This window comes from Blennius ocellaris (genome assembly GCF_963422515.1).
Source record: "Blennius ocellaris genome assembly, chromosome: 12".
In the NCBI taxonomy this organism is placed as follows: Eukaryota; Metazoa; Chordata; class Actinopteri; order Blenniiformes; family Blenniidae; genus Blennius; species Blennius ocellaris.
The window spans coordinates 8212021-8284109 of record NC_137661.1 but is presented as its reverse complement, the minus strand read 5'-3'; the positions used below and the strand labels follow the sequence as shown (position 1 = coordinate 8284109).

The 72089-nt window shown below is 40.7% G+C and overlaps 3 protein-coding genes across 3 annotated transcripts in view; all 3 read right to left on the bottom strand.

The window, feature by feature from the left end:
* Positions 1 to 5951, bottom strand: part of LOC308137832 (uncharacterized protein) — a 9909-nt gene extending 3958 nt beyond the window's left edge. Inside the window, exons 1-3 of the mRNA XM_080506694.1 lie at positions 5850 to 5951; positions 2525 to 2809; positions 1 to 160 (exon numbers count right to left, since the gene is read on the bottom strand). The exon at positions 1 to 160 is cut by the window's left edge and continues 407 nt beyond it. Coding sequence (XP_080362820.1) covers positions 1 to 160; positions 2525 to 2798 — 434 coding nt within the window. The 5' untranslated portion in view covers positions 2799 to 2809; positions 5850 to 5951. The remainder of the gene's footprint in view (positions 161 to 2524; positions 2810 to 5849) is intronic.
* A 9863-nt stretch (positions 5952 to 15814) lies between these two features.
* arid3a (AT-rich interactive domain 3A) lies at positions 15815 to 53082 on the bottom strand. The gene is made up of 9 exons (XM_080506090.1): positions 52871 to 53082; positions 38390 to 39135; positions 38010 to 38292; positions 21241 to 21313; positions 19370 to 19553; positions 18836 to 19083; positions 18058 to 18345; positions 16943 to 17032; positions 15815 to 16503 (listed from the first exon to the last, which is right to left on the bottom strand). Exons 2-9 carry the CDS (start codon positions 38725 to 38727, stop codon positions 16343 to 16345), a joined length of 1665 nt encoding a protein of 554 aa, XP_080362216.1. The 5' UTR covers positions 38728 to 39135; positions 52871 to 53082; the 3' UTR covers positions 15815 to 16342.
* A 6185-nt stretch (positions 53083 to 59267) lies between these two features.
* On the bottom strand, positions 59268 to 68363 carry r3hdm4 (R3H domain containing 4). The gene is made up of 8 exons (XM_080506664.1): positions 68204 to 68363; positions 66165 to 66322; positions 65887 to 66008; positions 65344 to 65461; positions 65163 to 65248; positions 64022 to 64107; positions 61970 to 62025; positions 59268 to 61800 (listed from the first exon to the last, which is right to left on the bottom strand). The coding sequence occupies exons 1-8, from the start codon at positions 68242 to 68244 to the stop codon at positions 61697 to 61699; spliced, it is 771 nt and encodes a 256-aa protein (XP_080362790.1). The 5' UTR covers positions 68245 to 68363; the 3' UTR covers positions 59268 to 61696.
* Positions 68364 to 72089: the final 3726 nt, after the last annotated feature.

Here is a 72089-nt window from a genome sequence, read left to right as displayed (position 1 = left end):
GGGGTTGGAGAGCCGATGCAGTTTTCCGTGGCGGCGTCCAAATTATGTGCTGTGATGATCGGACTGGAAAGGGTTTGATCCAGCTCCCCCTCCTCCGCCTGATCCGCTCGAGGCTCCTCGGCCAGGGTGACGTTGAGCTGCTGGTGGCCGGGAGCAGAGCCTGTCCAAACCAGAGCACACTTTCAATACGCCATCCACAGCCAATGGTTATAAAAATGATCCAGATCAACAGTTAGAAGAATTTCTAGTGAGGAGGGTTTTTATGTCGCGTTTGTGACAAGAGAAGAACGTAAACAACATTAATGAGGTTGTTTTTTTTTAGCCCAAAGAAATTGTGAATGTTGAACAGGAGAACGAAGCGAGGTGAAACGTCTCTGAAGACCTGTTGTGTGTTTGCCAATGCGGGACCTGCTCTCTGAAGCGTGACACTCTAAAAATGGGAGGCAATAGACATGCCTCCGTTTATTGGTGTTGGATTAAGACGGCGGCTCCTCAATCAAGCAGTCAGCTGCTATAAATGCCAGAGTGGTTGCCACAGTGATCATAGCCAGTCGATGGGGGGGGGGGGCTATATTCACCCCCAGGCTCCACGAGAGAGATCGGGACTAAATTTAAAGTCTCAGTCACTATTATTACCGTGGGGAAATTTTTTTTTTTCCGCCCCGAGAAGCAGAAGTGTGTCTGAGAAAAACATATAAATTCTCATGTTGTGAGGCTGCATGTTCTCACTCTGCACGGCCAAAATGTGATTCCCAGCGACTGATCAAGACACTTTGATGTGTGTTTTTTTCAACGTGGAAGAAATGAGTCCAAATTTAGTGGATTAACATCATTCCACTTTGGGTCGATACGATACGACACACCATCGCATGAACTAAACACTTACATCACATGAAGACTCACATTTTGACTCTAACATGTTTAAACTTTTAAAGGCATTTCAACTTAATTTCATGGATGCTGTTAAAAAAAGAATTGGCAATGTTTGCGAAAAAAAAAGTCATCGCACATTTTTCTGACAAAGACGTATATTTGGGATAACTTGCTATGGTTGTCTCAACACTGAAAAATGTATAAAAACTCTACAATTAGAAGATTAAAATTTCTTTTTTTTTCATCTTATTGGTGCATTCAACTAGTTGGAGAAAGAAGTTTACTCAGGGCACCATAACATTTTCACTGAATTAATTTAAAGTACTGTACTGATTGAATAATGCGAACATGGTATTATTCTTATTCTTTTTTACAGATTTACATTAAGTTATTCTACCCAAACGTCCATTCATCCATCTTTCATATCACTTTATCCAACTTGAGGTTGCTGGAGGCCGGAGCCGACCCAAGCATCACTTTTAAAAGTTGAAATAACCTTTTGAAAGTGAAGCTATCTTTATGCTTTAATAGCACCAATATTCCCATTTCACACTCAAAACAAAGTAAATAAGGGAAATACATAAAATGACAGCTCCTGAAATCAAAAGTCAACTGAAAAAAAGCAACGTTTTGGGAAAGGTCCTTTCCAGTTCCTGTATAAAAGAACAGTTTGAAGAGTCGGTCTGAAACACATTCCTCAAATGACAGTGTTTTCCTTTTATACTTTCAGAATATTTCAGGACTCATACAGTTTTCCAGTGAGTACAGGCAAGAGATCATTGGCTCCACATTTATCCGATTTTTGTTCCGGTGCCTGAGCTTTGGCCTGAGTTAAGAGTGTACCGGCACTTCTGCTCATTGCTGAAACTTATTCAGCCAACAACAAATACAGTTCCTGCCTCGTCGGTTAGTTTTGCCTTCATTAAAACAAACAAGGAAACTGTAGTCCATCTTCGTATGTTTAATAATAAGGTATGGCCTGTTCATTTCTGACTGATTAAACTGAAATCTACAGATCACAGCCCCAAAAACACCATCAAGTCAAAGAGATGTGACCAACTCTCCTGTCTTGTAGGTTTTATGCTGGATTTGTTCATAATAATCAAATTAAACAACTTGATAAATAACGTTTTGCATTTATTTGTGCAGAAATTGTCTAAACAAGTAAAATTGAGCAAACCAAAGAATTTGGTCCAGTATGTGAAAATATCCAGACCCCCTTTAGCTGCAGGCCGTTGTAACAACATCCATTAAACACCAGGAGTCACCGGGAATATTTGTGCCGGTGTTTCATTCCCGCCGAAACAATGTTTTTTTCCAGCCCCATACTGCTTTTATATGTCTTCCCCCTGCACCACAAGCCACTTCTAAAAGCCGTATAAAGTATTTAAAGGGTCCTACAACATGTACACACTAATGGCCATGATGTTGAGTTCATCCACAGCTGCTGCAGGTTAAAGAAAATCTCCTCAAAATCCTGTTTTGAAAAGCTGCGTCGATTGATTATGATCTGTTGATCTGTCATGACTCTCTCTGAACTCCCTATGGATCCAGCACTAAACTCCAGTTCCGCGTCAGTCCTCTGCTAATTTGCTCTGGCCGGCCCTCAACTCCAACGGCCACATGGTAAAAAGCGGCAGTAATAACTCACTCCTCTGCTGATCAGTGGTTGGTGGCGGTTCCAGGGAGCGCTGGGAGCCGGAGACAGAGTGGGAGGACGAGTGCAGCTCCTCCACCGAGGATTCGGGACTGTCTGATACCGGCGCCAAGGAGATCTGAGTGTCCAGGTCCAGGAAAGGGGAGAAGGAGAGCCGGGCCGGGTCGATGTCCTGCAGCTGGTTGATGATGTCGCTGATGGACTCCTTCATGCTGTCGAGCTCCTTCACATTCTGCCGGTTCGTGGCCTGAAGCCCCGAGGTGCTCATAGTCACACAACCTGAGAGGAAGCAGGCAGAGTTTCAGATGAACGCCAGACCTCAGTCCCTTCAAATCACCAAACAAGGAACACGCACAGCGACAGTCGCCTCGTCCAGCATCTCACTGTGCTTCATGTTCAATTTCTGTAAAAGGGCTCGGCCATTCACCAACCTCTGAGATTGTTGCACTGAGCAGTAAACAATTATCTAGATTTCTCATCAATGAAATCCAATAGGATTGACATTAAATTGTGAACATGACCAAATTATTTGGTATTTTCCTTCATTTTAGTGCACTCTTATCTTTTTTTAAAGGGCCTCATTTGCTTCTTTTAACCTTAAACATTCTATAAGTCCACATTATCCTTTTTGTAAATCTGTTTGCAATGACAAGGACGACAGATTACTGGGGTGGAAATGCTTACAAAGCAAAACCTTATCATCATTTTACCTAGACCGATGTTGAGCATACAACATTTTGAGAGGAAATGAGCTTTTCACGAGAGAAAAGGAAATTAATATTATTATTCTATGGACATAGTCGCCACTGACAGGAAGTCAGAGTTTATCTTCCACTCAGAGGTAATGTTTTCTCAGCAGGTTCGCGCTGTTTGTCTAAAGTTTAAAACATTGTTTTCTCACAGAGTCAACAGACATCATAAGTATGCACGTGGTGATGATGATGATGATGATGATGATGATGATCATCTGTTTGGCTGCTCCCATTCACAAGAGTCACAAAATGCTGCAAGTACAAAACTTGTGCTGGAAACATTTATATTCTAGTAATGTATGGAGGGTATAGTATACTAATATTCACTACTTAATGACATTACTTTATGAGACATTTTAATTTATGGCATTGAAATGTTGTATTTAACTTCCTATTGGTAATCAAATTGATATAATGTGGTGTTAAAATATTTTTGGTCCTTAAAATAATCAGACAACGATTTGGTAGTGATATTTTGTAGTTTCCAACTGGGAATTAAATCTGTATTACTCATATTCACAAACCTGTGAAGTGTGACATGTTTTGGTCATTATAATGTAAGGGCCAGCAGGTTTCCAGCAAAAAATACAACTTTGTCAAGCATGTAAGATAGTTTAGCTTCACATAAACACTACAAAGAATAAGACGCACACAGTCAACATTTGTTTTGGAGAGTTTATTAAATGATTGCACGTGTTGGAATGTGTCAATTTAGGAATTGAAAAGCAGTGGCCAATATAACTGAATGTAATATAAGTCTTAATGTTAACTATGGTAGTACTTTTGAAACTAAGCTTTGGTTCAACATAAAAAAAAAAAAATTAGGGACTCCCCGCCTCAGCATTTATAGACTATTTGGTTTTCGCCAGTTTCGACTAATGCAGTCGTTCTGATTCACCAAACCAGACAAGTTATTTCAGACTCCATGGTCACCAGTGGAGAGTTTTCTGTTAAGGATGTTCAGCAGTCCTCTGGAGGTCACAACATTCATTATTGTAGTTCAGACGGCAGAACTTGAGAAAATGAATTAATCTAGTATTTAACAAGAAAACAGTAGAAAAGCATTTAACTGGGGGGGGAAAAAGCTAATAAACATTGATCACACTAGAACACATTTAAGACAAACTTTGCTCTTTGCAAGTGAATGACTCATGACAGTTCAGAGGTATTTTACTCACATGCCAAATGTATATATTTCATACCGTTACTGTAATATAAAAGACGCATGAAAATGATATGATATGATATGATATGATATGATATGATATGATATGATGAATATGAATGCAAGACCAATAGCACACTAAGGGTGGGGGGTGGGGGTGTGGGGGGGTGAACCCTGCCACATGAGAGTTCAACTCCAAACACACGTGTTTTATTCTATATTCCTAGAATGTGACAGATGTGTTTGACTTTGATTTCTTGATGCGTGTATTTAAAAGGCTTTGCTCTGGTCAGCTGGTTGATTAAGAAGCGCTTATTATTAAAAGGATGAGGATCCACTCGATCCCTCCACTGGGCAAAAGGGAGGGAAAGGGATCCACATTGAGCTCAGATAATAGTAATAATGACTGGAGTCCTTTTTCCTGAAGGGGCCCGAAGGGGCCCGTTATAAATCATTCACGTATATGCGCTCTGTTTAGGAACCAATCAATTAAAAAGTAACGCACGCGTTACGGTTGGGGGTTCGTCCAGCAGAACACATTCTCTTACTATTACGTGTTTAAATATCCGACAAGTTTCTCGATTTCATTCAGATGTTGATTGATGGTTGGAATAAAAGCAACCTTTCCAAAGTCGCATGCGTCCTGTGACGCATCGCGCGCTTAAAAAGTGCAAAAGAAAAAACCCGCAGTATTTCAGAAGAAAGCGTGTTCTTTCTGGAGATCAAGTAAAATGACACCAGCAGCGCTTCTTCGTCGTGCTGTCTGTCTGCGAACTGTTTTCTGACACAACTTAAACATCTGCAGAGTGAATTTGGAGCGTTTTCTCGTCAGGATGTATTTGGCGCACATCCAGCGGCTACAATACCAAACTCCGCGGCGACGATCTTCCCCCAAACAAATGAGGACTTTACCATGTATAGAGCGCAATTATGAGCCGCTGGACTTTTCGGTCGGAGGGCAGTAAATCTCAGTGGTTATCGGAGCTGGCATGGATGAGGAAAGGCGCGCGTCGGGGGGGTCAGTGTGCTTTTACTCCCCGCTGAAAAATAACCCCCCCCCCCCCCCCCCCCCCCCCCCCCCCGCTGCTGAGCAACTCTCTCAAACACAAACCTTTACGCAATTCCTCCTCCATGGATCAAGTAAAGTATTTTCCTGTCTGGTTCAGTGCTTTACCGGCAGGAAATGCCTCATTCATTGATAAATAAATCAAGCGAAACGCGCCCGCGTCCGCACAAAGCTGTGCGTAAAAGACACACAAGTCATTCAGAAATCTCCATTAAGCGGCAATTCGAGCAGGCCACTTTTAAATCACAACTGGAGCGTAGCTTTATTTCTCTCCATGCAATTGGTTAGTCGTGCGTGTTTAATGGATTCCAAAGATTTCCATACAAATGAACTTACTTTGGTCAAAGTTGGCAGAGTCCGTTGGTGCGTTCTCTCCTTCTCGCAGTTAGAAAATAAAAACCCTCCGTTCCTTCTCTGCTTTTTCTTCCCTCCCCCTCCGTTCGCTTTTTGTCTTCCAGGATCCTGGACTTCTGAATCAAATTTCAGGACGGACAAAATACTAGGCTTTTCCTCCGCCCACACCAGGTTTTTTTTTTTTTTCGTTCGTCTTCTTGGGTACCATGTCAAACACCATATGGAGCAAATAAAGCCGGAGCAGCAGGAGGAGGAGGAGGAGGAGGAGGAAGAGGAGGAGGAAGAGGCAGTTGCTTTCAGTTTACCCCCAAATTCAACATTACCAATCACATTCATTATAAACACAAGTTCATCCAAACAGGACAGTAAACATTTACACTCAAACTAAACTGTTCACAGAATGTCCACGTGGTGCCGGATAAGTGTGTGTACAGCTGCTGAGAAGCTTCTCATTGTACGTTTATATGTGTTTACCTCCTGAGTGCTCCATATGACTTATACTTCAAATTAACTATCTATATAATTATCATCCGTGGTGTTATGGTTTGTACTGCGCTTCAAGTTATCAGTGAGGAACAGTCGACTTTTGTTTTTCCATTTTGTAAATACTACTAACATTTCTAAGCTTCTTTGTGCTTTTCCACAATTCATGTTAAATGTAAAACTATATCCATTGGTCAGATGATCTTAATCTGGGAAGTGCGCATGTTGAAATGAAGTTACAGTTTTCACTTAACTTGGTTAACAGCCTTGCCAGATGTTAATTCTTAAATCCTATTAAATAATCGGACATTATAGCTTGTTGGGCAAAAATATAAGATATTTTCAAAAGATGTTCTAATTGAGACTGCCAACATTTTGGCATCTGACCCTTTAGTTTTAGACAGAGAGCAGAAATGTGTCTGCATCAGAGCATCAGAGCTCCTTTAATACATTTCTCACCTACTAACATCTGAGAATTTATTTACTGTCCTCATGAATTAAGTTGTGGATGAAGATTGTAGGATTATAGGATTGGAGTGTGGTAATGTTCATGGTCCAATCATTAAAGTCCAACTGCTCAATGGAAAATGTCAGTTTTTTCTTTAAAACCCAACTGAAGGAAGTCAAAGTGGCAAAAAGTTAGATTATTATTACAGTTTGTTTGTTTCTTGTTTGCAAAAATACATTTTTAAAAAAGAGAGAGAAAATTCAGGTAGGGCACCAATACCTAGAAGCTTGGGTCGTCCATTTTGTCAGAATATTTACCACAACAAAGAAGCTGAAAGATCAAGTGACTGCTGAAGTTAAGGAATTAACTAAACTAAGTGACTCTCCCTTTCGAAACACTGAAACATACATACATCCTGGATAAGGTTATATCCTGTCCAGAGAGGACAGAGTTCACCCTGGACGTCAGTCCATCACAGGGCAAACAGACACTCACAGCCACGTTCACACCCGGGGGACAAATCAGGGCCGTCAATTAACCTCACATGCAAGTTTTGTGCAGAAAAACAAACAAAAAAAGCACTTTAGTTAATCAAAGTAAAACTGAAGGTTGAAGAACAAATACACTTTATGTTAACTCAAACTTATAATACTGACCATTTATAAATCTGCAGGTTGTGGATTTTTGTTTCTGAGAAGCTTTTCAACCGATTTAAAACTATTCTGGTAACTTCATCAAACCAAACACTGAGTGCATCTTGCCTCTCTGATCAGATTTTACATATGGAAATAGGGAAATGTGAAGATGCTTAATAGAAAAGAAAGATAATGTGGTGGTCCAGTTAGTCAATTCAATTAATATTCGTTCTGTTAAACCAAAAAAAAAAATTTACAAAGAAAATCCAACCTGACATGGGATCAACTCAGAAGCAACACCTTTTGGAAGAAGGAAGCAGCCCATGCAGCAGTTATAAACAAAGTTACTTCATGGCCTCCCCAACACAGTTTAGTGCTTCTCCCTCTCCTTGGCTCTTTGCTTATCTTTGTAATTCAATAGTTAATAATATACATTACTTCCAATCAAATTGCATTGGCAAACAGTTTTACCCTTCACTGTCTGCGTTAAGAGACAAATTAAATTAAAAATCCCTGAGCATTCATTAGTTTTAGCAATAATCTTAACACTACATGAATATTCTATTTAATATATTATTTACATTTTAATTTAATTGGGGTAGTCTTAGAGCTCATTTCTGCCCGACACTGTAAAAACGTGAGCAGTCGTAGGGCAGCAGAGATCATCCTGCAGTTCTGTCCTGTGGCTCACTGTTTCATAGGACAGATGTTGCAGCTGCAAAAAGACAAAAACAGGAATAAAATGCAGGTTTTTTTCTTTATTCATGATATCTACATTTGCTTCACATTCAGAATAATCACGTGTTATCATCACAAGGAAAGTCAGCTCGCGCGCGCGCGTGTGTGAGTGTGCGTGTGTGTGTGTGTGTGTGTGTGTGTGTGTGTGTGTGTGTGTGTGTGTGTGTGGGTGTGTGTGAGTGTGTGTGTGTGTGTGTGTGTGTGTGCGTGCGTGTAGTAGTAGTAGTAGTAGTAGTCTCCACTGGGGGGCGCCAGAGAGCTTATAGGTATCAACATGTAGAGATGACGTTTTCAAGGATGCTTTTCCTTTTACCTCATCGGTACTTAATCATTAAACAAAGATCAACACGTGAAGAGGTTTGAATAATTAATATTCAAGAATTTATCTTAGTTGTTTAATAAAAGGGATTGAATCATCTGCTCACAATATTGGTTTTGCAAACACAAGTTAGCGGAGCAACGTCAGAGTTTTGATTAGAAGAAACGGACAGTATCTCTGTGGAACTATATTGTGTTGATTTTAATAAAGCGAGATTAAAATCCGAAAATGTGGTCGCAAAACCATATATTTTGTCAGATTTTATTATTGTTATTTAAAAGTGCTATATATCTTAGATTATCTCATATTTTAGGATCATTTCCAGGTATAAGCAATAAGACATTACCAGAATCTGCTTAAAGTGAATAATGAGATTATATCACTGAGACAAGAAACACATCTGGAAAGTTTTCTCTCTTCAATGTCATCGCAGAGAAAAGTGTGCACTGAATAATAAAACATAGTATTGTAATACTTTGAGTGACTACAGGACATGTTATAGTATAATAATAATAATAATAATGATGATGATGATGATGATGATGATGATGATGATGATGATGATGATGATGATGATTAAGAAGAAAATATGTAAACATTGTACAGATAAAACAGCGTAAGTGAGATTGACAAGAGAATCATAACCTCGCTGATGTGTCGCGGGAGCCCAGTTGTTATTTCCTATGTTGCACACTAGAGGTCGATCTTTAACAAACAGTAAAACAAAGCGTTCGTCACACTTGGAGGTGAGAAAACAAGCTCAACGTCTTTCAGCACCAAGCTCAGTTTCTGCAGTGTGTATTGTGAGGGTGGCTGCTTTGTCTGAACATCTATGTATGTATGAAAATGCATTTAATTATTCTGAAGCCAAGCACTGTATTTGAACATGCACAATTTTGACGTGTTATTGTTTTTCTCTCATTTTGAAATGATCCTGACTGTTATTTAATAAATGAGAGAACATTACATCAGCAGTCATACATATATTTTCAGTTCCATGTTACATGAAAATAAATATAAAAAGACAAAAACATGATTAAAATTGCATTAAGTTCATTTGATCTGAGAGTCAGGAGTTGATTACCCACCAAACTGTCAGACATTACGATCCCCAAGACCTTCGCTTCAAGAAATCTTGTCAATCTGGACCTTTTAGTTGAAGATCCCTGTTCTTTAGACTTATCAAGCCATGTTCTCTACTGGTTTTTCCAGTTAAGAATCATGGGATGCTGGAGGGTATCACAGCTGACAAAGGTCAAAGGTCAAAGGTCAGTCCATCGTAGGGCAAACACTCATCTCACATGCAAGTTCCTGGATTGTAGGAGGAAACCAGAGGAGCCAGATGGAAAACATGGCCCACACGTACCGGGGAAAGTTCTAATCTCTGATGGAAAACAAACGCTTTGCAGCACTTTTCCAGACTCTCAGTGATGAAATATGACAAATATCGATGGGGGTCTGAGCAGTTATTTGGTTTTCAGCGACTCTTCATGCTGATTTAAAATGTTTGTAGTTTTTAGAAGAGAATATGCGAGACATTGCTCAGGAAGCATGGAGCTCAGTTTGGACGGGATCCTCCTCTCAGAGACCGCCTGGACAGAGTCTGTCTCCAGATGTTGAAGGACCTCAGCTGCCCAAACAATAGTTTGGTCCTTGTTGCTTCAGCGTTCCTCCTCCAGTCCAGTTTGTCAACATGTTTCCCCTCCAGGTTCCTTAAACTCCACCACCATGTCTCACACTGGTCCCCCGGGTGGAGACGAGGGACACGGACAGCCTGTACTTCAACTTTTTTGGGTAAAAGTATTTTCCTTTGGTGTGAAAACCCTCCTCCCATATTACTTTTCAAACTTACGATGACAGCCATAATGAATAGTTCTTTGTTGTTGACGGTTATGATTGAAACTGGGTTTTCACACGTGACTGAGCAGCCAAGGATTGTGTTCGTAAACGTACCTAACAGCAGCAGCATGGCGGTACAATGGCTGCCGCTATCAACTGACAGAAGGTTGCCCCTTCTAGAATGGGTGGGTCCCGTCCTGTGTGGAGCTTCAATGTTCTGCGTAGATTATCTTCAGATACTCCGGTTTCCTCCCACAGTTCAAAAACAAACGTTTGAGGCTAATTAGTGACGGTAAATCGCCCGTACGCGTGATCGTGAGGGTGAACGCTGCCGTCACTGCTGGGATTGACCTCAGCTCTCCATGATAGCAGTTTAAGGTAAAGTGGTAGATGTGGAAGATGGACGGATGGTGAATATGAGACGGACTGAAACTGTGATCTGTGGACACAGGGCATGGAAGGACACTCAAAACTCCATTGACATTTGAGAAAGTTGGTATTTTATTAATTTCAGCTTCAAAATGAAAGTATTCACACAAACACATAGTGAGTAAATATGCAAGAACAGCTCTTCACCCTTCAAATAGAACAAACAAAAGAAAAAAAGAAACAGTTGTATAGCCCATTGCCACTTCACTGTTGCTGTGGTTACAGGGAAACGTCCCATTCATTACAAAAAAAACAAATAATCATCCATAGAAAAAGAAAAGGAGGATTGAGCAAAAAACCAACTTGAGAACAGACTTGTTATAGTGACAGTGGTATAAGAAGCAGTACTTGTTGCAGTACTGGTAGTATTTAGCTGTTGAGCCGGAGGTTCCCTGTTGTTGGTGTTTGAATTGACGAAACAGCAGAAGTTTTTTCCCCGGCAATAAGAGAGGAACAGAAACACAGCGAGACTCTCCGGAGAGTTCAAAGTAAACCCATGAGACAAAAAAAAATAAATCATCTGTACACATTATGAGCACGCGTACAAACATAAAAGAAAACCTGTATTAAAGTGTACTCTTGGATGCAGAAGTTTATTTTGAATCTTTGTGACCTTTTCCTGCTAAACCTGAACGGCAGCGCGAGCCCTGTGGGGTAAATGCATAAAACTGGAGGTAGAGGTAGATTTTCCTGAGAACTTGAAAGCAACGAGAGCTTTGTTTCGGTTCTGAAGAGACAAGAGAAGCTCGCACTCACACACACTTATCATCATCATCATCATTCATAAACCTGCTGTGGAAGTAATCTCTGTGATGGAGTCGCCACAGCATGTCGGAAGAGAAAGAGAGACAGAACAATATGAACACGATATAATACATAACCCTAAAAAGCTGTATTTCATTTATTTAATGGATCTTAGTAATACATAAGAAATCATACAATTGTCACAGCAGAAGGCATCTTGTTTTTCCTCACCATCATTTTCACCTGATGGAGGCAAAGTTTTATTTGGGGACCTGAGCCTGTGAAACGTTCCAGCGAAATGTCCACCAACGGGATCATTTCTAATGCAAGACGATCTGGGCTGAGTGTGACTGCAGCAAGTTATGTTATCTACAGCTCTGGTAGGAGTAAAAGCAGCAATAATTATCAAAAACAAAGAATGAGACATTTAAAAGTTATGATGGTTTGAGAAGGCTAATGAACAAGAGACCCAGGATTTGATCTGATATGTAATTATAATAATTATTATTATTATTCTAAACTCAAGAGGCAAATACAAAGCATTCCATCTGCCTTGAGTCGTCATTCTGAACTGTACAACAACTCCAAAGGAGCTAGCTGAAGATATTATTTTGACTGCATTATGACACAGAAGTGATGCAACTATAAGCAAGCGTTGCATAAATGAACATAAGCTGGACTTCTGAAGTCAAGTCTGTCGTGGCCTGAGCAGGTTTCATCCTCTGAAGATGAATACACTGGTCACAGCCACACTGTGTGACAATCTATCAGAAGTCAGCTGATGGACAAGATCCCAACCATCCATCCATCCATCTTCTCGACCACTTCATCCACTTTAGGATTGTAGGTCACTGCAGCCGATCCCAGCTGACTATGCGTGAGGACAGGGTTCAAAGTGGACAGGTCACCATCACAGGACAGAGACAGATCACACACACACACACACACACACACACCCACAAACGCGCACACACACACAACCTATGACTTTTCCCACCATGGGGTCAGAGCCATGCCACCACGTCACCCAGATCCTATTCAACTCCAACTAAAAGAGATGCAGGCAAAGCACAGGCTAAATATTGCATTGTTTTTTTTGTTTTTTTGTTGTTTTGTTATTTTTTAATTCACTGTAATTTGCTTCCTCAAACAAAACTCAAAAACTGTTAGATTTTGGAACAGTTAGTATTCAGTGATTCGATAGAGATTATTTGGCATCTACAACCAAGAACAATGATATTGTGGAAACACAGGAAGAAATAAAAATGCTTCTAATATATTATTTTCACATAAGTAAATAGATTTAATAATCGCGTGTCACTAGTAAGAAACACTCGGCTGATTGTGCGTTATAACCAAACCTTCCAGTGGGTCGCGCTCTTACCACAAAGGCCAAGGAATTCTCTGACTGGCTAAAATAGTCACCGACAACAGATAAAGGCCAGGTTTTTCACTGATTGTCTGTGGTCATTACATTCTCTTCCATTCTACTCCTGAACCAGCGTCAACATTTTTTTAAATTGTGATTTTCCTGCATGAACGCAGCCTTTGACAGGATTTTCTTTCGCGGCTGATGAGAAGAAATCTGCCAAAGCTTCAGTTGTTGAGGTAGAAACGGGGCTCGATTGTGAGTGACGGGATGTTCGAGTGTGTGGAGGTATACTGTGTTGTCTCCTGATTGTCGCGAGCGCTCAGTGATGAAGCCTGTTCACTGGATATGCTGCCGTGCAAAGAGAGAGAAAGAGCTGCAGTACCTCCGTTGTTCAAATGCAAATATCTCACAGGAGCTGTCAATAGATATGAGATAAACATGGATCTGCTGGAGGCAGGTGCTTGAATAGTACCTTTGGGGGTGGAAGGTCACAGGGTCAGATCTTAAAAAGCAATGTTGATCCATTTGACCAGGATCGATGCAATTTCGCTTCCTTCAGCAGCCCTTCCCCCCTCAAACCTCCGCTGTGAGCCACCGTGTCTCTTTTCCAAGGCCAGCCTATGACATTTGCTACTTATTGGGAGGCACGAAGAGAAAAAACTAGATCGTCTCTCAACCATGACTGGTAAATATAAGCACAAACCTCCATTGCTACCATAATAAACATGACCTACTTATGAGGTTGCAACACTTGGACAGGCGGTCCTGAAGCATCAGAGACTCTGAAGAGGATCTTCTGTTCTTTGGGCTTAAGTTATTGCTGCTGCATGATGTTCTGGTGAAAAGCTCACAAAAGTCATGACTTCCATCGAGACGATAGAAACACAAGAGATCTTGGTTTAGTCCTTTGAACAAAAACGGTGAGGAGCAAAATATAACCCCAGTTAAAATCAACAAAAAATTAGCAGACATTCATTTGCAGATTTTGTATTTCTGCATCAGGTTAGCTATATATTTTTTATTATTCATTTATTTATTTTGGGGGGAGGGGGGGGTTATACTACCATAAGATGATCCTTTTTAATGAATGAAAAGCAGCACATGTTTGACGACTCATTTTCCCTTTTGATTGTCCATGCGGAGCGTCATACAGCATGTCACGGCTTTTCCAAATGGTTTTTCTGTTCATGCCAGCAATGCAGCGGAGGATTCAGGTTCATCCTTCCTTCCAAAATCGCAGACATCGCCCAGGTACACGTCAACCAGTAACATCCTTTTCTTGATCATCTGACCACAACAGCCATTCAAGAAGTTCCCTCGGGGATTAATGAAGTATTTCTATTCTACTCTAACATCAAGTGATTGAGTGGAGGTACTGCTCACGCTCTGGTCAGCTCACTTTGTGCTAAGGCCTCAGAACAGGACCCACAAACAAAGCCTGATTTATTTCCAAACGTCAGTAGGAATTAGGCTGCTTTGCTTGGCGGTAGGGTCTGTGGGGGTGATTAACCATCTTTAACCGTCCAGACAAAAACAAAGAAAAACCTAAATTGTCAAAAAAAGCTGAATGATTGATTCAAAATGCAGAGATATAGATACTCATGAAGTGACGCGGCGATTCTTCTGTGGCAGATTTAAGTTCATAGAAACATGAAAACATAAGCAAAAGCACAATCACCACTACGATTCGCTCTCAGCTCTTTCCATCAATAACTCCATTTCAGCAGCAGCAGTTGGAGAATCACAAGACATTCTCTGTTATATCCTTGATATGTGGCAAAACATCCTCTCAAGGAGACCACATCACAACACAGGATAAGAAGCACTTAGATCAGAAGAAGCACTACGTCATGCAAAAAACACAAAGCCGACACAATAATTAAAAGCATTACTAATCTATATTACAAAAAAACAACAACAGTCAGACATGAGCTGAAGCACCTGTCTGGCTTCTCCTGAAGTCAAGGATTTCCTGGCAACTGATTGTCACAATCGTAGAGATTTAGTGGACGCTGAATGAAATTAAGACAGGGAATCACTTCATTTCTAACTGAAGGATTTTCATCTACAAATACATGCATGCGTCTGACTTTAAGACAATCGCTCTACAAGAAGGCCCGAGATTACAAAAAGATGATCTCAGAGATCTTTCTACAGAGAAAGACCGAGACGTGTTGCCCTCTCAAGTGTGACAGAAGACTGGGATACTGTATAAAACAACAAGACACTTTGGAACAGTCGTGAACGTTTGTGTTACTCCAACAAAGTCTGAACCCTGAACGGGGATGGAATCAGGTTCCGGGGGTTGCCGAGACTCGTTTGCCGAGGTGCAGACAAAGGAACATTTCAGTTCATGTTCCCACCTCCGCAACTGGCCTTACACCTACTAACAAACATTTAAACACCAAGACTGACCAACGCCCTGCAGCACTCAAACAGATACGTGTTGAACTGGCCATGTGTCGACAAACAGGAGTGGATTGTAGCATGAAATTGAGCCAGCTGTCCCAGGAAGAACAACTGCTAAAGCTGCATGACGCGGTGATTAGCCACCACCAAGAGCCTGGTCTCGATCAATAATGGACCAAATGTATTGAGAAGTGATAAAAGGGATCCTGGCGGATTGCTCCGATGTGCACATCACAAAAGAGTCTGCGCTTTCAATATGACGTCTGTCTCAATATACAACCAGAGCACCGACCTGCCCTGGATTTGTTCTTACATATCCAGAAGGTCATAAGGTTTTACACAAAATGAGGTCACAGCGGTACATTATTATATGCCCTGAAGAAATAACAAATACCTTTTAAAGCTTTTCTGATTAAAAATAGAGGATATTCATATTTATTTATTTTTTTTTTATAGAATTCTAAATATATATATTTTTTCTGCAGCGAGAGGATTGTTAAAGATTTAAATGATAAAACACAATAAAGAGAATAACAATAATGATAATGACAATTATCATTATTATAAAAGCTAAAATAACAAAAAAATAAAATCAAAACCCTCTCCCTCAGAGGATAACAAAACATCGTTGTCAGTCAGTAGCTGTGTTTGAGTGTGTAAACAATGCATTACCCTTCCTAGTTATCAGCATCTCTTTTGTTCTTTGATAATCTGTACATTTATGTAGAAATAAATAATTCACAGGTTGTGCATATGTATTTGTTTAGCATATACTGGCTCTCAGTTTGGATCTTTTTTTTTTTTTTCTTCCTTTCAAAATTGTTTTGGCGCTGAAGAACAAAAGAAGTGAGTTTGTGAGCGATAACCTGAGATAGTGTACTTCAAGTGAACCGAGTTACAGTTTGTGTCTTTGCGTATTGTTTGGTGGGGTTGGTTTTTTTTTTTCCTTCTCTTTTTGGCATAGGTGAAGTAGAAAATGAGGTTGCTTTTTGGCTTTACTTAGCGTGGTATTAAAAAAAAAAAAAAAAAAAGAAGCAAAGTGGAAAGGCTGGGGGTTTGTTAAGACAACGGGTTGCTGGAGGTTGAGGTAGGTGTGTTTTGTTGCTGCGGCTGGAGCTGCGGCGGTGGAGCAACGCGACTGCCGACGACCTTGTTGGAGATGGACGACGCAGACGTGCCAGATGACGCCGTCCCTGCAGCTGCCTGAGCGAAAAGAACGCCTGAACAGGAAGTCATATTAAGAGAGAAAAAAAAAAAGAGTGAGTGTGAGAATGCAAATGACATCTGCTCAATTCCCTGCCCGTGACCAGTCATATTTGCTTTTGCCACAAGTGCTCAACAACTACTGCAAACTCACATGTGCTTATATGATTTTTTTTCCTGTTCATTTTCTATGAAGATCTTCATTTATCCATTTCACAATTTTTAGTGAGTAAAACTACAGGACCTCTCGACTGTAATGAATGAATCAGGTAGATTTGTGTTTCGAGGTCGTCACTATTGCCTTTTAACTGTATGAACAAGAGGAAATCTCCAGTTTGTAGGTATCTAGAACATCAACAAGAAGTGAACCCAATGGTATCAAAAAAGCTAAAGTTTCTGATTTATGAACTGGTTAAGAGAGCACACAATGGTGGTCTGCCCTACAGTCACACTCACCAGTGTAAAGCACTCCATTGAGCTCCACCGACATGCTAATGCTGCTTGTGCCATTGGTGGTAAGGTTCAGAGCCGAGTCTTGCCTCCCATCTGCAAGGAAGAAAAACATTTGATCTTATTTTTATTTCATATTCCTGTTTTTTTGGGTTTTTTTTAATCTTCAGTACAAAATTTCAAACACAGAAAACATACAGAGATTCTTACAGAACAAGAAAGTCCTGCTGAATGTTGCTCTGAAACCACCTGTATCGTCACATACTGGGAAACCGTTTGCATGGTTAATCATATAGAACATAACCAAGGCAAATACAGTTATATGTTCAAAGTTTCTGCCAGCAGAGGGGAATCCCCACATAGACAAGTGCATGTGAGCTATATGTACCTGCTGTTTCTATAAGCTAAACAGGTCAACTCATAGGCCTGCGATGGGTTACTTCCTCACTGCTGGTGCTGTGGTTTGTGGCAAGACTGCAAGAATGCATTGAGATGTAACTGCCATGAAGAGGGAAAACGTGTAAACTCCAGATCGCACCACCAACAATAAAATGCAGAGTTTACAAAGCTGCCACAGTTGTCGTGCTGCAGCGATCACATTTTGTGATGGGATACATAGTCATGTACAATAACAAAAAGTGAAAAGTACATTATAAGGCATCTCACAGAAACATAACTGGAGAAGGTTTACAATTTATTGACATTTAGTGCCTGGCTGTTCCTTCTATTATTTACATGTTACCTTTAGGGAATGTCATTCATCTCACAAGTTTCATTTTCATTTCCAAACTCCTATCTGCTTCACCATGTCACTCTGATAAGAATAAATCCACTCGTATGAAATGGAGGAAAATTAAGAGAAAATTAAGAGAAGGGGGAAAAAAATGTTCTTTAAATCAATTGAGCATGAAAACCCGATTTGGTTTTACTTGATAGCTCACATTTATATGGATTTTTGGACAAACACTTGAATGTTGAAATGACAAAGGAGGAATTTCCTCATCAACTGTGGCAGCAAAAATATCATTCAATTTGATATGAAAACATGAAAATCATGGTTTTGTGGTTGGTTGTTTCAGCCCTCTTCTATAAGCTCAGAAAGTCTACAGTTTCTTCTGTACCTTGGTTGCTAATGCGGATGTTCATTGGTATCTGAGCAGTCATGGCCAGGAGGTTGTGTTGCAAAGCTCTCTGCAACAGTCGGTGGTGCTCCTCCGCTGGCAGCGCCATCTTCTTCTCTGGCGGCTCGCCGGCCTCCAGTTTGTCCCTCAGCTGCTCCAAAGCTGCCACTTGCGCCGCCATCGCTGCCTGGGCTGCTGCTGCCTGCACAGCAGCCACAGAGTGACCAGCCAAGCCTCCAGCAGACATACGAGCCATACCAACTCCTGGTAGCGGCTGGCCTCCCTCCTCTTCTGGGCGGACAGCAAAGAGGTGAGAGAGGGAAAGTTCTGTCTCAGCGTAAACATAGATTCCTACTGTAAGTTATATTTCACAACAGAGATGAAAATTAAGTCAACGTCGTGGTATGGAAGGTCGTAAAAATTGCATCGACCAGTTCAGATTTAATGTCGTACATGTTCTCTCTTGAAAGTCAAAGTTCATCACTGGAGCCCTCAGTAAACTACACCTTGATTTATACCGTAAGTTAATATCTATTGATAAAAATAACTTAGGACGAATACAAGCTAGATACCTTAAAATAAAGACAAGTGCTGCTGTCACATTCATGTATGTTAAGGATATAGCAAAATGGGCCTTTAATATATGTCGTTTCATTTACGATGATGTTTTAAATCAATGCAATTTAGCTTTTTCTGTATCTGCAAATCAGGCAATATGGTATTATAAATATACATGTGTGTGTAAAAGCATGAATGCAGAATCATAAGCACATCTCACCCTTCTTGATCTTATGGATTGGGGTCAGCGAGGCCCCGTTGGTGCCCATGGTCAGGCCTATGGTGGAAGTGGGGAGCTTCGGCGAGGATAGCATGGTTGGTGTCCCATTGGGAGAGTAGGTGAAGAGTGAGCTGCCAAAACTCTGTCGTCGGCCTTCCCGTCGGTTACTATCGATGGCTGCTTGAAGCTCATTGGGGTTGCTCAGACCCCTCTTATCACATTCATATGGGTACAGATACTTCATGTATCTGAAATTAAAACCATTTGATAAAAAAAAAAAGAAATTAACACAGTGTGTTGATGTTTGCAGAGAATATATACAAAATCCTTTTTTTTTAATTTTATTTATAGTACTGTATTAATCCCACACTTTCCGAATTGACCCACCGGGAGCACCCACATGGCCTATAAGACCTGACTTTGGTGCAACCACGTAATCTAAACCTACAACTGGAAGTGGTTGGCAAGAGAAAGGTTCATTTATAAATCAATATCACAGAATTCAGAGCGAGCACTCTATCAGCAAATACTGACTGTGTGCGGAGGGTGAAGGCTGCACTGGTGATTGAGGTAGGCAGGTTGAGTCCCTTGGTGATCTCTCTCCACAGCTTCTTGTTGATGACCTCCACGAGGCCGCCCTTTTCTGTCACCAGCCTGTAAAGCATGTACAGATCGAGAACCTGTTTGGCCATGATGGGAATACGATTCACCGGTGTTCCTGCAACAGACAAAGGGAAAATGTCAAGAGATTAAAAAAAAACAAAAAAAAACCTTGCATCATAGGTCCCTTTATTCGAAAGGTGAATAGCTTTTCTTCACCAGCTTAAGAAACTATATTTATCTTCTCAACTTTAAATAAGCACACGCATAGTTTGCGGAAGTTGGCGAAATTTATCAACACTCACAGATGTGGTTAATTCCAAATTAATAAAACAAAAATTAACTGGACTTCAGAGAACCATTGAAAGAGGCATTGACATTTTCATAGGCCTTGTAATTTGTTTTACAGACAATAAACAATACATTTACTTACTAGCCATTAACAGTTGGCAATCGGAGTATTTCTGAATGGTCATACTGCTGTCAGACATCCCTTGAGCACATCAAAGTCCACTTCAAGGACAAGTTGTATTCTAATGTACCAGTTTTGGCATAATTTAGCAGCCGAGAACAGCAATTCTGACTGATCTTAAGTGCATCTACATGGGATTCTTCCAGGTATAAAGTTCAAGCACAAGGTAATCTTAGATCACGTGTGTCTCAGAAGGGTTCTTAACATGGTACGTACAAACTCATTTAAAATGAAAACTAATTTAAAATGAAAACAATTAGATCTGGAGTCCAACATCGATGACACATTACTAACAGATCGAAAAAAAAGGATTTAAGTTTAATTTTAATGTCAGAATCAAAACAGTTTTGTTTCTTCAAAGTATATAAAATATAAAAGCGGCTGACAAGGATTCACTAGTTACCACAATTTTGGATTATTGTCCAACATGAAACATAAAAATGTGTGTCAGTGACACTAACAACAACAACAACAAAAATAAACTAAAGCTTAAAATAATTGTTCATTTGTTATATCAGTATGTGACCCTGAATACAATTATCTTGCGGAGATTAAGCATAATATACCGGTACGATGAATCCTTGAATCGCATATGAAGGAGCAAAATCCATCACTTAGCAGCGTGGCCTATAGATGGCACTGTCAGATTCTCGGAGCAAACATGACAGACCCACCCAGTGAGTCTGACAATGTAAACATTTAGGACTGTTTTTTTCAGTTGTGAGCACACGTCTGTCGTCCCCCATATCAGTCTCCAGCTTACGGCCGGATCTTTTCAGCAGCTCGCCAATAAAAGGAACAACACTTCCATGTATGCAAATCTAGCCTTTGTGTTCCCAAAGGAGAAACAATTCACAATTTCCTGAGTGCAATAAGCAGTTATGTAAATGAGGAGAAATTAGTCCAAGTAGTAAGTGAGGGAGCGGTATTGGAAAAGTGTTCAGTGCCTTGTGGGCGAGCGTCAAGATGGGACGGTAAACCAATCCATCCTCAGGCATTGATACAACGTGTCCCTTCTAGTTATAGCCTGGGAACGGTGAGGGGCTGTGTGACCATAAAGCAATCATCTCCGAAATGAATAAAGACCCCGCCCGCCTAAGTGAAAGGTGAGTAGATGGTGTTGTGTCATATGGCAGAGAGAGATGGGGGTTGGTGATCATCCTCTCTCTATCCAGCTACAAGAGCTGCCTGTGTGCATAAAGCCACGAGATACACATCGAGGAGATAAGAATTTGAACAGATAGGGTGTACTTTTTATTGAATGTCGGTACATCTGATATAATGAGGCAGTGTTTGGGGATTTGACGGCAGCCACACGTGAACAGTTGCATACCTCTTTTTTGCATGAAGCTGAAGAGGTCATCCAGGAACTCTTTCCTCTTTGGGTCTCCGTCCAACTCATACAGCTGTAGAGAAGCAGAGGACGGAAAAAGATTAAGCTAAAGCAGATGTCTGCCAGACAGGAAACAACAGAAGAATACGGAGATCAAAGCATTTTGCCATCGCAAAATCAACGTGAGCGTACAAAGGTGGGTCAAATACAGGAGCTGTGAGAAAACCTCCTCAGTGGACTGTCGCACTGTTGTTCAGACAACCGGGGCTGTGATCTCTGTCAACTGCACCTTCTGAGCAAAATAATACAAAACTAAAACAAAAACATGGAGATTTCCACATGATGACAAGGACAATTATCATGAAAGATTGGCCACCTTCTCATCATAAAAAGGAAAAAAATAGAGAGCTGCTGCAGAGCAGTGTTGCTTGATGAGAACCTGATGTGGCTCCAGCTGCTGGCGGGGCCCCGGGCTCCGGAAAGTTCAGTGAAAGTTAGCAGTAAAAGTGAGGCGCCAACTCGGGGGAGTACAGTGCGGCCATTGAGCTTGTGTGTGTGGTTCTTTCTCTTTTTTTTTTTATCCAGCCGAGTGTGATACTAAAATATCTCATTCGAGGTGCCTCTATGCGTTTGTCAGATGTTTAACGCCAACATTTACACCGACACGTCAGTAAGCAATAGACCATCTGAGACAGTATCGGTGGAGTTCAGGTACTTGAGTCGATGCTCAATCAATTTCACGCACAAGCTCACACAACAATGGTGACGATTGACATTCGAGGTGTTAGCATGGCGTGGCAGTCAACTGGGGGGGATCGGCGTCGGCGTCTCCGGCACCACAACGCCACATCGCAGATCTCAGAACACAACCAACCGAAACCACTGAGAATCAAATCGAGGCAGAGTACTGTTACTGCACAACAAACGTAACAACCCACAGTGAGAAACCAAGGCCGTGCCGGCCCGAGAGCTGCACACCACATTTCACGTCATTCATATTTCACAGTGAATCACTTGTCACTGTTGAGACGGCCATTTCAACAAAAAAGAAACCAAAAGGAAACAAACAAAAAAACAAAGATTGTTGGTTATTCAGACCACAATCCAGGCAGAGTGTCCAAACACTGGATAAATAAGGTCACAGTGACCTGCACATAAAATAATGTGACATATTTCACAAACATTTTCAAGATTTTTAGGCACCACATGAAATAAGCATGTGATGAATAATTCAATTTCAACACAGACTACTTTCTGTAAAGTGCGTCTGATAGGCGATGTTCAAAAAGTATAAATCTCTTTATTTTGAATGTGCTGTTCTGTTCATACCTTCCAAAGCTACTCAGCAACAACATAGGGACATTTCTGTGAAACGGAGTGATTAAGATCACAGATCAAATCTTGCACTTGTGATTTCTGAGGTTCAGTTTGGCACCGTTGCAGAGGAAATGGAAATGAAAGGCTCGCCACGCCATGGCCTTAGTAGTGGCCACTTACCACTAACAGACTGTCCTTCAATGTGGCATTCAGCCCTCATTAGTGACTCCAAGCTGCCGTAAGATCTTATTATCTCGTGGGTGGGGGTGGGAGGCAGAGGGGTGGTGGTTGCTGGGCTGATGGGGGTTAAGGTGGATGTTGCGGTGGGGGATGCCAGCGAATGTACACGCCTGCTGGAGGCAAGGGGGAGTTTTAATTACAGGATGCATGCATTTCGTGAAGTGCCGCGCCATAAATCTTAGAAATTACCCCCTATCCAGTGCCCATCCCCCCTGCCCATGTTGCTTATTTGCTCCCTATCCTTCTTTTGCCCTCTCGTGCTCTTTTGGTTCTAATCACACCAATGAATATTTCCCTGGTGGGGCGATAGGATCATTCAGCTTTTACTCCCTGCAAATCTTTAAGATGTGATGACAGAGCAGGCTATTGGAAATTAAATATTAAGGAATTATTATTGCTTATTAAAGGCGAGCTCATTCAGTGATGACAGTTTGCTCACAGCAGCGTCAAAGGAGTACAACCACTGCCATATAGTGTTGAACGATGGCATGTTGATGGAATTCGTCGTTTCCCTGCAGACTGAAGCGCTGACAGCAAAGTGTGAACTGTGTTTACATGCTAGAAGTATGAGTTTTACTAATCATATCCAGTTAGAGTATTGTCTACTCACAATAGTACAAACTACATAATTGCTTGGTAATGATGAGAATGTAACAAAATTCATGCAGCTGCTGCTGAGTGATGCAACTATTTTAAAAATTCTTTAAAAAATGCTTTAAGTGCCTGAAGTAAGAATTTAAGAAACAGGATTCAACCAACCTCACGACAGATGTCACACCGCCATAACAAAGAGTTCATATTCATTTCGTTTTCTTTCGGAATGGAAAATATAAATCAGTTTTGCATTTGTGTAAGCGATACTATTTCAAATAAACCTGGACAAATACTTTCTAATAGCTGTGATATTGATATGAACCACCAGTCTCATTCAATGGTTGTTCTTTGTTTTCATGACTATTTCGTGAAGTCGTCCTCTGAAATGGTTTTCCCACAGTCTTGAAGAAGTTCCAGAGATGCTGAGCGCGAGTTGGCCCCCTTTTGCCTTCATTCTGCGGTCCATCTCATCCCAAACCATCTGGATTGGGTTTAAATCAAGTGACTGTTGAGCCAGGACTGACTGAGCTTCAGTTTTTCAGGGACTGATGAACCGTCTTTTCTCTTTAATTCGCCGATTGGTTCTTGTGATAAAATGAATTCTTACCGGGGTCAAATAGGACTGTCAATGTGTACTAACATGACTTCTGCACAAGTGATGGTCCAAACCCATTAAGAAGGAAAGAAATTCCGCAAATGAAACCCTGACGAGGCTCATCTGTGAAGAGAAAACCATTTCAGGCGACAACCTCATGAAGCTCATTGAGAGAAGGCCAATGGTAATAAGGAAGCATGTTTTGAGTTATTTCACACTTTTTTGTTTACTACATAATTCCAGGTGTTTATTCATAGTTTTGATGCCTTCAGTCAGAACCTACAATGTAAATATTGTCAAGAAAATAAAGAAAAAACGAGAAGGTGCGTCCAGACTTTTGAATGGTAGTGTAGCTTATCAGGCCACATCCACACGAGCCAAAACTATCTTTTTTCTCCCCGAGGTTCTCAAACAAAATTCTGTCCATATCTCATTACGAACACGGCTCAACACGAGGTTTGCGGTACATGCAGTACACATGCCAGGCCTTTAGGGGCGCTGTGACTCCCCAAACACACCAAAAACACAAGAAAATTTAGAAGTCGGGTGGCAAGTTAGTGACGTCTGCTGTGGTGGGGGAAAGAACTACCAGCTTCTGAAAATGGACTATAAAAAGCACATTTGGGCTTTAGATGATTTAAAGTTGTTCAATGCAGATTATTGCTTTGGTAACTTACATGATCTTTTTCCCCAAAAATTTGGCCATAAAAGGCTCGGATGAGCAGGTCCCTTTAAATGTTGTTGCCGCAAGGAATTGTGGGGCAGCATGAGCTCGCCTCCTCTGATAAAGGATGGAACAGTGGTCCCTAGGCTAAAGGAGGCTCTAAAGGAAGCAACGAGCCTCCTTTTCTTTGTTCAGTGAGAATTCGGACAATCCTTATCATGGCCGCCACACAAAACACTTCCGGGGTTAAGCAAAGGTCGATAGATAAGGAGATAGGAGGGACAATTCAGACGTACCCGTAGAAGCTTGCTCATAAACCGCTAGACAACGCTCAATTCTATAGGCCTATGGCTGCGCTCGTCCGGTAGCTTCTGCGGCTCGAGCTTCTGGAGCTTGGAGTCCGTGACTTGTTGTGGACGATCCCTCAGTTTAGTAAAGTCTTCAATTGTGCTTACGTGATGCAATATTCAGAAACACCATTTCAGAAGACTGATGCTTAATGTTGAAATTGTCTCCATCAACATAAATGCACAATTAGCAAACACTTGAATGAATGAATAAAAATGACCCTATCGAATAAATGTGCTTTTTATAATTGGTGATGCATTTTAATTTGCCTCCCGTTAAAAACAAATGGCAGGAGGCGTAACGAAATAGACGCACTGATGACACACATTCGGCTCGATATCCCTGCCTGCAACAAAAGTTTAATAACAAAATATCTTGAAATACTGCGTTTATGACAAATATCAGCCAAGAATGTAACCAGTGTTCACACCATGGCAAGATGGATGTTTGTGAAGTTAAAAAAAATAAACCTGCGCTGGTGCAAGTTAAAGAAGTTCCCTTGTGCTGCATGCATGAATTTTAATCAAATTTCAATCAGATGTTTAGTGGTGTGATGCCATGACACAGCAAAGTCATCTGAAGACACTTAATATAAGAACATTTCCAACAAAAGCATGAAGAAACATTAATTGGAAATAAAACAGAAAAAGGGTTTCAAAATAGATATTGGTTTCAGTAAAATTGATTTTCCTAGAGGTTGCTCAAGTCAACAGACTCTTTTATGGAATAAATATAATTTTAAGTCAATCTGCAGTTTGGAACAAGGCTGATAAAGGAGCTCTATTAAGCAGAGGAATAGCTGGAAACAGTTGCAGGCTTCAGTCCTGCTGCATTCAGAGTGGGACACCCGATTGAAAGCAACCAATGAGGATCCTGTCTGACCGGCAAGACCAGTGCCATTTATACGAGTCACATATGTGTTATTCTATACATTCTCCACTTTGTATTCTGCTTCTGTATTTCCCACCTTGTCTTTTATGCCATTGCATGCTCTCTTTTTTTTTATACATGCGTTTGTCATCTTCAATGAGCTTCGGTTTCATTGTGGCTGTCTCCTTGACTCTCTGACTTTCTTGTATGTAGCCTCTGTGTACATTGCAACTCCCCCGCCACAACTACCACCCACCCACACACATGCATAAAGGCTTTATCAGGCTGAGGTGGGTGCGGCTGTTTCAGGCTTATATACTTTTTCATGACCGTCGTCTCTGCGTCGGGGCAGGGGCCCCTCCTGGATTAAAGCTCTGCTGCTCAGATAAACAATAAGAAACTAGATAAATGGCTAGAAACTGGGACAACTGGTAATGCAGGGTTCACGCCCACTGACCAAATCCTCTGGAACGCAAAGAACAGACAACATTAAAGCAACACCCCTGACTACCTAAATAGTACGTGATTGTGATTAAGTTTGAGATTTGAGAAGTTTCTGCCCTTTTAAAAAGATTAGTGTTCCAAATCTATGGTTTGTTTTTGAATTGTTTGTACATTGCCAAAGAATGACACCCGAATCATTGTTTAGTACGTAATAGGACATGAAAAATTGCTGAATTGATGTCAGCTGCTTCACAACATTGCATGAAGAAATGTTGAGTTTTTGTTTGTAGTCTGTGAATATAATATACAAAATGCCTAACACACACAAAACGGGGCTTAATACAACAATCAGCCACCAAGGAGCAACATGTGCAACCGAAGAGCAACATGTGCAACAGTAATAGTGTGGTGATGGTGGGAGCCAACTGTGGACAGCTTAAGTGTTTGTGTGTTTGAGAAGGGGGGGTTGGGTCACTCCACAGTTAATGCAAATGGATGTCAGTAGGGCTGGTACAGAAGTGTCACATAGCACATAATAGGGGCTTTGCTATTGAAAGCTAAAACTGAGAGAAGGCTAGAGTATCACGTGCATGCCGTTTTACACTTGCCAATCACCTTGATAACCCTGAGGTCATTTTCACACTCTTTCGCTCTGTGAATGATGACTTACGTGATCTGAACCAAACTATACAGTACTAAATATCTAATCAGGGCAAGCATGCTGTCTGCAAGAAAAAAAAACAATAACACATAGAATAATGATAAAAGTTTTCTTTTCAAAATATTCCAAAAACAATACAGCACCATTATGAATTTCTAAAACTGATAAATGCAAATTGAATACTTCTGGGTGCAATACAGCAGCCAAATGAGCAAATCAGGAAGTGCTTCATGTTTAGTATTCAGTGCACATACTGGAAACAAAGAAAACTGGCAAACACATCTGAAAAACAACCTAAATTGATTATAAATAAACTTTGCTCCTTTTTTTTTTTTTTTTTTTTTACGGTTGAGGGCAGAATGGTTTGTCTTTTGCATATTTCTTATGGGATGAACAGCTTCATAGTTTTTTGCTCCTGCCAAGCAATAAACTGGAGTTATAGTGTTTCCAGGTTGTCCATCTGTATCGTGTATATATAAACATCTGTACAATCGCTCATATATGTGGCCAAACCATGCTCATTACCTAATGCATCCTGAATGCATTTATTTTCCTGACAGTGAAAGGATTTGATTTTGGTGCTCAAAGAAAGATTATGTGGGCACTTTTCTTAAAAAGCAAAGGCCTAACACAGTCTATCATATTCAAAACCAGTATTCTAAAGGTATTGGTCTCGGCAGGCATCACTGGTAAAGGCAACTTCAGTGATCTTGGGAAGCACATAACCCAAAAGTAGTTATTCTAGTTTCTGTGGGTGTTTACTGTAGGAGTTGGTTTACAACCAAACTAATCCACCTCCAGGTAACGATGAAGGAACAGTTTCACAAAAACATGAGGAATAAAGCTATTTCAGTAAACCTTTCTTATATTATTATTATTGTTTTTTCCCCCCAAATCATTTCCCCTGACTTAAAATGAAAAAGAATTATCACCTCATATCTGTATGGATTGACAGAATGCAACGGAATCCATCCAGTGAAATGGCTCCCCACTAAAATGTGAGGCTCACACACACATTCACCATAATCAAACACCACAATGCCAAGGCAATTTACAAGTCATTGAGGTATTCAAGTAAACACCATGAGCAGGACCTCGAAGCTCACAATGGAAGTTGAACTCCTATATTTTATTCTGCTCATTTTGATAACCTGGCCTGTCTTAATGTATTTGCTTTTGTTGACCACACTAAACATAAATCCTCTGGAGTTATTGCAAACTTTGAGTCTCCTTTGTAATTGCAATAATTGTAATCCCCTGTAAGTGTGGCCTGGGTACAAAACAAAGCGTCCTCTGTGGCCGACACACAAAGACTTTCTCTGAGCGGGCTTAAGTCCAATCTTCCAATTCAGTTTAGTTTTTCTCTCGCAATGAAGGATTTTAACATTTTTACATTGAAAGCATTCGTCTGATTAACATCATGTTAGCGTCAACAAACGGGCTAAGAGAGAAAATATTCTGTTGACTGTCATCCTTGAACTGATGATTTCAAACTTTCTAAACATCAATATGCACGTCAGGTCACACAAATGACACATATCATGATTCAATGCAGTTGAGAAGACGAGGTGAAGGCAATGAGTGATTTTCACATTGTTAATTTTCTGGATAATTATGAGTTCATTTTATTTTAAAGACAACCAGCTGAGAGTTTGCTGGGAGGGAGCTGGTGAAGTGAAACCCCTTGTGAAAAACAGCAGACCGCTTTTGAAAGCCAGCCACAGTCATTATTGACTTATTCAGTAATCAGTGAAACACTGAGGTGTGTTCCAACTTGATAAGGGATAAGCTAGAAACTAGCTCTGAAAATGAGACCAAAATTAACTGACGCAAAAAAAAAAAAGGGTTTCAGATCACCTCCAAAATTGAAATGGAATATCCCATGGCCTCATATCTGTCTGTGGAGAGAAATCCATGCACTAGACACGTAATCTTACAGACATACAGGCAGACATAGACAAATATGCACTGATGATTATATTATGTCCTTGGCAGACGTCATTATCGTCGTAAAAACTCAAGACATTAGTGTGTGTGTGTGTGTGTGTGTGTGAGCCATACAGAGCACTTGAAAATCGAAGAGAATGCAACAAAGCAGGTAAGACGACCATCATGTTTTACAAACTGACACACCTTAGGCTGAAAGTAACAGAGGCTAAACTTAATGTACTGGAGGCTAAACCCACCATTCCCACTCACCCACCCACACAGAACTAGATGACGTATCTGAATAACATTTAAAAAGGTGAAACAGCCACATTTTTTCTCTTTTTGAAAAATAGCTTTGAGAACCTGTTTTGTGACTCCTGTGGCATGTCAGTGCAAAAGGAAAAACTGAGTAGTGTCTCAAATTCTGCAGGAGGCAAAAAAAACTGATTTCCATGTTTATGTTCCTTACGACTGATAGAAAGCATGGATGCAATGGAAATAAGGCGCCTACCAGTAATACAATGACAATTAATTGCCTTCCTATGTTATGCTAATCTGGAAAATAGCTTCATCTATTCAGGTGAGAGAAATGAGAGCGGTGTGACAGAAATATCTGCATAAACAGATATTTTATTCATGGACCATTCTCTTTCTCCTACATAGGTCTTGCTCATCCCCCCACTGGTACACAACTGCAACGATGGCGCCGACGCACTGCTGATGCCCTCGTCAGTGTTTTATTGACAGGTAGGATAAAACGCATCATAATCCTAACTGACCAGCCAAACATGTCAATTCCATTGACTGGGGACGAGAGGCCAACAGCCTACTGACTCAATATCTTCCCGATGAACTGTAACTAATGTTCCTTTATCGAGCACAAGCATACTTGATCACAAAACTATAGTGACAAGGATGAAAATACGGCCGGCAATCTTTCACGGGTGATGATGTTTTAATCTTTTCTTGTGCTTTCATAGTCGATTTTATATTAGAAATTGATCTTTAACATCAGCACCAGTTTGGTTATAGATTCCATAGTTTGTGTATGTCATGTAAAATATATTTAGCGACAAGCGACTAATATGGAAGAGTTGCTGTCGTGTCAAATCCGTATGACATTCTGGCTGCTGGAAAACACCCCTGAGATTTGAATGACGTGCCAGAACTCCAACGATCCTTTGAGACATGGTGTCCTGATGAAGTGAGATTGCAAGTGAATCTCAGTTTGCAGGGTTGCGTTTTATGCCCGGCCTCTGTTTGGTATAACCGTATGTACAGCATCTCATGCTGACACGAGAAAAACAAATTGAAAACCAGATGATGACGCCAAGAGGGGATACCAGAATTATTCCCCAATTACATGCACGTCATTCCTCACTCCCCATATCAAAGCAGCTGCCAAAGAATGACATTTGGATAAGATTCAGAAATAGCAGGCAACTTTCCCAGGACTAATGTGCCGTAAGCAATCTGTCGTAACTGCAGTGTTAATGACTATTACCTTAATGATGGAGGCCCAAACATGGCAATTCAAAACTGCACAGTTGGGGAAGTGACTGTTAATGTTTGTAAAGATGGAAGCTTAACAGGTAATGCCACTGGTGTTATTATTATTTGGTAAGTAAATGGTGTTAATGTTAGTTCCGTACCTCTGTGTATGCTCAACTCATAAGCATCTATGTGGAAAGTGAAGGTATTTATTGAGCGCCACGGTAGATTCCATGATACCCATTGCGCCTGATCACAGGAGGATGAAGGCAGAGATAGGTGGGTGGCTAACGCTTCAGCAGAAGCTGAGAAGTGCCGATTTAGCCTGTTTACAAATAAGGCAAGGTGCTACAAAGCGTGTTTGCCTGTGTTGGCCATGTAATCCTTCAGTATGGAGAACCTTACTGTGACGTGGGGAAAACACATGGCTGAATTCCCACACCTGTCCTTCAGAATGATGAATGTGCAGGGCAATGAGTTTAAAGACATATCCAGCCCACCCAGTCCCATGGAAAAAAAAAAAAGAAGAGCCATCTGATCACTATGTGAATGGGCTGGAGTTGAAGCTTCTTCAACCTGAATACCTCCCTTGCATGGTGAAAGGTATTTATTTAGTCTTTGGACATAAAAAAAAGAAGCATTGCACTGCATAGCATCACCAGAGTGGAACAACAGTAAATGTAATATTTGTTTATCCCAGACAGAATAGGTGAGGATCGGACATTCTACTGTCAACCTTTTCTTATTTTGAACCGTTAAGACGGCACAGAGAACCTTCTGTTCCTTTCACAGCAGCTGTCCTCAGTCTTGAGTTCCAGCTCTTCATCTGTTGCTGTCACTACTGCTGAAATGAAGTTAAAATCACAGCACACAAGGAGGAAATAACTTTACACTTGCATTTCCATTCTGCATTACTGAAACTCCCAAATTAATAGTAAACAAATCGGGCGACTTCAGTATTGTGCTGCAAAACACTTTGGCACATAAAGTCAGGGACTGAACTGCCTACCTTATAAATAGACTACTCATTCCACAATGTACGTTTTGGTTGGCAGCAATAATAATGGCTTGGTTTTATCAAAACACATGAGCTCATATGATGCCAAAGCCCGAGATTTGGCACAGAAATGGGTGATTAAGTAACTATCTGTGTCATTGTTACTGATCATAGTTTTCCTGCTTTCACATGACAAACTGCATGCAGTGACAAGGGTCTATTAACAGTTCACGTCGGTGTAAGACGTTAATTATGTGCAACAATTCGCATATGTGGTGTAAATAGAGACTTATTTCAAGAGCACATAATTATAAAAAAGGTTTGCTAATATTGCACAGACAAGACGGGGCAGCGACACTGTTGTCACAAGGGCCAAATGTGACAATTATGGTTCAGAGCACAACAAAGCCTTTGCCTGACATATCGACCACACAGACTATTAAAGTCACATTTCAAAAAAGATGCAGACCTATTTTCTGCGGCTTTCCTGCCTCGTTTTGTTTCACACCAGAACAAAGAGCAACCCAGACCTTGAAAATGTGCGACTAAGTATCTTTATCGATGTTCAACCATTTTTATAATTGATTCTTCCAAGAATGAGAGCTTTCAGCGCACACAACCTTTTCAGAAGGAGCTTAAAGCAAAAGTGCAAAATGCATTGCTTTTGTTCGAATGAATGCCCACAACTGGGTTCTTGTGTGAAAAGATGTCACTTAAGGCTTTGTTTTCTGACACCTCACACCATTCGGTTCATATCTATTTCAGCTCCTGGACTGATACACAAGGCTACAATAAAAGGTTTGCTATAGAGGAAAAAAAAGTGGAATGAGGCCAAATAGGGCACATATATTTACTCAGGAAATAATTAAGGGAGGGATCAGAAGTAAGATTCAGACAGAATGATGACAAAGCAGATAATGTGATGGTTTTTGGTTGTTTTTTTTGGCATCTTTGGCTTAAAGTAATTCCTGATTAATTCCTGAGTATTTTACAGCTTAAAGTCACATTAAAGCTCTGATTACTAGAAATGCGTCATCGCAGAGCTTGCCATTTTAAAATTCCTATTGTTGGACAAAGTACAACAGCCAAAGGGAAAAAACAAACAAAAAACAGGATGAAAAAGCTAGCCTCAGCCTTTACACAATCTTTGTTTACATTCCTGCTCCAACCCCCCTCTCTCCTCCTCCATATTGAGTGGCTGCCAATTTCCAGAATCCCCATGGCTGTATGGTTTCTGACATCAGCTCCATGCAGCACACTAGGAGTTGGACACGATTCAAACACTCTGCGGTGCTTCACAGTCAAAATGAGCATTTACTACACGCTCTACTTGGCAATGGTTCAAAGCTCAATGTCAACTGACTGAGTTTTTCCTGTTCCTTCAGTCACACCTACTCTTTCCACTCCTGTTTCTCTTAATCTTCCTCTTCTTCCTCCTCCTTTCAACCCGAAGACTTTCAGACGTCTTCCCCTGAATTATTTTTTATTTTTTTTTGGTCTTGTTTTAATGACATGAACAGAGTCCATTAGTCTCGGGTGGATGATTTGTTAAACAAAGAACACCGCACACAGAGGCTTCTTGCAGGCACAAATAATGAAATAAAGAAAATCCTGCTGTGCTAATTAATTCAAACCCTGAAGATTAGAGTTACGATGAGTCTGCAGGGATGAAGATTGTGCAGAGTAAGCCTCGTATTCGCAGTGCTGCGCTTTTAAGTTCAAGTACCTTGCTGCTTTCCCAAATAACGAGTTAAATCAAAGCAAATGCAGTAAAGGAAAACAAAATAGTGTGTAAAATATTGATCAAACAGTTCATCAGTTATTTATTAACTGCAATGAGGCTACTGGCAATAAACTGCATTTTAACCTGAAAGCATATAAAGGTCAGTATATTTTTGTTCATTGTTGTATCTATTAATAATAAGTTATAATGAAAGTAAATGTGAATATAATGCTTTTCTTCCTGAACTATTTAGTTTTATCTTCTAAATCTTTACGACACACAAGAAAGCCATGGCTTAAAACATTTGTATAGAGTGCAGATCAGAAAGGCCGCGCGACAGTGGAATAAAACTCAATGAGTACCTGTCAGACAGCTGCATCAGCAAAAACCTGATGGGCAATCCCAATAAGTGTCACTCCCAATTGGCTCGCATTTGAGCTCCACTTCCTGTAGTCACTAACAGTCCCTACCCCCACTACTAATGCCTGCGCGCACGTGTGTGTGGGTGTGTGTGTGTGTGTGTGTGTGTGTGTGTGTGTGTGTGTGTGTGTGTGTGCGTGCGTGCGTGCGTGCGTGCGTGCGTGCGTGCGTGCGTGCGTGTGTGTGCGCACGCACTGCACGTGTGTGTATATGTGAACGATTTAATGTTTAATGCAAACTCCCCTCCATTCACCCTGATCATGGTGAGTGCCATGAATTTTTAAAGACATCCCTACTTTACTGTCCATCTGGGTTCCATCTGCCCAGCTGCTGGTGTTTAGAGCCGACAGACACACAAGAGAAGAGACTTCAAAGGCTCTGCATGGCCTCTGGATAATTTCTAGCCTCAGGATGATATTGTTTATATAAAAAGGGCCAATGTTCTTGACTTCGGTTGTGTTTACCACAGCACAGAGCAGACGCAATAAGAAAATGAGAATAAACTTCACAACTACATGCACATATGTTTTGTCAGTCAATGTTTGTTAAAGGCACAATAAATAAATGCAAAAAAAAAAAAAAAAAGAGGTGGAATAGAGAGTAATTTGTGTTTGAGTGCATGAACTAGTGCGGACACAATTCATTCATACACCATGTAGGTAACATTCAGGGTATTATTAGAGGGAAATGTTGCAGCATGTTACAAATTCTGCTTGTTTAATTTGGCATGGCATCAACCATGATCAAAAAAACTAAATAAACGATCAATAAACCACTATAAGTGTAGAAAAACCCTAGAGTTTTATAAAACAATTATATCTTTTGCACATATATTTAAAAAGCAAGCCAATTTATGAGCCAACAGCTCACACGACCTATACATGGTTTGTCGCTGGTGTTTAAAACTGCTAGCTAACTCAGTAAATATGATAAAAATATACCACTTGCCACATCTGTTTTTTACATTATTGAAATTTGTAGATGCAACTCAAACACCTTGCTAGAATTGCCCTGGTGGCAGATGGGACCAGATGCCTGCTATATTATTGTCTTTGAGCTTGTAAAAAGTTTATAGGGGTGCCAAGGTTTCCTGGAAATAAAAACGAACCAATAGTGTGATACTGAAATGGATATATCTCTGGGGGGAGGGGGCTCAAGTATGGAGGAGGTTCGCATTGGTATCACTGAAATAACTCAACCAGACACAAAAATCTGTATAATTTACAAATTAATCCAGAAAATCTGACATCCTTTCATATCTTTGTTGAATCTTCAACCTTTAATTTAAATCAGCTGCACTCTGCGTCACTCACATATCACTGCTGGCAGAAGGCTGTGAATATTTATATTAATGTACTTATAACCACGGTGTAATCAGACATGTGACAAGACAGCTCCTCTTGGCTCGATTTAGTCTGACCTTTTCGCAGCGAGTGAGGAGAGGGGACGGAGATGACTGGGTGATCCAGCAGGAATGCAGGTTGGGTTTTGAGTTTGTGTGCATGTTTCTTCCATTTATCCAAAGTGTGAGTTATAGTGCTCGATTACACCGAGTCACTTCATTTTATTCACCCATATAAATGATGCTAAATCCCAGTTATACCTTACAGGCACTGAGTTTCACACAACTCTTCTGTCAAATTAGAAAGTGATCAAATGGTGTCAAACTTGCAATTTCATCATAATTCGGTTATGTTAACAGAGTTTGCACTTGGCGGTTCCTTTCATTAGTTTTGCCTTTTGCTTCAAGAGGAATGATTTCCCTGCAATGTCACTCTGAGACATTATATGTGCGCTACAACACATGCAACGTCAACGTGAATAACAAATGGCCAGTTTTCAGTTTGGAAGCTGTCTGACTGCTCCAGGCTGATAGAGGCATGCAAGGTTTCTGCTGAGGATCTGACGTTCCTAGTGGCCACATTATCACCCTCCATCAGGCACATTCCAACAGCCTCCACCCACCTGCCCAAAATAAACTGAACAGTCTTAACCCCTTCCTCCCCACCCATTGCCTTCCAACAAAGTAGAAGCTTTTAAACCTCACAAGCCTCGTCAAAACGAGAACTATTAAGATCAATACCTTCTCCCGTGACCACAAATGACAATGTTTTGCTTTTAAAATTGTCGTCTGCCAGACAAACACAACTGAATTTTGAATTTAAGGATCAAGCTATACAATTACTAGCTGACAGATGAGCCCTTGTTTCGCTTGCGTGATTATATATAGGAATAAAATGCAGTCCTAAAGCACAAACATTTCACAATTCATTATCATTGAAATGCTTGTATTTGCAAGAACTGATCGCTTCCTTTGTACAATAGTAAAAAAAATAGTAAAAAAAATGAAATATCTTTTTGTCCAATGAGTTCATTGTAGTAAGTTAGTCTGTTACCTGTGGCTGGCTATATAGTGAATACTTACCCAGGAGCAGATGAACACAAATACATGTATTCTGATAAAAAAAAATGTGTTGAATATTTCTAAACTCCTGGTCAAGCAAAGAAACAGGTTTTCTATAAACCAATGTGACCAGTGTTTTAAAATACTCATGTGGATTTGACAACTGTTTATATGTGAAAAGTAATATGCCTTAGGCTTTGTTAAAAACAAACAAACAAACAAAAAAAAAGTCCCAATTCATAAACAAGCTGAGGCAGAAAAAAAGTTGCCTTCGTTGATAAGACATTAAAATGTTCATGGAATAAACTGTTGTCATCCTAACAGGCTGTATTTGTTTTTTGTTTTTTTTAATATAATTACTATAGTCACACCAGAGCAAAATTACATTGACAATATATTAGAATAGAACCATTAAAGACATTGAGTGCCGTGAAAGCTGAGCCATAGATGTCACTGTAGTTGGTGCCTTCTCTGTCTTTACCTCCTTTCTGCCTCTATAATCAACGTCACGTTAGGCGTGACAGGTTTTAATCAACAATAGGTTGGGTAACGCTATGTTAAAAGATATGGGTTGTCTATGTTGCATAACCGTCAGTGGCATGAAATGCAAACATGCCTGATCCTCCGTTGACTGATATGTTTTGTGGAAAAAAAGGCAAAGGGACAGCATTTATTACCTTAAATGTGACGACCACCAAGTCAGACTATCAATTCAAGTAATTTGCACAAAGCTTTAAAAAGGGAGGGGTTGAGTATTTAGAGAAACAAAGTATAGGTTTTACTAAAGTTAACTTTCATATACTCTATAATTAGGAACATTTGGCCCCAAATTACAGAAACTATAGTTAGGCTAAAGAAAAAACGAGGCATATGTAAGGGTGGGCACAATGTGGCAAAGATAATCCACTTCTAACATGCCCGAGGCATCAATAATGGCTACGAGAGTTCCTCAGAACCATTTTTCTTCTTTTGAAAAGCTCAGTGATCTCTGCTCAGACAAAACACAAGCGGCTTCTCATACTGTCAAACATGTGGGGGAAATATTACGACAGGCCAGGAGCCTGTTTGCATTTCAATAGTGGCTTCCATTATATCATAAACTGTCGCACAAAATGGTGGCTCAGGGAATGCCACACTATAATCGCTGTAAAAAAAAAAAAAAGAAAAAAAAAAGGCTTTGGTTATTCCACTTGTGACTTGTAATTTTTTATTTATTGTTGGTGAATTGTTTACTTCATCGGTGTAATTGTATATTTGAAAAGAAAAAGAAGAATATGACCTTATAACTGTGCCTCTGTTTTAATTCACTGTGGGTGGACATCCTGATATGTCAACTGTGAGCAGTTCTTCTCTGTTTGTATTTTTAATGACATCAGCCCTTCATCCAAACTTGGCTGTTGACAGACTTAAATGTCTTGACGTAAACTGGCCGTCTTACCAAACCGTGCCCTCCCGCATATAATACAGTCTACAAGAAAGTTTACAGTAAACACGAGTGTGATAAAGCTGTTGGAAGAGCCAAACTCCGACTCGCCCCTCCCTGCTTGCCTAAATTTGACTTCTCTTCATCTCCCAGTCTTATTTAAAGAAAATGTTACTTTTCTTGACTTCTGCGTTGCATTTGTTATCAAATATCCAATTTTACCAAGCACTACAATGCAACACGGATAAGTGATTAAAAACAAGCTAACTTCTAACAGACAAACCCTCTGGAATTGTGAGGTAGCAAAGGTGAACTGAAACTTGGGCTTTATCTTCATTAGGCCAGTGCCTGGTGTTAATTTCCCACCCTGGTCAGATTACATCATGTGCTGCTGAGAAAGGGCCTTTGAGTTTTTGCCACAGTGGGTGTGAAGACCAGATGTGGTCTGTTGGGCAGCATCCAACATCTCAGACCTCCGCAACTTCTGTCGTGTCATTATCGCACTATCTTTAGGTAAACTTTAACAATTTGGGTGCCATGGTTCTTCACTGTGAGAGCATAAGCACTCAATCAATACTTATCGAGGAAACTGTGATACTATAGATAACGTCCTGAGGAAGAGATGAAGCGACAGGTGAGATTATCCTACCTGTCTGAACTGTTCCTCATAGGTCCATTCTCCATGATCCTGTCCGCCCAGATGGCCGTGTGTGGCGTGGGGAGGCATAATGGCTATTCGGGGCTCGGGCTCAGTCCCAGGACGGACCTTCAGCAGTTGGGAATGCGGGTGGAGCTGGCGGTGAGGCAGCAGGAGGATGCCTTTTCCTGGGGCAACCGCGTCATGGCCCGTTGGCAGACCTTCTTCTGCCAGGTCGTCATCGAAGTCTTCTTCCATTTCACCTTCAAAGTCTTCCTCGTCCCATTTCTGTTTGCTATTTTTTTTTGGAAAAGAACATTTTGTTGAAATTATAACGCTCTTAATTAGAGACACTATAGAGACTTATAGAGATTCCCCACTTCTGTACTTACATTTGTTCCTCTTCATCTGACCCCATCATGTCCTTGTATTGCTCTTCCCCCTCATCATTATCATCATCGTCATCCCGTTCCTGTTCACCACAGCTGCTGCGTTCAGACATGGGACTGTCCGACACCCTCTGCAGCCCGGCGGCCGCAGCACGCATGGCCGCCAGAGCTGCCATCTGGGCTTGTTCCGTCTCAGGCGCCGGGCTCCCCATCGGATCATCCCCTGCGCCTGTACGGACCTGAGTGTGCTGAGCAGCGGCTTGCTGCTGCAGCTGCTGCTCCATCAGCAGCTTGGCCCTTTGCTGCCTGTGCAGGTTCTCCATGACAGCCTGCAGCTTCATCTCAAGGGAAAGAGGCGACGTGTTCACCCCTTCCGTTCCTCGTCAAGGAGCACCAGCCGGGCAGAGTAAAGACTGATCCTTCTTCCCAGGTGCACCGGAGCCAACTGTGCCAGTGATGAAACAGCTAACTGACTAACGGTTTGAGGGTTCTGATTTAGTGGAATTGTGGTTCCTCAAGTTGTGAACGGTGGAAAGATTGCGGGGTAGTTTTTGGAGCCAGTTCCAAAATGTCTAGTCAATGGTCAGCCGCCGGTCTGAAGCCTCTCTTCCTTGATTAAAAATGTCTTTGTGCCGCTCAAATGGAGAAACGAAACTCGGCAGAAGAGTTGACTTGAGCAGTCTTGTGTCCAGTAAAAGCAGTGGAAATGAAGGTGGGGACACAGGACTTTACTGGCAAACTACAAAGACCTGGAGAGAACAGAGAGAGAGAAAACTTTCAGATCGCAGTTACCCTTAATATCTGGAAACAACAAACAGTTAAAGTATAATGTCTTTTCTAAATCTATTGATGTGGTTACCTGTTGTAAAGCCAATTGTTTCATCTATTTTGGTTAGTTCATGTGTGTGTGTGTGTGTGTGTGTGTTGTAATATTGGTGCCTCGGTAATGTTTCTGTTCCCCGTCTTGTAAAACAGTATTTAATAGAACACAATAGAAAAAAAACACGTTTCCCCCCCCTCCCCATTTGTAGTTACAACGTACGATAGATTGCACATCAAAATATGTACAGAGCATCGTTTAGGAAACTTGATTAATCATATTTAGACTTGTGACTTTTAACCACTTGACTGAATCGCAGAAGAACAGAACTCTCCTGCTATGACTGTCGAGCCGCCCTGTCAATTCAAATGAAGGCCTAAGAAACTATGACTGGGAGTAAAATGTTTAATTTCACATTCAGAAATGCAAATTCCCATCAAAAAATTCATATAAAACCATAAAATGGCAACATTTTTAGCCCATTTAGCAAAATCCGAAGGATCGATGACAGAAGAACAAGATGTACTTTGTCAACAGATGTTGACAAAGTACAAAATGTTTTAACCTCAACCAAAAAAGGAAGTGACTCACTTTCTTCACCTGGTTAGCTTTGGGTCAAGATCAATTTCGGTGCACGTGACCGAATGAGACAGACCACACTGTCACATAAACATTCACTAAAATACAATGATTCATATTTCAGAATGTCCTCACTCAGGTTAGACCATTGTATTTGTACTTCGTAACATTCTTCATAAGCATTTATGCAATGTAGAGGAGAGTTGTTTTTATTTTTTATTAACTTGCGTCGGTTAATTCCATTGCATCTGCTCCCTCTGCAATACTGGTTCTCTTTTGTAAATCAACTCGTTTCCTTCTACGTTTACCTGAAATACGCTCTAAAACTACTGATACCGATAAGAGATGCACCACATATAACCAGCGCGGGGGAAATTAAATGTTAATGCAGGTGCTGAATATGCTGAAGAGCGAGTCATGCTGTGAGGCAGGAGTGACTGTACGCCACTAATCATTCAGTTATGCTGAGTAATACATGACCTGTGTTACCATCACCTGCCTCACTCTTTAACTGCAGGGAAACTTTACATGTTGGATTGTGCCCTTGAATCTGAATCAGCATCAGACACCACAAACCGCCATGCACTGACTTTTATTTCAGAGTAATGAACCATAAAAGTTTTATTGAGTATCACATATCAATTGTGATGCACTGTCAGATTATATTGCAACGCCACATCTCTGCGCTGTAAGAAGTTACTACTGCAAATATAGGAACGCAGCCCTCGATCCTCTCCAATGAAACACACATTTAAAATGATTTCTCAGACAGCAGGTCTGAAGAGAACATTTCCACAGAAAATGTAGACGACACTTTCACAAGTTTGCCAGTATAATTATATGTGTATCTCTGTCCAGGGAACAAGAAGGATAAACAGCATCAGGTTGAAGGCCTGAAATAAGCTCTTTTATCCATTTCTAAGAAGAATTGACTATTTTCAATCTTAAGAGTTGTGAATATAAAATGAGATGAGACACGACACCCACAAAAGTCCAAATTATCAAGATTGCCCTGTAAGCAGGTGATTCAAGCAGGAAAAGTGTTTTTCATTCAGCCAGTAATTCAATAAGAGATCCACATGGAAAATAACAGCTTGTGGAACATTACGCACAACTGACTCATCTAAACCATCAATTTATATTTACGCAATGGGCTAACCTCCAGAAGTGTAAGGAATTGTTAATGTTACCAGTGACACGAGATATCTATTTGAAAAACTTTCTTTCCTTATGATATAAAACACTAAAATGTCTTGTTGCCATAATCTTTATTCACGTGGATTCAAACAATTTGAGCTCTGGTCGGACAATAATGCCTCCAAAAAGTGGAAACTGTTTTTTGCAAAAACAATAAAAACCAAAAAAAAGAAAGAAGAATGGAAAAACTCCATTCACTCCACCATCGCAGCAGCAAGAAAAACAAATGACAATTCACCATTAAGGATGAGAAGCAACTGATAAAACACCTCCAGTCTTACATTTTCTTATCAGCACGGGTCACTCTGGAGTTAGTCCATTGATCACGCCGTTAAACGTGCCTTACAAAAAGAAAAAAGAAAAGTGCCACGTCCGTTAATAGGCACAGAAGTGTGTGATCAAACATAACACTTCTCCCAGAAGGTTTATCGGCTCAACACCATCAAGCAAGAACCAGCAGAGACCCACAGAAAAAAGATATTTCAGCCACTCTATACTATGGAATTATATGTTAGTGCAATGTTGCGCAAGGAAACAAGAGCTGTGAAACTTGTGTTTCCTAAGAGGGTGAAGGAAGTGACAACTGACGGAACAGATGCAGCGAAGGCAGCCGACAGATATTCAATATTGATTCATGGCATTCTTCACAGGCAATAGAGGCACAAGTGAACAGCCACAGTTGTCAAGTGCAGAATAGCAGCCGCATAAGCAGAATTAAGGCATCATGACTAACTGGATCTGGTTTGACTGTCACACCTCGCCCATTTATTGTTCACGTCACACAGTATCAGTGAGCCCTCCAACATGAGGGGTACCACAAAAGACTGATATTAACTTTTATGATTTTGCTTTTAAGCAGCATCAGCAAATTCAATTTCGAACAGCTCATGCACTGTGTCGACCGTATTATTTACAGTCCTCATTACTCAACATTTTAAGGAGTCAGACCGTCGTGTCCCTCCCATGTTTGTGCCAAGAACAACAATGACTTTGACACCATGTCTCACTCTTCAATGAGTCACACATGTAATTTGAAAGGCAGAAGTGATTACGCCAAAGCTCTTCTGTTGATTCTTCTTGTGCACACGGAAGCAGAAGTGGCCTCTGTGCTATACTGTCGATCACAAACGTAATGATTTCCTACATGCGAGATGGTGAAAATGTCATTGCATAAGCACACATGTTCTCCTCACTTCCCATAAACAAGAGCCATATATGATATTTACGGTCTCTTTACATTGCAGCATAGAATGTGCATAGATATAGTATGCATGTCATGCTACCTGCTTAACTACATGGATAATCCATTGCCAACAAAAACAAAATCACACATTGTTCCACAGGACATCATTTCTAGAACATCATTCTGCAAGAGCATGTTTATTTTGGCGTTGTCAAACAATTAAACATTCTACATCACAGGGTTGCTGTGGATTATTCTCAGTTAACCCCAATTAAATATCATTCATTATTTATCTTTATTAATCACCTTTCATTTTGCATGAACAAACAGATTCAAGAAGGAAGGAAATACATACAACTTAAGTTGTTAAACAAGTTAAGTGTTCACAAAAAAAAAAAGAAGAGACATTCGTCCACACTGACGTGTTCCTGTTGGCCTTTCTTTAACCAGCGACTAAGACAAACTAACTTGTTGACATTGTCCGAGAGGAGAGCCGCCCGCTTCTTCTTTACAATGTTGCCTGCAACTGACAACAGTGTCTCAAACGGAACAGTGGTTGCAGGAGTGGAGAGATATTTGCAAGCCGGCATTGCCAGCCTCCTGAGGCGCCGACATTCCGTGTGGGTGGTTTGTCGCAAGCGAGGCGACCGTCGTGAGACAGGTTTGTTTTACTCTACTGATGATGTGTTGTTGTAATAGTAATTCCCTCACGCACGCACAGCAGCATGCACAAGGCTACATCTACTTGGACCAATTCGCAGAAATACATTCCACTGCAGGGAATTTGAGTCATTCTGCACTGCAGATTATGTGATTTGCTTAAAAAAAAAAAAATGTAATCAGATTAATCATGATGCTGTATTAATCTGCATTAATATCAATTTTGACAGCCCTAGGTTTTTTTGGTTTTCTTTTGACCTGAATTCTCAGTGGTACATATATCACCATTTACTGATCAAGCAGCAGAACTGACTGATCTATGATAAACATAAAAAAAACTATTTACAATAAGATTTCATGTATATTTTTGCATGCAACTTTTGCAGGTTTAACATCTGTACTGCAATCTCAAACATCACGACGGACCTCGCTTAGAGTAACCAGGTATTTGATATCCACACCGCAACATGGTGTGAAACAAGTAGTGGGGCAGCCTCAATGGCCAGAGCGGGATCCCCTTTCAACTCACCTCCATCCTGCAGGCCTTATAGGAAATCATCACTTCAACTTGAGTCATTATTTTACATTAGCAGCAGAAAGTCTGTGGAAATCCTGTTTTCAGAAGAAACATTTGAATAGTCGCCAACTCTATGAATGGGTTAATATCAGCAGGCGGTTGTTTTAAGTAGCGTCTGGCCTGTTTTTTCCTCCCCAAACAAAATAGATGTAGAGCTAATTTCCGGTGAAACGTTATCTCCCCATATCTGAGTATTGGATGTCTTCTTCTAGATGAGGAAAAAAGGATTTCATTTATATCAAGGCATGCCGCCTCACGTTAATATTCATTCTCTCGCTCTCTTCAGTTTATACTTAAGGACCCTAAATAGTGTTTTATGACATTTAATCTGAGTTAAAATGAGAAAACCAGTTTGAAGTAACAAAGCAACTAGGTTCACTCACTCAAGTAAGGAAGTTAACAGTACGGTCCTGGATCATGCAACCCTTTTATTTGCAGTTATTCGTGCTCTAAACTTTAATTTAGTGGCAATGTCGAGCAAAATTATTGATGTACTGAAAAACAATGACTCCTCTGTACACATGGAACAATATCCCAGGTTGATAATGGTTATCTATTGCCCTCTAAACTGTAATTGTCTGGCGCTTCACTGTGGAAAATTATATGATTGTTTGGATGACTTCTGTATGGGTTCCACCACAATAGTGCACCCGCTGCAAACTTCCCTAATTTTCATGCACAACAAAAAGGAATTATTTTGCAAACTATCACAGTTGTGTTTGTTAACACATGGGAATTTCTCGACACTGCAAATACTGTCTGGATCAAACTGATGATGATATGTGCCCTGCAAAAATGTTGAGTCAGGTTTACGTGGTGGAGAAAAATAAATAAAAAATCAATCATTAAAAATTACATTTTCTTTTCTGCCAATGTTAAGATATATACGCAAGCATTATAATACAGCCTCTCACATTCTAAAATGACAACGCACTAGTTTCTTATTAAAATGTCCTACTTTGATACAAACTCTTATCTGCTACTTTCTACTGGTACAAGAGCCACTTACACTGAGATCGAGAAATTGCCAGGCGCCGCTGATTTGTCACAACAATGACCTCAAAATGTACAACAATCTTCAAGACCCTGAGAGCTGATTTAACACCTTAATTGGCTAAAGACAAGCCACCAGCTGGGGGAGGTGGCAGTGGCTGGTGTGTGTGTGTGTGTGGGGGGGGGGGCAGGGACGGGAGGAGGCAGTGGCACACAAACTTCAGCAGTTGGCTGAATGAACGATAAAGTGGAAACACAGAGAGCTAATGGGTTAATCCTATTTTTTTTTTTTTTAAACCCACATTTGCGAGGTGGAAGATTGCAAGGTCTGAGCAAACAGAACAAGGTGATAAGAATGAGAGTTGAGGGTCTAATTCCAACAAGATAAAGAGACCCACACTACCTCTCATACATGCATTTTTTTTTTTTTTTTTACTTTAGACTGGCTGTGTGCAGCAAATGCAAGCCATTTAATCCTACACTATTCTGCACACTGATTGTGAGGTAACTAATCTTTGTGAGGTTTTATTCCTTTTCTTCGAAGAGCCTATTAACATCAAACAAAAAATAAACTATGGTATGGTTAACATGTAGAGTCTGTTCCAATGAGAACCAGCACATGAGAAACACAAGCATTAATGCACCAGTATACAACAGTACTGCTCGACTGAAAGTCACACTCGGAATAATACTAATAATCTCCTTTTTGCCACTGGGTTCTACAACATGAACATTTCAGTCGATGATATTATCATGCAATTATTGAACTTGGAACATTTCAGTTGCTGTTCCTTCTTTATCAAATTCGGTATCACGGTCACACAAGCACATCTGCTTTCAACAGAACACTAAATATCCTGTCATTTCTATCATGACCGGTATCAATGTACAGAGAACAGTGGACTGAAACATGTGAGATTTTATCACAATACACTGCGTCACTACCATCATGTATTGTATGACTAGCGTTTACTGCGCTGAAAGGTTTGTGGTGAAACATTGCTTTGTACCGATGCTATCGACGTTCACATTCTTGGGCAAATGTAAAAAATGCAGTTGTTTTCTGACCTGCAATTCCTGAACAATGTCGCCATATTTCCGAATGTCTGACGAATGACTTCATATTGAATTACGAATGACTGTTAATTGTTATTAATTGTTAGTTGAGGCTCATACCTCACAAAATATTTTGCGTCGTATCACAGTGACAAGAGCCCACGTTAATAGCACACTCACCTTAAACTGACCATGAGGAATACGCGACCATTTTTCTTTTGAAAGTTCTTCTACACTTCGCCAACAGCAATATGTGGATGTCACGTTATGCCTCCGGGGAAGACACACAACCCCACTAATCCTTTGACCAGGGTATGACCGTTAAGAAATGTTTACATATGATGAATGTGTTTGAACAACAGGAGAAAATGTTAACACCTTGACATTTAAATGACCGTTTCTATAGTGTCAAAATGTAAGAAGGAAAACACCTGTGCAGCTACTAACTTCGTTCGCATTGCTGAATGAAATAATCAGCTTAAACTTCCTCTTATGACTGAGCTCACTTGTTATTAAAATAAACATCAACGTCATTGTTTGTTGTGAGACGGGGCTTCAGTAACATTTACCAACACACAAACTGAGATTAACCGGAATGGGCCCATGTTTGTTACTCATTCCCATTTTGCAATATCATTTTGATAGTTAATAAAAAGAAGGGGGAAAAAAAAAAGCATTCAAGTAAAAAGTCGGTCAGTGGTGCTGTTCTTGATTATGCATCCCTCTCTCGCATTCCTTGCAGTATTACCTCGTAAGGCAATAACACAGGCTCCATTGAGCCCCACTGCACCAACAACAAGATCATTGAGGAAGTGTCGCACAGGCTGGTCACGCATTTTCCACTGACCTCTTCCAGCAAGCCGAAGCAATGCAGCAAGCCAAATCTGATTAGCTCCAGCTATGCCATAAATTAAGTGGGCATATAGCAAAAATAATCCAGTGATCTACTTATCTGCAGTGAAATCTGTGGCCATCTATCAAGCAGCAGAATTATACTGAGCAAGGCATTGAGTTTTATTGTGACCGCAGTGTGATCTGAATGCTTCTGAACTGGTCCTTATAAAAAAAAAAAAGCCTTTTTGCACACAGAATAACTTGACTAGCGAGCAATGTTACCCCGGTAGGAATGTATTAAAAATGCTCCCGGGGGCTTTAGCAATCACACTACAAGACAAAAATGTTTCAATATATGATCAATCCATCAGGTTACAGTGAATTTATAGCCCCAGGTTAAAAGAAAAAATGGTGAAAAACACGCTTTTCTAAATATTTGCTTTGAAGTCACTGACGGTCAAAGAGCATGGGTGGAACAATATGTTCGTTTGCCTGTTAAAAATGTATATATACATATACGTGAAAGACATGCTGCAAGTCGTCATACGTAAAACAGTTCTAAAGAAAATTATCCAGAAAACATTGAAACTGCAAATGTTCTGGAAAGATGATCTCATAACTTCAACAGAAAAACTGTCTGCTGATTCAGCTGAAATGTTTGCCAGTGATTACGGCTGCCACTGGTGGATATTGACCTTGCTATGTTACAACCCAACCTACAGTTTCACATGGAGACTGTAGTATTATGGGCGCAAACATAAATCCCATGTGATGACAGCTCTGGAAGCACCGGTCTGTCTTATAGCTGCCACTTAAACTGATTTGGTCTTAGGGTTAGCCTATCATAGATAGATTTAAAAAAAACAACTATATCAGCTGTTTCTCCTGTTTAAATCTGGTTAGACTCAATGGGTATATTTCTTCTCGTACTGCAGGCTTTTTTTTCTCTACTTTGATCATGAAAAGTCGAGTGATAAATTATGTTTACAACTCATATCGGGTTTCAGTCATACTTTTCTTTTAGCCTTTATCTTAATAGCCAACTTTCAACAGAACGATAGGAACACGCATACGTGAAGCTGCATTACCCACCTGGGTGTCATATTCATGGTTAATGTGGAGCAGGCAAACATGTCAGCCTCCTGCACTGAAACGGACTTTTCCATGAAAATGTGTGATTCAGAAGACACGCAGCATGTTGCAGCTCGCAGAGTTTAGAGCACTGCTATTGTAACTCTAGACTACTGGCCTGATGATTACTGGTTTAGTGCATGAGAGGGGGAGTAAAGGGGGGTTGGGGGGGGGTGGTTTGCATTTTTCATTGAATGGCATGAAAACTGGATTAACTCGTTGGTTTATATGGTGACTGTGCAGTCACGTCATTGCATTGTGGTCTGTAACAATAAAGTCTTTTGTCTGCATGGGGGCGATGCATGAACTGAAATCTTAGACAGCTACGCTGCTTTAAACATGGAAATGTCCAGAACAAAACAAATGTCACGTCCATGTTTAGAATGGATTAAAGTTTTGAGTGCGGGCAATGTGCCTAATAAAAACTGGCCGACTCATCTGCACAAGAGGGACGCCGATCTGAATAAATCAGTTTGTGATTAGCGAGCCAGCTGACACGTGTATAAAACACAAATGCTTTTGCGTTGCGACGGACGTGTCAGCATGTTGCAGCTGTGTGTTGGTATCCAGGCAGACAAGCACCGCGGGAGCTCACACTGGCTGGCACTGGAGTCAGTGTCAGTCATTGACTGGGTACACAAAGACAACAACTGTCCCGGCCGCCTGGTTGAGGAACTGCAGGGCATCCCGATACCTCAAACCCTTCATTTTTTCTGCGTCACTGTGAGCCGTGTCGGGATTCCCCCAGCAGGGCTTCAACCCAAGGAATGAAGTGACTTGTAAGTTGTTGTTTTTTTTTTTTTCCCCCCCTCTGCAATTTTTGGCTGGATAACAGAACTAAAGCTCCACGTGTCGCACAGAGCCTCCGGAAAAGTAGCTTTTGGCACAAGAACAGCTGAAAGCCAGCCAAGCCACGCTGCCGCCCACTTCTTTATTGGCAGGAAAGCTTGTGGTGTGCAGACAGTGCTCATATCCACTGTGAGACAAGATAGGTTCATATTTACAGGTAGACTAGTACTGAAACATTCCAGTAATGCAATGTACTGTACAAGGGCTCACACCCTTAAGACTGTATGGAAGACTTAAAATGACAAATGAAAAAAAAAAAAAAAAAACTGCCTTTACAGCCCTGCAAAGATTTACAGGTTTTTTTTAATAAGGAAAAAAAAAAAACAGAGGACAGACCTGTCTGTCTTGTTGGTACATGTTTGTCATTAACTCACAGCCACGAACCAGTTTAGTGCCAGAGAGAGACGCTCACTCAGCCATGATGCCTTGAAGCAAAGCTCAGCATGTTATTTGCATATCAAACCTGCTGCTTTCAAATAATCTCATAGTCTGAGATCACACACCTGTGATGACAGGGAACTGTGTGGACTTCCACTCGTAAAGGACAACGCGTCCCAATGCATATCTGACATTGAGCAAACAAAGACAAATGGAAGGCATGGATCTAAAAAAATGAATAAAATAAAGCAAGCAGTTCACACCTGGGTGTTTGAATAACCAGTCAGGTTGAAGACAGAAAGCACCAAACAGTCGATGGGAGAAGAAGCCAGAAGACACAAGTATCAATTGAAGTCAACTGAAGAAGACTGTTAAATAATTCCATGACAAACCAGGAGTCCACTGTACCAACACTCCAAAATAAAAATCCTAACAGAGACCAAAGCTGTAGGGAGACAAATAGAAGTATATATTTAACATGAAAAACTGTCGGGAAACAACAAACATAAAAAGCACCAACCTGGGAGAAAAAAAAAAAAGTTTTAAATCCCATATTAGGATAGCCTTTGGTGGTAAGTACGTATCAATGTTTGTTGCATGGACATAAAGATAAAGGCCTAATAATTATCCATTGGTGTGTGTATGTGTGTGGTTATATGAGCATTTATCTGTTCTTTGTGCATGTGTACATATACATATATTCACTCTGTATACACTGTACCTTAGAAAGCTTGAACTTCTGATTTGTTTTATTTTCTATGAACCATTGAGAGAATAGCTCAAATGGAGCTATGGGGAGGGGGATGTTTCACTGTTCTTAAGTGAAACATCATTGATGTTTATGTTTTTGTTTGTATGTTGAAAAAATAATAAAAAGACCTTGACAAAAAAAAAAAGATAAAGGCCCTTCTCACAGAAATCCCTTGAATTATTATTATTACTACTACTACCGTCGCCCACCCATACTCTGGTACGACGGGGGTTTTGAGCAGACTTGAACCGTCTGGAAAGAAACACAAGAGAATAGCAAGTAAGTGAAAGTCAGTTTATTATCTTGTCTATGTTTACAAAAGTTGGGTTTTTTTTCCTTTGAAATTTTCAGAACATGCTGAAAATGTTGATGTTATATCTTTGAAGCTCTTGTGTCATTTGATCATAACTATAAAGCTGATAATGGGAGGGAAACAAAAGATTTAAAATATAATTTTTTACACTGTTTTTAGTGTCTTTCACCAGCTCTGCTATACTACTTTGAAAGGATGTTTTTTTTTTTTTATTAAGTATCTTGTTTTTACAGAAACTATTTACTCAAAAGAGGACTTCTTAGTGCAGCACTTACCTTATTACCTTACTTCTATTTATTTAAGCTCTCGCCAACAATGATAATAACTAATAACACATTTTAACAACAGTACCAAATAGTAAAGTCATTTCTTATTACTCATAAGTGATTCTAAAATTATAAAACTGTGAAAAATAAGTTTGAAATATACAACGAAAACTACAACAGTATTCTATGAGCACAAAGACAGTAATAGTAACACAGAGTTAGACTTTCTATCAATTAAGCCAGACTTTGCAATGCTGTTCAGTTGGTGAACAAAATACATAATTCAACTAGTAGAATATCATTATTACAAATATTAGGAATAGTACTACATTACTTGATAGATGATATTCAAGGTGTCATTGGTATTCTCAAAAGCAACATAAAGTAAAATCTTTCTGTTCAGTTCCTAGATTGCATAAATAATGATTACTGGAATAATTAAAAGCCCAATTTCTGCAATATCACAAACTAACCCGATCAGTTTTATACATCAACCTATTTGATCTTTATATTCCATTTCAACACGTCTCCTTGTATGACAGAAGTCCCCATAAAACACAACAACAGGGCTTCTTCTTCTTCAAACCAAGAGAGACCGACGTGTCTTGAACGTAAACAACATTTCGTGGAGAGCCCTCATTAGGACCCGTCTATATAATGCAAAAGCAAACAGAGAGCTTTTAAGACATGAACTTGATCGCCTGGCCATACGTTTCTAATCCACAATGGGCCAATCACAACCTAAATGCCCGCTCCACCCCAGCCCCCCACCCCCCCCATCCACTTGTTGCAGCAGTATTTGCCTTCACTTGAAACTGGTAAAGCGAGGCAGTGGCCCGGTGAGAGAATACAATATGCCTGATGAGATGAAAAAGATTAAGACCTTCTTGTTTTGAAGGTGGTTGGAACGTGGCGAGGAGCACATGTGATAAGGGCCCAGAAATCACTCCGGAGGTTAGAGCGAGTTCAGCAGTTAAGCATTTCACACGTTTTCGGTCAAACTGGCAACTTCAAAAGAGCATTTGTGCATTTTTTGAAAAGGAAAGGAAACGCTTGGCAATTTGGGGACATCCCAGCTGTTTCTTTCGGGGTTTTTTTTTTCTCTTTTGGTAGAAAAACAAACAAACAAAAAAATAGTGCCTCAAATATTGTCTCACCTCTTTTTTTAAGTCAAATTCCTCATTTCAGGTTTCAAAATCTCCTGTCCACATCAATTTGTGACACTACGGCGAACCACAAATATGTCAGAGTACTTCTGGTAATATAAACTTTCATCATTCAAGGGACATTTCATAACTGGATTCCTGTCATCTCAGTGGAACTATAGAAAAAAGTACCAGACTGTTTTTTTTGTTTGTTTGTTTTTTTTAAATATAACTTTTTTTTTTTTTTTTTTTTTTAAAGGTTGTGTATATCTATTTTTTTTAATCCTTGGGATCCTTGGGAATGACAATCAGGTGAGAACTTGCAGGGAAGATGCATGTATGTTTGAGGTCATTAAGACAAAGCCTACATACGTGGCTTTAACCTGAAACCTGCATCCTGTGTCTGTTCTCCCCCACCTCCTCCAGGACCTGGTGAGAAACTTTAACACTAACCACAAACCAAATGCCAGTCAGTTTTGGTTGTGGCCACAGCAGGTTTATCAGTTTCATACAACCAGTGACTTTGCTAAGTGTTGTTTTCTTTCAAATGTGTGTTTGCATCATATAGGAGAATACAGTCTTGTTATGTGCTGTGGATTTTCCCACCAGCCTGCTGTGACACTACTGAAGGGCTCATTGTGTCTGAATCACGCTCCAGACATGCTGGACATGTCCCGTGGATGTTTTGACTCGACTTGTAAGACTCACAGACACCAAAAGATGCTGATTGACTCGTTTGTCCACATACATCATCTCAGATTTGTTTTTGGTTTTTTTACAGACATCCACCATTGATAAAAAAAACTTGTGTGGAAGTAGAAGCTGGAGAGAAACTGAAGCTGAGTTGTATTGGTCTATATTTATGAGTCCTCCAGTGTGTCCAGAGTGCTGCTCTCTGTGTTGAAATGAATAACAAGGAGCCCTTACGACCCGTCTTATATCCATTCATAAAGTCACATTCAGATCGGTTGTCCTGACCTCCAGCGTGGTGACATTTTGGCAGGTCGAACTTTTTTTTCCTTCCTTATCGCGCTTAATATGCAGTCACATGCGTCGACTTTCATACCGATCATAAAGTGAGGATGTTTACCGACGCTGTAAAATGGTGGGCTCGACGCACACTGTCCCACAAGCGCTCCACTTTCTCAATTTGTGACCAAGAGATCGTTAAAGATTTTTTTTATTTTTATTTGTATTTTATTAGGCAGTGGTTTATAACGCTACTGTAAATAACCGTGCTGAAATGTAAACTAGTAAAACCCCGGGTCACGGCTCCTGTCGCCGCAGTAGTGACTTTAGTTGTGACATGAATTGAGAGTTAACGGTCAGGTTCCAGTCGCTCGGGCCGTCAGGGGAGTTTAACGGTTACCAGCTGACGTGATCCGGGCGCCGGGCCAACTCATAATGGGCCAATTACTGTTGTTTTTAACTCCACCGGAGTCCGAACGGTAACGACACGGAGCGCATCTTTCGTTTAAGATTTCAGACCGTGGAACGGGGAGGGAACTCGGCTCCATCCGTTGTCTTTGCATTGGGAGGTTATTGATCAGGATGACGTCAAAATGATTTAAGAAGGGGGAAAAAAGAGAGAGAACGGGAACGACACGGGATGGAGCACGAAGCCGAGAAGTAACGGAAGAAACAAGAGAAAAAAAACAACACACGGATGGAGGTGTGGTGGTGGTGGAGGGGGAAGAGGAGGAGGGGGCGGGGGGCGATCGGGTAAATAAAGAGAAATAAAAAAAAACTCACCACGTCGGCTTCCGTTTGCTTGTCACACCGTGCGGAGCCGGAAGAGACATTACTGTTCGTCCTCGTCACCGAATCCCGAACCGATCGCCCGGTTCTCTCGGGGTTCACGCGCGGGGCGGTCCGCGGGGCAGCGGGCCGGAGCGGGGCTGGTCGGTGAGCCGGTCGGTTAGCAGAGGAGCGGCTTCATGTGACTGCATGATATCCGCGCGCACCGTGCGAATCGCGTGCGGTCGCGTTGTCGGGAGTTTTGAGAGTCGAGAGAGACAGACACACCGACCGACGGAGGAGGGAGGGAGGGAGGGAGGGAGGGAGGGAGGGAGGGAGGCGTAGAGAGACTCTCCGGCCTGCACGCTCACATCATTGGTTGACAAACAGCAATCAGATGCAAATTCCTAACCTCTGAATCAGCGAGGGCCGCCCCCCCCCCCCCCCCCTACCCTACCCTCCCCTGTACGCCCCCACCCCCCGCAGCACGGAGGGACGTCGGTAAGTGCGAGGGTGTGAACCGTAAAGTGGGCTGGGAGTGAGGGGCCGGAGAGCCGGGGACGATGATGCAGAGCCCGGTCACTACACCGAGGCCGTAGGGGGGGGGGGGGCTCCAAGCCCTGGCTCAGCCCCCCCCCCCACCCCCGTTGCTCAATCAGAGCCCCCCTCGACTTGTGTGGGAGTTGCAGAAAATGACCCAATATCCTCCACAAATGAAAAATGCAGTTTTAAAAGCATGGTATAATATATCACAATTTCGTGATGAAACAAAAACAATCGATTACAATTGTAGCCTTACAAACTGGTTGAAATATAAAAAAAAAAAAAAAAAGTCAGGCATTCATCTATTATGCTTATTTTTCCTGTACCATTTAATTCAGTTTAAACTCAGATTTGTAGCTCATGACCGTTAATAATAAAAGCTGTGTATAACACAGCACAAGTAGAGTTCTACTCTCTATGGTTCAACTGCAGTCGACATCAAATAAACACAAAACTGCTTAGAAAAGAACTAAAATAGTTAAAGCATTTCAGAGGTCATTTCAAAGGTCAAAATGCTGTAAAAGAAGGTTGAAATCTCTCAAATCAGGTAAAAAAAAAAAAACAGCAAATCATCATCCAACTTTGGAATTGAAAAAATGTCCTAAATGCCTGATAAGACACAGTTTATGTTTCTATATCAAAACTATATATGAAACTTTAAGATCTGTTTTGAGCCCATTTTAAAGTTTAAATGTGTGTTACGGCTCCAGTTAAATCGGATATGGTGGATAAGTGATAAAAACGCCTCTTGGTCAAAAAGGTTGCCGACTTGGCCTGGATTTGAACCCACAACCTTCCTGCTAGGAGGACACATTGCTGACCAAAGTACAGTCATTCTCAATTTGATCTAGCATCATTTGTGCCGCTAGAATAACAATATTGACATTTCAAAGCAGGTTCATGTCAAAAAAGCAACAACAACAACAACACACAGGACGGGTTATATGGCTTTATTTTTTGCAGTTCCATTAGATTGCTATGAGATGCACACTATTGAGCTTAATATATTAATCTTTTGACACAAAAGAGAGGCTACATCTGTTTAGAAAATAAATAAATTGCTGTAATGTCCTTTTAATAGAGTACACCAGGGTTCATGCCCGAGATCTTAGTGGTTTTGCAGTGGTGCTTGACAGGATAACGAATAAAGCCAGGATACTGGAGGTCTCCATAGACCTTGGGACGGCGTTAGTGATTTATAGTGAGAGTACACAGGGAGCAGTAAAAGTAGCAAAAAGACGGGGCGCTCACAACTTTGGATTGTCTAAAGCAAGATACTTTCTGAAGGAGGGCTGAGCAAGTGAGCACAGGCGGGGTAGACTGTCTGCAGGATAATAACGAGAGCAGCGATGTTGTAATATTCATAAATCATGGCACTGACCAGCAGACACAAGATTGTACTGTGGTGGAGCTTGAGGCTGGTGATGATACGATTGGGAGTGAGCAGAATGCAGAGCATTAGCGATGATTACATAGAGAGACGGGCCATGTTGGCCCGTTTTGTGGGAAATGGCACAAAATTTAATTGCACACAGAAGTGCAAAAAAAAAAAAAAAAGATCAATATATGAGTCACCGTGAAAACCCGCAATGAGCGCAAGAATGTGTTTCAAGAAAACAGACATTTAAGAACCAAAAACCCAACCACAAGATGATCAGAAATGACACACGGCTTCGAAAAACTGGATTTTGATCATTAGGTTTACCATAATTTGTTTTTAGAAAAAAAAAAAAAAAGATTGCTTTCACTTGTGTTTGGTAATTTCTGGCATGCTGAGAACAAAACTTAAACGATACACAAAAATATCCCTCAGATTGAGCAGAAATGAGAGAAGCAGAACATAGATTTGATTGTTTCGGGCAAAAAGGTGTTAGTTGCTGACAAGTGTAGACATGTTTCCTTAAACGCTATCACACTGTGGTCTTTGACAATTATGTCTATAATAGATTCTAATTCAAATTCAATGTCTCTTTCTTAGTTCTTTTACTAATACTTTGAGACAGGACAGTCCATTTGATGGTCAACTACATGAACTTTAACCAACTTCTAGGTTTACTGTCTTATACTTCATAGTACATTTGTCAAAAAAAATTTATTTTACACAATATGAATATATCATATTCAGAATGCATCTGGAAGTTTGCCCATGAGTGAAAGAATGACTTGGATTGAATTGAACTGAATGTTAACAGTGAATACATGAATGATTGTATTTGGAATCAGTTGAGAAATTATAATATTAGAAAACCTTAGGGGAGCTGTCTGCTTTTAAGATTTTTGTTCATCCACTTTAAAGTGCTGCAAGTTCAAATTACTACTTAAAAAACAGTTTTTTTATTTGATTCAAAGTTAAAGTATCTGACAAGTAAATTGATTTCTGGAACAGATATTGCATTGATACGATCACAAAAAAGTAAAATCTAGGCAAGATAGAATTTCTTAAATTAAGTGAAAAATTACTTGTTTTTGACTATTAAGTCATTTTTGCTCAAAACAAAATTGTCCACCAAGATTATTATTATAGTTTTAAGATGATTATGACTATATTTTCTTATTAGCTAGAATGATCTTGGCGTTGAGTATTAAAAACTAGTTATAAGTACTGTTTGGCTTAAAACAAGCAATTTTTCTCATTTTAAGATGACTGACCAGCAATCAAAAGACCTGAACTGGCATTTCATAAGCCCGATCTTCTTATTTTAAGATTTGAAAATAATAACACGTGAAAATAATACTTGTTTTGAGTCCAAAAATGCTGTTTTCAAGACGCTGGGTCATAAGGGGCTCAAATTATTTTCTTATTTTTGAAAATCCTGTCAAGTAAAATTTTATTCTTCTGTTGGCAGATACGTTTGCTTATTTTAAGTATTAATTTTCTGGTTTTAGTATATTTTTTTCAGAGGAATTTTTGCAGTGTGCCTGTGATAATATGTATCTTAAAACTAAAACATGATCACTTCCTGCTCAAGTCTCCACTTTAGAAAAACAATGGCAAACAGATAAACCACGCTGTCAACAGAGCACTGCTGACATTCACACAGATCAATCCAGCAGGTCAAAACCGCTTATTATTGTGTCGAGAAAGTAAAAGCATTGTCTGATGTTTGAGTTGTTCTCAGTTTCCACAGTTATCCAAAGCCACTAGACCCGTCATGCACACACAATTTCACCCTTGGGGGGGAGAAAAAAAAACAGTTGTGAGTGCTGAATGGTTGGTAGCTTGTTGCAGCTGTTAACTAATGTAAAGAGCCTGAGATATTTAAAACAGAAAACTGAGCCTCCATGTGCCTCATCAGATGAAACGGGATCCGTGGCAGAAGTGGGCTCATTGCCCCCGACACAGTGACAGATGAAATTCAAATCAAATAGGCCATGGTGGTGGTGATGGCTATAATTTAACACTTGATACCAAAATAATTAAAGATGACGGATGCATTTCGGCTTACATGAACGTCTGGCAGGGAGGAGTCAACACAGGAAATAACTCCATTTCTGCCTGCAGTGGTGCAGCGACGAGAACGCCGCAATTAATAAAAGGAGACACTGGAACAAAGTGTGACTTCACTTTAAGAAACAATGAAACAACGGGAATTCTTTGAATTCTCAAGGTTTGTGATGTGGGTTTCCACTCTCAAATGAAGTTGGGCAGAATATGGCCGGGTGTTGAAGGATGAAACTTTCATGACTGAAGAGCAACACTTGACACCTCCACCCCCCACTTTTTTTTTTTTTTTTTTTTTCTGTGTTGAACTTCTGAGTAGAACTGATTTTAAACATCTTCAAAGATGGGGACTGCAGATGGAGACCAGCGATGGTTAAAAGCTGATACAAAGCATATTTTCTTCAAGGTTAATTTTGTTGGTATTTTTATTTTTGTAATTTGTTTTTGTCCTTGATAAATAAACTAAACAAAAACAAATATTTGTAATTGGAAAGCGATAGTCATTGTTCTATGTATTCACATGTTTATTTATGTAGTTATTTTATCAGGTCTTTGAAAAAGAAGCACAACGTGTCAAAACAAATAGGCCCAATGTCCTAAAGTTAAAACACAATAAACAAACAATCGTGTTTTGACGTTATTTGTGTAATGTCGCCATCTGGTGGTCGTGAATGTCTGCAGAAAGTCTGGTAAAGAACCAGTCGCCAACATTGTCGTGTGATGAAACATCGCCAGATCTAAAACCTTGATATCTTTGAGAACGTGACCACTCTGACAATCTTCACAAAAGTTTGTATAGTGACGCTGAGTTGAAACTAAATACAATCAAATGACTTATTTTCTCAAAGTTTTGACCATGTCACCTGCACCAAAATAACTCAATTTTTGTATGACGACACACAAGAAATGCAATAAAGAAATAAGAGTTGACTGGATGTAGTAGAGTCATAGGAAACAAACAGCACTGACATTCATGGTATGTATATTCCTGATTCTGTGTAATAGAAGTATTAATTGAAAGAGGTTTGCTCAAAATGATCACAGCGTGGAGTTCAAATACCGAGTTCATTCATCCTGTGAAAAAACAGCTATCAGTCAGGTGGCCCGTATCTAATGAAGCCAGCACATGTTGTCCATGTATTCATTCCTCTGAGAAAAAAATGGGTCATTCCAGACATTGCTCAGAGGAAGAACAACATTGAAATGGATCAAAGAATAGTCCGAATGGAAAAGACTCGACGATCAGCTCCAGGGTGATGCGAGACGGCCTGAGGTTTCTAACGAGTACTGTGACAATTAGAGGATGCCTGTGTGAAGCTATCTATCAGCAAGGAGGTGCCTCGAAGTCCCACTGTTGAATAAGACGGGCTGAAGAGGATACAACAACAAATAAGTGAAGTTAAGAAGCGGCCAGCCTAATCCCCAACATTAATCTGACAGAATGCAGAGGAAGGTCACATCATCCAGGGTTTGGAATGCGAGTTCACAGAAGTTGGTCGACTCTTTGTAACACAGAAATGAAGCAGCTCTCAGAAACAGTCGTTATAAATATTGGTTCAGTGATTCACAGGAATGCTCCATCATGAAATTTTTTTTTTTTTTTTAGTTCATTCAGTAAATATGTACACTATTTGATTTTGCATGGCCCAATATAATTTTTTTTTTATGTACTATAAAATCTTATCACATTATTCTTCATGTTTGAGTTTTACAGCTTAGTTTCTGAGAACAACTGTATATCTCAAGCAAGCACTATGAAGTATGTGAATGTGTGTTGATATGCAGTGCGGTTCCTTGGGGATCGTGATGGCTTTTCACCGGGTCAATAGATCGATGGCAGCGGGATCGACCTGGACTCCACGGGGCCACGTGCATCAATGAGCCTTGGCCGCCCATGATATGTTATCGGTTCACCACGTTTCTCTACCGAGACCGGATTGATATCGAACTCTGCAAAACCAGAAACACGCCTCAGGAAGAGTAGCTTCGAAGATGCGCTCACATAGTTCTATCAAAGTTTTATCAAACTTCTCTCAAACTTTACGCTTGCCCATTGTTCTGCTGTAAATGATCTGCGTTTGGGAGAAATTGGTACGTCCCTCCTTTCACTGAAGAAACCCAATAAAGTATTGTTGCCAAAACCAAACACACAAGTTGTCGAGGTGGTTTCTATCGTTATTTAGCTGGTAAATTAAAGTTTTTATGCATTCCTCCAATACGTTAGGTATATCTTCATATTATTAGTTGTACTCCCATATTTTACACCAACGTCTGTAGTTGTATTAATGTGCTGGTGTGCAACATGTACGACGTAATTAGGATGAGGAAAAAGTGAAAGAAAGTTGATTTTATATGTTGTGAATGTTGGATGTATTCACCGTCACAAAAATGCAGACGAGGATATTTGGCAAGTCAAGTCCTATTTATTACAATTGTGATCTCAGACATGGCTTTCAGCATTTAGAAGAAATAAGTCGACAATAAAGTGAGAAAATATCTTAAACCGTTTAATAGCTGCAATGATTATTATAAATATGGACATAAGATATATATATACATACAAACACAAAGATGCTTCAGATAAGTGTATAAAGCTCTCAGACTGTTTAGGCAATTTTTTTTTTTTCAAACATTGGCACAAGTCAATCGAATTTGATATTTACAGCACAACTACATGAAGGTATTAAGACGGCAGCACCCTGCAGTGTGTTGGCCAACACAATTCAAACAAACTAAACAGCGTAAAGTACACAAGAATTGACTACATGACATTCAGAGTGACACTTTAAAAGCCTGAGAAGTTGGATTATCACACAACCCACTCACAAACTTTGGTTGTTGATAAAATGCACTAACAGATCAAGTTTTGTCACGTTGCCAAGTAACTGGTGGCAATTTTCATTCCATTAAATAACCTGGATATGATCCCAAAACCCAGGCAGTACAAAGGTAGAAATATATGTACAGAACAAACAAGAGAAACTCTTAGTTGTGAAGGCAGAGGTCCATATCCAGGATGTGAACCTCCAAGATTAGACACACCCCAGAGTGAAAACTCAGGTTATTCTGATCATTATCAAACCTTAAAGGGGTCATATTATTCTAAATTCACTTTCTAATGGTTTTCCAACAGTAACAATCGTCCCCAAACCAGGAACGACGCTCAAGAAGTGAAGTAAACCTTTCCTCTCTCTCCCTGGCTTGTTTAAAAACATTTTTAAAAATGTGTTCCAATGAGCGAATCAATAATGAACTCCTCCCACAATCAGGCAGCTCTGCTCTGGCACATGGCACCACGAGAGGAAGTACTGTGTGGGCGGAGCCAGTCCGGCTCACACAGACGCAGCAGATTCTGAATGCAGCTGCTATGATCCAATATTCTAATGGAGGAAAGTCAAAGAAAGGTTGGATTTGGGGCCATAAACTTTGAATACAATGTTTTTGGACCAACGAGACCCATGTTGACAGTGTTGGAAAGCTGGATAATATGACCTCCTTTAAATGTGGTTGTCATCATGTCATTGCAACACATTTACTTGAAACCAGAAAGAAAAATCTGGATGGTAGAAACAGACGTACCAACTCAAATCACCTAAATCCACTTTGTAAGATCTTTTACATCAAACAGTTAACTTTAAAAGAAAAATCACTTCCCAAGCAACAATTTAAAAAAAACAAACCCAAAAAGACGTCTCACTCATGCCGAGCGTCTGTACATGAAGACCGCTCGCTAAAACTCATGCTTCTATTCTTTGTACTCACATTATTCCTGTAGGCTTGTTGTTGTTCAGGCAGTGATTTCAGAGGAGCACCGGTACATTGTAGAGATTAGATCAGCATCACAAGCTTCTGACAGTCAAAACTGCTGAGCTCAATGTTTTCACAATTAATTTTCCATTGTTTTCCAACAATATTCAAGGTTGCTGCTGCTTTTTTTTCTCTCGGTCAAATCAAACAACGTTGAGTAAACGTTTACATTGTCACACTGTCTACAACATCGTAGCAACGGCCCGCGGTGAAAACACATCTAGTTATAGTCAACTATATTATTAGGATTATAAAAATGGCTCTTCAAGCTGTTTTTTGTAAAGTTTTACTCATATATGATCCCACATTATCATAATCACAAAACCTTCCTGTTGTTGAATATCATTTAACTATTTCCAAATTAAAAAAAGGTTTTCAGAAATGTCCCACCGCTGTTTGGAAACAGTGAGAATCTTTACTCCCGACATGAATCAGGGTTTGAACACAATCTGTTTGTCCCAATGTTTTCTCTCCTATCTTTTTGATGTATTTTACCAGCCGTCTGAAACAACTGAGCAGGTTTTGAAAAAAGAAAAAAAAACCCATGAAACTAACATGGATTGTGTCACATTTAGCCAAGTTTACAAGATTATATCATCGCTGTGGAACGACTGTTATATCGCCACTGTAGCTTTCAGATCTCTCCCAGTGAGACGGAAAACAGGACATTTTCCTCGAGGTTGGCTGACCAAGCCTGTGAGGTTTATTCTTTGCACGCTAGTTACTTTTGGACTGTTTGAATGACACTTTGTCAGTGTGTGTGTGTGATTTAATGCATGCCAACATATTAACAAGCCTGCGTATTGACATGTCGCTTGCAGCACGTGGTTTAACTCGGACGCTTTACAGTGAAGAACTCCGACGTGTTTATGGGGACAATTAATGGAAAATTTACTGGAGAAACCAGAGAAGCAGGGAGGTTTCCAGCTCCGCTTACTGAGCTCACTGGACATTTCAGACGCTGCGTACAAACCGTGGCTTTGTGTGAATAATTGGCCAAAGCTCCGAAGGCCTTTGTTGCAGGAGACCCTGGAGGTGACGTGCTGAGCTCAGCTCATGTGCTCCAGGTAGGCCGACAGCAGGAGCCCAGGGGGCAGAAACTCCTCCTGTTTGTTCACCACTTCGGTCTGACGTGACCCGTTGTAGTCTGTGCCTGAAGGGGCCGACACACAGCAGAACAACCGTTGAAACACGTACCTCCATACACGAATGCCTTCGCACTTCCCAGCAATTGTTTGGAGAGAGATTTGCCGAATCCACATGACGCCATGAGGTTAATGGATACTGAAACTGTGTGTTCGATGTGTGTTATTTGCACTCACTTGCAGAGAAGAGGTCCATATACTGGCAGACGGCGTGAAGCAGCAGCCTCTCAAAGCTGAGTGAAACACACAGACACCAGAAACGTGACTTCCCTCTCTCTCTCCCTCCCCTCCGTCACCTCCAGCTCATCACTTACAATCAACTGCCATGAAAAGGAGCTTTCAGTCGCTTCACATGAGCAGATCAATAAACATCCATCCATACCTATTTGCTCACATCCTGTATTTATTTGCTTTAAAATGTTTGTGTTGTTTTTCATGCTGCTGCTGCAGTGAATTTCCACTTCTCTGGGTGAATTGTGTAATTTAATATAAACCAGGCTTCCAGGTGGTGAAACAGAATTAGCATCGATCTGTCTGGAGTTTCAGTCGGCGTATTACTCGAGAGCCGGGGATATAGAACTTGTGTTCACGTGATCTGGGGGTCTGCGTTGGTGGGGTGGTTGTATTTCAGGAACTGGTGCGACTTGGAAGATGATCTAGAAAAAGACATTTGTGTGGCACAGTCGTGACTCTGAAGGTCAATGAAGGGCCAGAGCTTTACGTAATCCGTATAGACCCATATTATTTTGACATGTGGGGATCCTATAAATATCTAGGAATTTAGCCAGTTTCAGTGAGGATTCTGAAAGTTTTCACATTTTTTAAAATACCTGCCATTTTTTCCCCCCACATCAATAAATGTCACTGTATTCCTGTAGACTTATTGGTGTCAATGCGTCAAAGCTAATTCAAACTAATCATGAATTAAATTAGGAGTGCGGTTTTTACTTTACGACTTGTATTTAATCAAAATTGTCATAAATATGAGTTTTAAAAAAAACACACAGATAAATACACTGCAAATTACACTAGAATATCAGGGAAAATTGAAAGAAAAACTCCAAACAAATACAAAAAAAGTCTGCAAAATCTATGAAAGACTGAACAAATGTGCAAATTGATCTATTCTGGTTACCACAGCCTTTTTCCCGCTCAAGAGTTTTTAAATGAAAAACAAAGTAAAGATCAATATTGACTCTAAGATATAGAAACTGAAAATGCAATAACGAGTTCCAAGGTAAATCCACGCCTTAAACGTGTGAGTAATATATAACAATTCATCAAAAGAACCAACTGAACAAGAAGGCCGTTGCTCGGCTAATCCCCCGCCGGAGGGCTTTATATTTTCTCACAAAGCCAGCTCTAAGGCAGCACACTTGGTACACTAGAGGGTGTTCCATGGGTCCTAGTAGATAATTATGTAGAATCTGAAAGGTCTTCTTCATAAGCTATGTCAAAATACGTCTCCAGAGCCCAAAAGGTGTTTTTATGCACTTAGTGACCCTGTGACCTGATATGCAAATTAGGTCATGGTCACCATGGTGCCCCTTCTCCCCAGGTGGAGTGTCCATGTGTGAAGTTTGGTGACTGTGGGCCCAGGAACTGCTGAGAAATGAGGAGAAATGTTTATATGAAAATACATGTATTGTGCAACCATGACGAGCAAACTTCAGACCCTACCAATCTTCAAGGTGAAGGTCAGGTCACTTGGTGTACTCGAGGTTATCCCTGGAGTGTGTATCATGTGTGTATAAAATTTCAGAGCCCTAGCTCAAAAACCTAGGCCTCCAGAGCCCAAAATGTGTTTTTAAGCACTTCGTGACCCTGTGACCTACTTAATATGCAAATTAGGTCAAGGTCACCATAGTATCCCGTCCCCCTCTGAGATGTATCCACATGTGAAGTTTGGTCACTGTGGGCCCAGGGGTTGCCGAGATATAGGTAGAAACGTTCGAACGGACGTACGGAGACTGTTTCAAGATCCCCCTTCGGGGCCTATCAGCCACGGCGGGGGATAATAACGAGATAAAAATATGTAATTTTTAAAAAAAAAAATAAAAATAAAAACATTTCCTACGAAGAAGAAACATTGTCTTCCACTACACAGGCCTGTTGAAATCCCTGAAATATGACACCAGTGGCTGAATAAAACTTTTTGAGGATGAAGAAGAAGAAAAATCAGCCTGGTGCTTCTGCAGACACACAGATAACCAGAATACATTTTCCTACCTGCTGGCGAGGTTGGTTGTGTAAACAGAGCGAGGTTGAGCATTGAAGAAGCTCATGAGGTTTTCCTCAAGAACCTCAACCGTTCCCTGAAAGGAAAACCAGAGGAATTAAATGTTTTGGTTGAAAACCAACCCCAGCTTGTGAATCACAATCACACTGTGTTCTCACATACATGCATAGCATGAATAACAGGCTTTTCCCCCACACTTTGTTCCACTTTTTAAAAGCCACACTCGCCTCGCTAGAGAAGTGGCTTAGAAGTAGAGGTGCTTCTTCAGGTCACAATAAAGCTTGACACACAATATTAGGTGCGTTCGTCCAAGATTTACAACGACAGAGCCACTCAGCCGTGAGGAGAACGACGGAGAGCAGATGTGGGACTGCTCAACTAATCTAGAATGACGAGCTGAAAAACTAATTCTTAAAGTTTGCCAGATGTTCTCCTTATACAGTTTAGAGCTTTCGCAAATGGACAGTTTAACAAACAAGACTTTGATGTGGCCTTTGGTCTGAAACCATAATTGTTTACGTCGCCTGCAACTATTTGAATTAATACAACATGAACACAGTTCAGTTGTCGATATTTTTTTTGCCAAAGTGTCATTTTACATACGTCACCCCCAATAGAAACCGTGTCCCCCTGCTGTGGAGCGCGCCTGCATTCTGAAGGGTGGCGCCACAATTGTTGAGTTGGATGTCTGCTTTTTAAACTTACAAACAGCAGAAGACACTGGAAAACTGTGGCAGTGAAGAGACCTGTATGCTTCACAATTTACCTCACAAGAGAGAGAACCTGAACGTTCAGTGTCTCGACGCTGGAGTTTAACTGTGAGTCTCTTGAATGAACACGTTGTAGGAAAATAAACTAGAGCTGCTCCTGTTCATCTATAAATGTCCTGGTAAGCAAGAAGAATTTACACTTGTTTTTGTAAAAAAAATAAAAAATTAATTGTTTAAAGGATATTATCATATTACCATTATCGTGAAGTCAAACAAAAAATAAGCAAGATGTATTTTTTTGTTGACTATATAAGATACCCCTACTTCATTGTTTGGAAAAACTGTTAACAAAAGAGAAAAAAAAAAGCCTGCACAAGAAACTTAACACGTGTGGATCAGTTGTTAACAGTGAGACACTCACTATCGGGATTTGTTTCCGTCTCAGAGTCACTCGCAGCCTGCGATCGATTCTTTGGAAGCAGTCTTGTGCACTGAAGGCAGGATTTACTGCAGAGAGAGCAGGGACAGTCAGGCTGACGTGAACATGTTAAACAAATAGTCTGGGGGGGGGGCAAACAAAAAGAAATTCCTCTGTGACGGACCATTCCTCTCATCTTTGACCAGAGGGTTGGCGTTTTTCTTCTTGGCACCTTCCTGCTCCAGCAGGGACAGGAGCCGCTCCTGCTCCTCGCCGGAACAGTTCATGAAGTCGTTCCACGGCTGAAACGACACGGCAGTAAAACACAAGTAGTCAGTTTAAGGAAGCAAATGTAATGTGACAACAGTGAAATAGTCCTCAGTGTGACGATCCCACCAACCGCATGAATGACGCATCTGTGTTGCACTACGATGCAGTTTATTATTTCTGCAACTGCATTGGACAAATTGTAAAAAAAAAATACTCATTTGATTGCTGACGTGTTCAGCTGCACACAATTAAAACAACTAGACAGAAACGGTGCACACGACTGGCGCCAGACGAAATCTCATTTCAGACGAGAATATGAGGGTTCAACACAGACGCGAGATCCTTTCAGCAGGAGCTCGCCATTAAATCAGAAAACACTGAGGACGTAAGTCACTGACGGCTCGCTTCTCAGCTCTTATGTAAAGACGTGGGGCTGACGAGCACTGCAGGTGTCTACCTCGATGTAGTTTCCATTGGTGCACGCTTCGGTGAAGATGGACGGGATGGCCGGGTTACTGCAGACCTCCAGGTCGTCTTTGGAGCACTCATCCTTCTCCAGGAGGTTTGCGAGGAAACGTGCTGATTTCCAGAGGGAGGCAAGAGACAGCGGCGGCAAGGATGTGAGCAGAAGCGGCGACGGGCAAAATAAATTTAACGCGTCGGTAAATAAAGGTGGAAAGTCTGTGTTTCACAGCCGCGGGCTGGATGGAACGACTGGATTGGGTGAACGCTTACTGTTCTCCTGTCGGCGGAGGCTCTTCTTGCCTTTGGCCCGGGGAGTGAGGTCAGAGTTACGGATGGCCTGGTTGATATAAAACTGCTTCTTTTTGGCAGGAGACACTCGCTTGGCAGGTGAGCTGGGCAGCGAGGAGCACTTGCGCTCCTCGATCAGGCTACAAACACAGAGAGAGAAATGATTCAATTGACGAGAGTGATTTATTTGACGTGTTTTGAGAACTCAGTTGACCCACATCTTGTTACGGTGCCTGGTAAGAAACCAGAAATAGTCATATGAAACCAGTATAAGACAATATCTACTTGTGTTTAGGTCAAAGAGACACATATCCAGATTCATCTAAACATTTCTGATCTTCTTATATCACCACTGTATAATTCAGACGGGTGCATTTTCTTAAACGAAAACACGGCACATATCACAATCACATATGACGTATTTTCCTGCAACGCCACTATCCAGTGAAGCATCCGCAACACATGGCGTTCACACTACAGAGCCTATGTGTTTAGATGCATTCCAGAGCACCTCTGGAAGTGGCTTGAAGGAAGCCCTCGGGTGCCTGTTCACACTCAGATCACCTGAAACTCACGTTAACGCCAAGTCTGAACAGGTCCAACGGGCTGAGGCAGGGTACAGCCTGGACAAACAAATAGTTGTATTCACACTGACTCACAATTTAGGGGCCACCGATTCACAGTGGCCAAGAAGGGTCAATGCAACTGCAAAAGCCACAACGCAAACGCAAAGGCCACAAGGTAAGTTAACACTCAGCAGAAGTGAGCAGCGGTTGGAAGAACAGGCTTTGTTCCCAGAGGACAATATTTCCTGTCAAACCATTAAAAAAAAAAAAATTCAGAACAGAGTTTATCAAAATGCAAATACGCAATAATCACAAGCTCAATCTGGAGCAGCTGCGTTTTACTTACGTTTCACTAAATTCTACCATAACTTAAAATAGTCCATCAGAAAATATTATCCCAGAAATCAAGCTTGTTCTGACCGCTGCGCACTTCTGTTTTGTCTTTGGCTGTTGTGTTGACCCTTCTGGTCCGCCAAACCCGTGAAGCTCAAAGAGAACATGCAAACTCCACACAGAAAGGACCAACCCAGACTCAAATCAGACATTCTCACTGTGATCAAACACACAAGCCGTGACATCACCACACCACAATCCTTATGACTGAACAGCATCTCGAAATTACTCATCCGTCTTTATATTATTCCCCAAGTTATCGATTACTTGGCTGGATTAAGATATGTGGAGGCTTGCAGTGATTATCGTTTGTTTTCAATGAGTCTTTGTGAGCAACATCCCATATGAGAAGCCACATGAGCTGGATTGGGTGGTGTGATGAGGAGAGGAGCTCCTCCTGCAGAGTGAGAGTCTCGCTTCACACTGGATCTCAGCAGCAGATGTAGGTCAGTGTGTTGAGGAGGACTGACCTCCTCTGCTGGCTTTCTGCCTCTCGGCCTGCCAACTCCTCACAATTATTATTAGCTCCGACTTGAGCAGGTTAATCGCCCCCATAATATGCGGTCATGTCTCAATTCTTTTTGGAATCTCATTATTTTTGCATGCAAAATCTCAACAAACTGGGAAGATTTACCAGCAGACCCGGGATTAGATTAGATATCCACTATAACTGTGATTAAAATACCAAGAAGTCTTCTCACACTTCACCAAGGAGCAAATACAAGAGGCCATGTGTTACTCTCCTCCAGATAGGTCTAGATAATAGCATAATAAATGTTTAGATGATTCTTCAGGGAGTGACAGAAACAGGTCGGCTAGCGGCTACAGGCTAACAAGGACACATTTTAAACCCCCGGTTTATAGCCTCAGATTTCACAGAAAAACAAACCAGCAGCTCGGATGAAGTGGAGGTTTGTCGATCAGCAGAGTCTGCGACACCTAAATCTGACCCGACAGCGGCGACAAACCCTGGAAGTCAAACTGGACTTAACGTTAACCTAGGTTGTATCCCTGGCTAATGCTAACTAGCAGGGGGAACGATAATACGAAGAATCTACTCACATGTAATCCTGCTCTTCATTGTGGTTTGTCAAAACGACCATCTTATTCAGGCAAAACCCAAACGAAGCAGAGCCCCCTTGATATATACGTGTATGTATAAATATCCGTGCGGACCGTGTTAAATACACCACAACAAAAACAGCAGAGTTGCCCCGAAACAAGTGGAGGTGTACGGTGGTGCAGCGACAGACGACGTGAAGTGAGGGAGGAACCTCCACAAAGAGCCGAGGAACAGCGGAACAGCAGAGCAGCCACTCCGTCAAAAATACCGAGGACGGGAGAGTGAAGAAGGAATACGACAAGCGGAATTGTTTCGGCTGCAGCCTTCCTCACAGCGTCAGTAGGCGTGTGATGACGTTACGGTCTTTAATCACGTGACCAGCCTGAAGAAGCACAAGGAAGAGGAAGAAGAGAAGAAGATTGTTTCTAATATTATCATAATATTTTAATGAAAAATAATGAAATAAAAAAATTATATAAAAAATGATATAACCAGAAAATCACACTAAATAAAGTGAAATGACACAAGGTTGGTTTTAGCCTGTACATTTATGTAGCCACATTTATATATCGTTTCATGCCACCTCGGTAGCAATATCTGTTATAGACTATTAGACTACTTTGTAAATGTGAAAAATCCGAAATTGCTGGGATAAGACATTAAAGATGACTTCCATGACACACAAAATAAACACACATGGATGGAAATGGATGACGAAGACAACAAGTGATAACAAATAAACACAGAAATACGCAAAGGCTGCAAAAAGAGACACAGAAATGAATACAAAAGACTCAAAGGAAACATAGAGATACAAACATTTCACAAAAAGGTAGAAAAGAACCAAAAATAAATCACAAATAGACAATGGAGACAGCGATTCCAGACTCAAACTGGGCTGAAAGCGTTCTGACCTCTGACCTCTTCCCACCACGCAGAGTTTGGTCCTGCGGCTGTAATGTCAGCCTCTATTCACGGTATTCAATGGAGGGAGGTGATGCAGCCATCCACATGTGAAATCTACAAATTAGCTGTGAAATTGCTGTTATTCGCTCCAGATTGTTTATGACTTACATGTTTTTTTTTTAATCCTTTTGTCCCCATAAAGACCCTTTTCTCTTCTAACCTTGCCTCAAAAAAATACATGTTTTTAATCTGGATGCACTCACACACGGAGTGAAAGGCTTTAAGTATTTTAACTGTTTTCTGAGAGAAAATCAGCTGCGATGAGCTCCTGTCTTCACACCCTCTTCTTCTCCTCCTTCGCTCAGGTTTTCCATCATCTTCAGCCGAACTGAGGCAAATCGTGCAGAAACTTTATACCGTCTGTTGCCTCGTCTCATCACGTCTTTGTCACTCTCGTCAATGTTCTGTCACACAATACAGTCAAATACAAAACAACAACATCCAAGCCTTAAGGACTTGAGGTTAGCTGAAGGTGGTGGGTGTAAGCCAGAGCACACGTGAACAATATAGCGTGTGAATACACATTTTTCTCTCAAGGTCACAGTTGAATCCCTCTGAGCTGCAGATGATTTCATAGACTGGATATTATGAAAATTAATGCCACAAGTAAATCTAATCTTGATGGCGTGCTGTTTCTTCACTCATGATGGTGTACGATCAATGAAAATCTGTTTAATGCTTGATTTTTACGAGCTGTGTGGCACAAATAAACACTTTGTGTGCAGTGACTTCCTGTTTTATCAAGCTTTTGGCGAACAAAGTGATAAAAAGTCCTGTAAAATTGGACAAAAACATCATGATCACTGGTGTTATCAGGATCTGGGAACTTCATGAGGTGTGTGTGTGTGTGTGTGTGTCTGTGTGTGTGTCTGTGTGTGTGTGTGTGTGTGTGTGTGTGTGTGTGTGTGTGTGTGTGTGTGTGCGTGCGTGCGTGCGTGCGTGCGTGCGTGCGTGCGTGCGTGCGTGCGTGTGTGTGTGTGTGTGAGACCAGGGGCAGATCCCCTTTCCCCCCACGGTTATATCATTACACGGATAATTAGGCCGGGTCGGCCACAGAAAGAAGGTGGCAAGGCGGCAATCCCAGCGTGTCGAAGACGACTTCTGTGTGGATTATACAGGCTTTCAAAAATGTTTCTGTTTGTCCCGCTTAAAATCATATTTAATCCCTTTCGGTTTTAGCAACTTTAACCTTCTATGATTACAGTTTGATTAATTCTGAAAAAATAAAAATGATGCCGTTATGTTTAGTAGTTAATCAGATTATTATTATATTATTATACATAATAAACTTTAGATGTGTGAGTCAATCAAATGTCTGTTTGACTCAAGAAAAAGTTACATTAGTTAGTGGAGGAAGATGCTCTATTATCTGGATGTTAGGAGGAAGATGCTCCATAATCTGGTTTATTATCCTGTCGAGACGAACTGATTGAGACAAAAAAAGAGCTTTCTTGAACTTTTCCCTCTTCTGCCCGGTTCCTGCTCTCCTCTCCTCCCTTGCTGCCGTTGCTCTTCCACGGCAGACTAAACATCGGTGCCTTGCCTCCCGGCCCTCCACCATCTTTATGCTGCCTCAGACCTCCAGCAGAATGAGTTTCTAACCCAGAGGTGACCCTCTGCCTCCCCTGTCCATGTACCTTCTGGCCATTCGCCCTTTTCCAAATCAGTGTTGGATCATATAACTGCTTATGATTGATGCGACACGCATCGTTTAATAAGCGTTTCATAAAGAACAAACCTGTCTGGCCAGAAAAGGACATGGCAACAGGTTAAAAAGAATATTCTGGAGTCTGGTAAGTGATTTTATTGTAGCCTTGATAGCAATTATCAAATAAAGTGATAGATTAGTATTTAGCTGACTTTTTTTTTTATTATTATTTTTAAATATTTCAGCAGTCAAAAAAAATCCCACTGTAAGAGCACAGGAGGTAGCCCCCCTACACAGGACCTGACCCCAGCAGAGGAGCCGGACCTTGACCTGAATAAAGGGAGGCCAGTGATGGAAGGGATCCAGGGAGGGACTGTGACACTCAGTTCTTCCCCCTGATCTTCGTGAAAAGAGCCATGATGAGGAAAGTGGCTAATTGGGAGTTGGAGCTTTATATACTACGTTGCCTTTGTCACATCTAAGTGAAAACATCCTTGCAACTCTACAAATTGCTATAAATATAATGCCAATAACTCCAATGAGCCATCTAAATCAAACTCTGACTGTAATTCCACAACCAGGATTTATTAGTATTACAAATAAAATTAATTTAATAGAGATATTTTAAAGTTAAAAGTTGAGGTCCAAATAATGTATAGTATCCATTGTCTTATTTTTACAATGCTTAAAAGTGTCTTCTGCCACATTGTTCTGTATCTTTTCTAACTTTTCAGTGTTGGTGTTTTATTAATAAGGAAAATATTCCCAATAAACCATCTGTCTTCTCACTTTCATTGCTCAAATCTTGTGTTTTTATGTTATTTTTGCCGTCATGATCATAAAAAATGTTTTTAAACCAAAAGTCAACGGACAAATTATATGATTATTTACTATAATTTGGTGGACAAACATGTATAAAAACTATTAACATTCTGTAAAAACAATAATTTCTCACAGCGCAGACAGCAGAGCCACACCAGGGATGTCTTCATGAGGATAAATCACCATGGTTACTCGACCTGGATAAACCTGGCCAGCTTTCATTCAACCGATTTGGGGATAACTTTATCCAGGATAGCTGATTTTTCCAGGCTTTATCCTTTATCCTGGTTTTGTGCAATACCCCCCAGGTGTGTGTGTGTGTGTGTGTGTGTGTGTGTGTGTGTGTGTGTGTGTGTGTGTGTGTGTGTGTGTGTGTGTGTGTGTGTGTGTGTGTGTGTGTGTGTGTGTGTGTGTGTGTGTGTGCATGTGTGCGTGCGTGTGTGTGTGCG

What these genes read in the sequence shown, in the direction of transcription:
- arid3a (XM_080506090.1), bottom strand. Translation starts at nt 38,727, where the DNA reads ATGAAGCTGCAGGCTGTCATGGAGAACCTGCACAGGCAGCAAAGGGCC. An exon ending in TCAGATGAAGAGGAACAAAT is followed by an intron (nt 38,293 to 38,389) that starts GTAAGTACAGAA and finishes AAAAAAAAATAG; the next exon opens with CAAACAGAAATGGGACGAGG. An exon ending in CATCCGCATTAGCAACCAAG is followed by an intron (nt 17,033 to 18,057) that starts GTACAGAAGAAA and finishes TCTTCCTTGCAG; the next exon opens with ATGGGAGGCAAGACTCGGCT.
- r3hdm4 (XM_080506664.1), bottom strand. Translation starts at nt 68,244, where the DNA reads ATGGTCGTTTTGACAAACCACAATGAAGAGCAGGATTACAT. An exon ending in GGTCAAAGATGAGAGGAATG is followed by an intron (nt 65,249 to 65,343) that starts GTCCGTCACAGA and finishes CTCTCTCTGCAG; the next exon opens with TAAATCCTGCCTTCAGTGCA. An exon ending in GACGGAAACAAATCCCGATA is followed by an intron (nt 64,108 to 65,162) that starts GTGAGTGTCTCA and finishes TTTTCCTTTCAG; the next exon opens with GGAACGGTTGAGGTTCTTGA.